At 44.5% G+C, this 65,580-nt stretch overlaps 1 protein-coding gene across 5 annotated transcripts; it reads right to left on the bottom strand.

The window, feature by feature from the left end:
• Window positions 1–19,665: 19,665 nt before the first annotated feature.
• Window positions 19,666–61,239, bottom strand: LOC119958578 (immunoglobulin superfamily member 1-like). Of its 5 annotated transcripts, none has more exons than XM_038787055.1 (9): window positions 60,651–61,239; window positions 60,128–60,237; window positions 50,753–50,776; window positions 49,309–49,398; window positions 41,270–41,569; window positions 40,108–40,407; window positions 38,302–38,598; window positions 28,139–28,438; window positions 19,666–19,893 (listed from the first exon to the last, which is right to left on the bottom strand). In XM_038787055.1, the coding sequence occupies exons 2-9, from the start codon at window positions 60,189–60,191 to the stop codon at window positions 19,802–19,804; spliced, it is 1,467 nt and encodes a 488-aa protein (XP_038642983.1). In that variant the 5' UTR covers window positions 60,192–60,237; window positions 60,651–61,239; the 3' UTR covers window positions 19,666–19,801. The 5 variants fall into 5 exon arrangements, with proteins under 5 accessions (XP_038642983.1, XP_038642984.1, XP_038642985.1 ...); XM_038787056.1 differs by having other exon boundaries at window positions 61,092–61,239; XM_038787057.1 differs by having other exon boundaries at window positions 61,108–61,239.
• Between the last annotated feature and the right edge of the window lie 4,341 nt (window positions 61,240–65,580).

Genomic DNA, 65,580 nt, shown 5'->3' with positions numbered 1-65,580 from the left:
CATTTTTCAGTAATGCAGTCCCAAGGCACGAATGGATTTTTTCACATCGGCAGTTCCAAATGTGTTTTCTCGTTCAAGGTGAAACAGTTTGCTCCTTTGCGATAACTGCCAAGCTGATCGGGTTCGACACGTCATTGTCATTCTGCAGTCATTAAACAGCCTCTCAGGCCAGGACTGTTGTTTAGCAGGCAGGTTTTTAAGAAACATTTGTTTAACATAAGTTGATTTTAAATACTCATTTGCTTTACTTGAGAAATTTGAATGAATTGCTCCCACAACGAAAAGTGGGTAACTGACCCATTCTCACTGTATTTAGATCTGTGTCGTAACTAGTTCATCCAACACAACACGACCATATATTTATGCTTCGGTGCGTTTCATTTTCACTTCAAAAAGAATTCTGAGACCGACCAATCATCTTCATTTCAAAACGCTTTTTGACCGAAAGTTCAAGATCATAAGAATTTGGAGCAAGAGTAGGCGATCTGGCTCATGAGCCGACACCCTATGTTTTAAAACCAAGCCATATAAGATTGTCTCTTTATGGTTACTGCCCTTCCAGCCACCCTAGTCCCCCGCTCCCCCCACCCCACACCTTACAGTTGATTCCAGTGTGGATAACTTATATGATTAAATTAATCTGTGCATCCAATTTGCCAGATTTCTCGGATCGCATGGGCTCTTACTTTCTCTATCATTCTCGCATGTTGAAACTTATCAAACGCCCTGCTAAAGTTCAAGTATACTACATTAAGTGCATTTCCCTCATCAATGCACTTGGTCATTTCTCCGAAAAGAAATCAGGTCAGTCAAACAAAACCATGTTTACATAAGAACATAAGAACATAAGAACTAGGAGCAGGTGTAGGCCATCTGGCCCCTCGAGCCATCTCTGCCATTCAATTAGATCATGGCTGATGTTTTGTGGACTCAGCTCCACTTTCCGGCCCAAACACCATAACCCTTAATCCCTTTATTCTTCAAAAAACTATCTATCTTTACCTTAAAAACATGTAATGAAGGAGCCTCAACTGCTTCACTGGGCAAGGAATTCCATAGATTCACAACCCTTTGGGTGAAGAAGTTCCTCCTAAACTCAGTCCTAAATCTACTTCCCCTTATTTTGAGGCTATGTCCCCTAGTTCTGCTGTCACCCGCCAGTGGAAACAACCTGCCCGCATCTATCCTATCTATTCCCTTCATAATTTTAAATGTTTCTATAAGATCCCACCTCATCCTTCTAAATTCCAACGAGTACAGTCCCAGTCTACTCAACCTCTCCTCATAATCCAATCCCTTCAACTCTGGGATTAACCTAGTGAATCTACTCTGCACACCCTCCAGCGCCAGTACGTCCTTTCTCAAGTAAGGAGACCAAAACTGAACACAATACTCCAGGTGTGGCCGCACTAACACCTTAAACAATTGCAACATAACCTCCCTAGTCTTAATTCTGTTCTTTATTACTTCCTGCCTCACCAAATTCAGATTAATTCTTTCTCTTAGAACTGTTTCCAATAGCTTCCCCACCACTGAGGTTCGAGTGATTGGCCTGTAATTTTCGGTTTTCACCCTTCCTCCCCTCATGTTAATGGTAGCATATTGGCGATGCGCCAGTTATCCAGCACATCTCCCGGTTGCAGTGAGGGCGTTAGTTATTGACAGTGGACCCTGCAATCACCCACTTGCTTCACTCAATATTCAACAGTCGCAAGCCAATTTGTTAACCCACTGTCCGAGGTCAAATAATGAACCATCAACATTCACAACAGAGGTTACTAACAACGAAGAATATAGTGCTGAAGTGTTGACCATTTGGCACCTCTGGCTGAAAACCGTTGCACATGCTTCAGCCGCATATTTTGCAGAAATGTACTGGGCCTTTCCATCATTGCGGATCGTTATATATTTTGAGTTAATTGACCTTTTGCTGTTTCATTTTCCAACACTATTTCCGACAGGATATGACAGGAGTTGATAGGTTACATGTACTCAATTGACCGTGGCATCACTTATCCCTGTCTGTCTCATGTTGTTTTCTGTTGTTTGGATGGACATTGTTATATGTTCACCACGTTACACCATATTTTAGGCTGTTTCTCCTCCCAGAATGCCGTCAAGGCTCATTCCCAGCCCTGACCGCCGACATCATTCAGTTAGGCTTGATGCCAAAGGTTTATTTGGGGATGTGCTGGGTCTCAAACGACGATACAGGATATGAAGGCCGTGTACCGTCACCACAACACTGAATGGATGTAACCAGCCCATACTGTCACAGATAGATTTACCTTCCGCAGTCACAGTGCTGAGCACGAGTTCCGTTCGTTATTTTCCCCTTTTGGTTGTACCCACACCACGTGCCTTATTTCCAATCTAGTGGAATTTATGTAATTTTGAACACTGCCAGCTCGCCCAGAAGTAGTGCTATTCAGCCATTCCCAGTGACCGTGATCCGCCATCAGAGTAAATTCCGTGCCAATAATATAGAACATAGAACAGTACAGCACAGAACAGGCCCTTCGGCCCTCAATGTTGTGCCGAGCAATGATCACCCGACTCAAACCCACATATCCACACTATACCCGTAACCCAACAACACCCCCCTTAACCTTAATTTTTAGGACACTACGGGCAATTTAGCATGGCCAATCCACCTAACCCGCACATCTTTGGACTGTGGGAGGAAACCGGAGCACCCGGAGGAAACCCACGCACACACGGGGAGGACGTGCAGACTCCACACAGATAGTGACCCAGCCGGGAATCGAACCTGGGACCCTGGAGCTGTGAAGCATTTATGCTAACCACTATGCTACCGTGCTGCCCTTAATATCTTAAGTGTTTTCTCCAAGTACTGTTCAAAATCGGTAAGTGTAGATTCATGAGCTGAGGCGTAGATGGTAAACAGAGGTACTTTTTCTTGCCATATTTCACCCACTGGCAAGCGACTTCTTGAGGTCAAGAAAACATGTTACCTCGCTGGATAACTTCTTTCTGATTGTCCAACATTTTAAAGCCGCCTCAACGGTGCTGATAGTGCCTGGAACCTTGTCTGCCTGATACAATTCAGTGAGTTTGACAGTTTGGCTTTTGATGTCTTTGTCCAGGGGGAAATCTGTCCTAATTTTGTCAAAAGCCCCCACATTTTAGTAAAGATTACATTGCAGGACTGGGTTTGCCGCTATTTTCTTTATTAATTTGTGATTTCTGGTGCCTGGGTCAGCTTGCTCCTTCCTGATTGCTTCCTATTGGACTGATTGTATAAAATGGGCGACATGCTAGCTGTCTCAGAGGCACATAAAGAGTAAGTTACATTTCTGTCGGGCTGGGATTATATGTAGACCAGGCCATATTAGGAACGAACGGCTTCCCTGAATTACATTAGTGCATTGCATAGAACATTACAGCACAGAACAGGCCCTTCGGCCCTCGATATTGTGCCGATTATTGTCCGAAACCAAGATCAAGCTATCCCACTCCCTCTCATTCTGATGTGCTCCATGTGCCTATCCAATAACCGCTTGGAAGCTCCAAAACTGTCCGACTCCACTATCACATCAGGCAGTCCATTCCACACCCTAACCACTCTCTGAGTACGGAACCTACTTCGGAAATCCCTCCTATATCTCCCACCATGAATCTTATAGTTATGCCCCCTTGTAACAGATTCATCCACCCGAGGAAATATTAACTGAACATTCACTCTATCTACCCCCCTCATCATCTTATAAACCTCTATTAAGTCGCTTTTCATTCTCCTCCACTCCAAAGAGAAAAGCCCTAGCTCCCTCAACCTTTCCTCATAAGACCTATCCTGCAAACCAGGCAGCATCCTGGTAAATCTCCTTTGCACCCTTTACAATGTTTCCACATCTTTTCTATAATGAGATGACCCAGAACTGCACACAAAACCCCAAATGTGGTCTCACCAGGGTCATGTATAGTTGCAGCATAACCCCGCGCCTCTTAAAATAAACGCTAACACACTATAAGCCTCCTTCACGGCTCTATCCACTTGTGTAGCAACCTTCAGGGATCTGTGGACATGAACCCCAAGATCACTATGTTCCTCCACAGTCCTCAGAACCCTGCCGTTAACCCTGTAATCCGCATTCAATTTTTTTCTACCAGAATTAACCATCTCGCACTTATCAGGGTTAAACTCCATCTGCCATTTTTCGGTCCAGCTCTGCATCCTATCAATGTCTCTTTGTAGCCTACAACAGCCCTCCACCTCATCCACTACTCCACCAATCTTGGTGTCATCAACAAATTTACTGACCCACCCTTTAGCCCCCTCCTTGAAGTTATTGATAAAAATCACAGATAGCAGAGGACCCAGCAGTGATCGCTGTGCTACACCGCTGGAAACTGGTCTCCTGCCTGAAAATTGTCAATCCACCACCACGTTTGTCTTGTATGTGGTAGGCAGTTACTTATCCAATTGCTAAATTTCACTCTATCAGACACCTCCTAACTTTCGTCATGAACCGACCATGGGGCACCTAATCAAACGCCTTACTAAAATCCATGTGTACAACATCAACTGCTCTACCTTCATCTACACACTTAGTTACCTTCTCAATGAATTCAATGAAATTCGTGAGGCAAGATTTACCATTCACGAAACCTTATTGACTATCGTGAATTAAGCTGCATCTTTCCAAATGGTCATAAAATCTATCCTTCAGACCTTTTCCATTAACTTACCGACCACCGAAGTAAGACTAACTGTCCTATAATTACCAGGGTCAATCCTATTCCCTTTCTTGAACAGAGGAGCAGCATTCGCCACTCTATAACCCTCTGGCACTATCCCCGTGGACAGTGAGGACCCAAAGATCAAAGCCAATGTCTCTGCAATCAAATCCCTTGCCTCCCAAAGAATCTTTGGCTATATCCCATCGGGCCCAGGGGACTTGTCGACACTCAGATTTTTCAAAATACCTCATCCATCCTTCCTCAGAACATCTACTTCCTCCAGCCCACCCGCCTGTATCACACTCTCATCATCAAAAACATGGCCGCTCTCCTTGGTGAGCACTGAAGAACAGTATTCTTTCAACGCCTCTCCTATTTCTTCTGACTCCATGCACAAGTTCTTACTACTTTCCTTGACCGGCTCTACCCTCACCCTGGTCATTCTTTCATTTCTCACATAAGAGTAAAACGCCAAGGGTTTTCCTTGATTCGACCCGCCAAGGACATCTCATCCCCCTCGTAGCTGTCCTGAGCCCTTTTTTTTTTTAGCTCATTCCTTGCTACCTTGTAACCCTCAAGCGACCCAACTGAACCTTGTTTTCTCATCCTTACATAGTTTTCCTTTTTCCTCTTGACAAGACGTCCAACCTCTTTTGTTAACCATGGTTCCCTCAGACGGCCATTTCCTCCCTGCCTTACAGGAACATACCTATCAAGGACACGCAGTATTTGTTCCTTGAACAAACTCCACTATTGATTTGTGCCTTTCCCTGACAGTTTCTGTTCCCATCTTATGCTCCCGAATTCTTGCCTAATCACATCATAATTACCCCTCGCCCAATTATATACCTTGCCCTCCCGTATGGCCCTATCCCTCTCCATTGCAATAGTGAAAGACACCGAATTTTATTCACTATCTCCAAAGTGCTCTCCAACAAACAAATCTAACACTTGGCCCGATTCATTACCCAGTAGCAAATCCAATGTGCCCCACCCCTTGTCGGCCCATCCACAAATTATGTCAGGAAACCCTCCTGCACACACTGTAAAAATACTGCCCCGTCCGAACCGTTCGACCTACAGAGGTTCCAATCAATATTTGAAAAGTTAAATTCACCCATGACAACTACCCTGAGACCTCCACACCTATCCATAATCAGTTTTGCAATTTCTGCCTCCACATTTCTAATACTATTTGGGGGCCTGGAGAAAACTCCTAACAATGTGACCGCTCCTTTCCTATTTCTAATTTCGGCCCATATTACCTCAGTAGGGATATACCCTTCGAACTGCCTTTCTGCAGCCGTTAAACTATCCTTGATGAACAATGCTACTCTTCCACCTTTTACCAGCTTCCCTCGTCTTACTGAAACACCTATCCATCGGAACGTCCAACAACCATTCCTGTCCCTGTTCTAACCATGTCTCCGTAATGGCAACAACATCGTAGTCCAAGTACCAATCCACGCTCCAAGTTCACCTACCTTATTCCCGATGCTCCTTGCATTGAAGTAGACACACGTCAACCCACATTTCTGTCTGCTTGAACACTCCTGCGACCTTGATACCCTCCTCAGTACCTCACTACTCAAAACACTGGCGTCTGGACAACAGCTCATTTTCCCAGCTCCCTGATAAATTAGTTTATCCCCCCTCCACCCCGAAGAGCAGTAGCAAATTTCCCTCCCAGAATATCGGTGCCCCTCTGGTTCATGTGCAAACCGTCCTGTCTGCACAGGTCTCACATTCGCCAGAAAGTGCTCCAATTATCCACGTTGCTGAAACCCTCCCTCCTGCACCATCCCTGCAGCCACGTGTTTATATGCACTCTCTCCCTATTCCTCACCTCTCTAGCACGTGGCACCGGCAACAAACCAGAGATGACAACATTGTTTGCCCAGCCTCTCTGCTTCCATCCTAGCTCCCTACATTCCTCTTTTAAATCGCCGTCCCTTCTCTTACCTATGTCGTTTGAACCGATGTGTGCCACGACTTGTGAATGTTCCCCCTCACCTTAAGGATTCTGAAAACACGGTCCGAGATGTCATGGACGCTGGCACCCGGGAGGCAACATACCATCGTGAGTCTCTTTCGCCGACACAGAACCCACTATCTGTCCCTCTAATTATCGAGTCCCCAATAACTATTGCTCTCCTGCTCTACCTCCATCGCCTTTGAACCACGGGGACGGAATCAATGCTGGGGATCCGTTCACCGTGGTTTACCCCTGGTAGGTCGGCCACCTCAACAGTATCCAAAGCGGTATACTTGTTACTCAGGGGAGCGACCACAGAGTATCCCTGCACTGACTGCTTCCTCCCAGCCCCTCTCACCGTTACCCATCTATCTTGATTCTTCGGAGTAACTACACCCCTGAAGCTACTATCTATGACCACCTCTGCCTCCCGAATGATCCGAAGTTCATCCAGATTAGCTGTTGCGGGAAAACTTTACATCAGTGCATTGCGGTCACTGCATCCAGAACGTGTACCTGAGCAAGACATTCTCCGTGTTCAAGTGAAGGCAAGCATCGGTAGGGGCTGTTTAGCACACTGGGCTAAATCGCTCGCTCTGAAAGTAGACCAAGGCAGGTTAGCAGCACGGTACTATTCCCGTAACACCCTCCACGAACAGGGGCCGGAATGTGGCGACTAGGGGCTTTTCACAGTAACTTCATTGAAGGCTACTTGGGACAATAAGCGATTTTCATTCATTTCATTTCAGAGTGCAGTAGAGTGGAACTCCTGATTGGCTGTTGCGGGGAAAATTGGCATCAGTGCATTGCGGTCACCGTATCTTGAAGGTGGTATCGTAAGATTTGTATTTACACAATCGAAAATGATGTAAGTGTCACTGACCTGTTTTTATTTCGAATTATTTCAGATCTATGATTGATTGAAAATGTGATTCTGATTTTTTATTTAACCTGAATTAGAATTCCACCATCTTCCGGCTGACGATCCATTTCCTGACGCATTTGCCTGGCACTGTGCAGTACCCGTCCATGACAGTACTAGACACCGGGACGCCGACCTACCCACCACGTAGTCTATCTCTCTGCACTAATATGTTGACTAATAATAATCGTACGGTTCTTAAGTTTAGTATTTTATGATCAATATTCGAACAGGTTGCCAATGATGAGAAAGGCAGATTCCTGTTTCCCTCATAATAAATGAACTGATAAGAGACGGTCTCAGACATTCCAGGCCGTATGCACGACGACACGCTTCTTGAATGTTGTCGCATTGGAAAAAATGAACAATAAGCAGACATTGAAAGACGAGAAGTCAACTGTTTTCTATCAGATATCCAAAGGTACACATTGCAGTCAGGCTCAGAAATTGTGCATTCAGTTGAAAGCATCAAAAACACTCAAAAGACAACTGAACTGTGCTAAAACAATTGTTCGCCATAATGCTAACAATATTTTTTGAAATACATGTCTTGTTTTGACGCATTTGGAATTTTCCACAGAAGATTGGGAGTGAGAATCGCTGGGTCATGACTTCCCTACACCATGATAATATTACAGGAATTATTACATACATTAAATATCTGCAGGGTCTCCCATCTGAAGACATGCTTATTTTTGAGCGAAACCAAGCAATAATAATTTTGGCAAATAATCTTGAGGACTATTGTGTAAATGTAACTTTTATGTGTTATTTTAACTCACGGTATTCCATTATATTTACGGTCTCAAAAACTGCTCCTGAAAATGTTTGCACCTGATAAGGGGGAAAGCAGGATGAGGCTATTGTTGGAATATCATAATAATGAATGTCGGAGCAGGCTTGATTGGCCGAATGGCACTCCACTACTCCTATATTCAATGCTTCTACGTTTCTATCATGAAGAGACACGCAAATAGGGACCAGCTGTGACAGCTTGTCAGGTTTATGTTTGGGATTTGACTTGGGTGGGTGGCAGTCTCCTCCCAGATCATAAAAGGGTGCCGTTCAGAACAAGGGGCAAAACCAGAAAAGTATAGCCAGACCATAGGGCAGCATGGTAGCATGGTGGTTAGCATCAATGCTTCACAGCTCCAGGGTCCCAGGTTCGATTCCTGGCTGGGGCACTGTCTGTGCGGAGTCTGCGCGTCCTCCCCCTGTGTGCGTGGGTTTCCTCCGGGTGCTCCGGTTTCCTCCCACAGTCCAAAGATGTGCGGGTTAGGTGGATTGACCAGGCTAAATTGCCCTTAATGTCCTAAAAAATAATGTTAATGGGGGTTGTTGGGTTACTGGTATAGGATGGACACGTGGGCTTGAGTAGGGTGATCATTGCTCGGCACAACATTGAGGGCCGAAGGGCCTGTTCTGTTCTAATTTTAATTCTAATTCAAGCGTGATTTTCGCATACTTCTTCAGAAAATGCTGACTGACAATCTGTAACATTGTCCCCCGAGTCTGCTGGTCAATAGAAACTGTTGACAACTGCGATTGTAGGTTATTATTGGCTGCGTGCATTGAGTGTTAGACAGATAGATGGATCGAAGCAACAGGTCAGACATTATCTGATTCAATTGGAGAGCAACCGCGAATAACAGGTTGAATGCCCTTTTCCTGTGTCAATGTTCCTGTCGTATTTGGGTGCAATACTAATAAAAGGCAAACTGAGCAGTGTTAACCAACATAATCAGATAAAGGATTTCCAGTTCAGCATTTTTTAATGCAACAAAATTCAAAAAGCGTGTTGTCTAAGAAAGTCTCGTATCAGTTCATTTATTATGAGGGAACACGAATGGTGGGTTTAAGTGGGGTGATCATTGTTCGGCACAACATCGAGGGCCGAAGGGCCTGTTCTGTGCTGTACTGTTCTATGTTCTATGAATCTATCTTTCTGATCATTCAGCATTAAATGTGTCATGGAGCGATGGAGACTCATAACTTGCGTTGACTGGAGGAAAACCAATGTCGCCTAAACTAAGAGAAAAAAAGTAATAATTACCTCCGTTAAAACAAACAGCCTAACTTCTGATGTGAGCAGCAGCCGTGGACCTTCATCGGGACAGTCTGTCCGGCGCTGGATGAGTTTTGCCACACCAGCTGTTGACAGCGCCAGTCTGACACGCAGTTAAGGTCAATACTTTAAAGTTCAGTTTTCACTACAAGTCAGAAAGCGCAACAGTTATCCTCTCGATTATTAAGGTAAGTTGAGGTATTTTCTTTAAAACAGTTAGTCCTATTGTTACTGTTCATTTAAAGTTCATGTTTTAATTTTATTTTTGATTATTTAAAATTATTATTGATTAATATTTATAAGTGAACATAGATTTTGTTATTTGTTTTGAAGGTATAGCACTACTGTATTATTATATAACCTTACACGTGGCACACTTACAAAGTGCCTGTATGTATTAATTTAAAAGAGGGAAACTGAATACTTCGTCATCAAGTAGATAAGTCACAACTTTACGGATATCGAGGTGGATTCCTTATTGCATGGGGCAGAAAGGTTAGTTCATATTCTATGGTGTGGAAAAGCTAATCCTCCCAGAAATCTCCAATCGGGTATGAAACATTCTCACAGCACGCGGAAGCTTTGCACTCAACATACTTCTCATTTGGAAGACTCAGGGAGATCCAATGGTGGAGGAAGTAAGGCCTATGATGGAATGGCTACTGTGCTGGAGGACGAAAATTCGGATTTAGGAGGCGAGGAGTCTACGGCATTGTCCCTGGAAGAGCCCAGTCGTCCTGAATGTGAACTTCCACATCGTACAGGTGATGATGTCACTGATGACTTGGCTTTTGATCACCTCCGGGTTGTGATGGAGACGACTTAAGGTAAGTGCAAGGGCTCAAGATGACGCTTGAATGACGTCTCCCAACAGTTTCAAGCCTTAGTTGAGGTCAGTGCTCAACACATTCACATTTCTCAGCATTTGCGTGAACTTCTGAGACATCGGAACAATAGTCCATTCCAGCGAAATTATGTAAGACAGTAATGCGAGTGATTCTCAATTAATCGTGACAAATGGTGCTGCGCCCTCTCGCCAGGAGCCACCTAATTCAGAGATGGATACTGCTGGGCAATTACCTTATGTTTACGGGGAACAGCAGCAATTAAGGATTATCTACTCACTATCCAACACTGCTAATTCTATCTCATTAGGTTATGCATTTTTTTATGAAGTTGGGTGGAGCAGTCCACAGATTTGATGTGTTTGATGGCAACCCTTTTCTTTGTGATTTGTGTTCATCATTAGAATACTTATGTCTTGTTTACTTCAATTATATTAGTCTTTTACAATTATCTTATATTCAAATTGGGTGTTTTGATATTGGTAAAAGATAGTTGGAACCGTCCGGAAAGCTTAATGGAAAAGGTTTATTAACAAAAATAATGCAATAAATGCAAACCTTCGGTATAACGTTAACATTTAACTCATCATTTAGCGTTAGCAGCTGTGTAACACATTTAGTTTAATAACCAACTCATCTTTTGCAAATTTTGTGCAATAATCTTTGTTTTACTTTAACACAACGGTCATTAAAAAAATATTAACACAGCGGTTCTGTTTTCATATTATTTCGTAAATACTGAGGTGGAAGGGTGGACGGGAGGGAAGGAAGGGAAGGGGAGGAAGGAAGTGGAGAATTTGAAAATATCGTTAATTTTCAATCTCAGTGTCCAAAAGCAGCAGCTGCCAGGGGATCCCCACCTGCTCTTGCGTCAGTTGGAGCCTGGGCTTACGCAACTGCACCAGGGGGTATGCTTGCGTCAGGTTCCAGTCCACCAACCAGCACACCCCCTCCACCGCAACTCCACCCCCAGCCCCAGCTCCTTCGTTGTGGTCGCAGGTCATCTTCCGGTTAAATGTTGAGTCATTTCTGTCGGGCAAATGTGTGCAATGTGCAAAAAATACATCAGCAGTGTTTTAGGCTTTATCAGATGCATACTGGAACGTGCCTACTGACATGTCCAGTCATCGAACATAAGACTTTTAAACAAGTTTTCTTCTCCACTACCTGATATATTGGTACGTGTGCACAGTTGTATCGTTCTTCTGCTTTATTGTCCATCCTCGGGAATGTTAGAAGCCCGATTCCCAGTAGATATCCCCATAATGATCCAGTGACCATTGTTACTACCCTCTGGGATGGTGTTCAGTCAATTACACTTACATCCCCATTTGAACCGGAGGCTAAACACAATTGTAATTAATAAATAATTCTGAGAAAAAAGGCCGATGACTTTGGCCTTTGATTGCCAAATAATTAACGTCATCGGTGTGTAAAATTCAAAAAGAGTTAACTTTCTTAATAACAAGCTCCATGACTAACTATACAGTGAATAATGCAGGTTAACCATTATCTAATACTTGACCCCCCCCCCCACCCCCGCACCCCCAATCGTTAAACCACCTCCAGCCTCTAAAGCACACACACGGCAAGCAAACAAACAGAGAGGAGAAACGTTGGGTGTGCAAAAAGGTAAGACTCTTCATGTAGTTTCGGCTGTCAGTTCGAGGTTTTCGCTTTGGATTCGTTCAGGTCTTTGTAGTTTCAGAAATGCATCAACTTCACTGCAGAAAACACGAGAGAGAGAGGGCAGCTCTATTTTCTATAAGTCCAGGTCTCTAACTTCCTTACCCTTTTCCGGCTGTCTAAAAATTCTCGCACTCAGGCAGGGCCCAATCGCAGCCCGTTATCGGGCAGAACGCGGCGTTATGTCGAATTCGTTGGCCACCAGCCAGACCATCGAACCAAGTCGCACCGATCCCTCGGGCGCCGGAAAGTGTTGGTTCTGCAATTCAAAGCCAGCAGTGTTCTCTTCGGTAACTTCCCTAATTTCCCCTGCACGACTTAAAGTGATTTGTGCATGGATGAAAATGACAACAACAAAAATAAAGAAAGAGGGAAAAGCGAATCAAGAGGAAGGTAACTTACACCATCCTGCTGTTACTCGTCGTGTTGTCGTGTCCAGGTATGTAACGACCAGTTTGCTAGGATGAAGGCGTCATGATCACACCACCGCCTCATTGTATTTATACTGAGGATCATTTTGGGAATCACACCCAATCATAGCATTTGAAGAATTATAACTGGCGGGAAACTGGCAGGGGGGTTGGAGGCAAGACTGGCAAGTAATGCATTTGGATTAAAACTGAATTGGTCTCTCAGTCACCATAACCCACATGATTTCAGAATAACAATTCCAATGTTATAGTGCTCACTGCGCTCCAGAACTGACACAATGTGAATAAAAGCGTACCGACTTGAATGTAAATATTGTGTGTCTCGAGTCTCTGTCGTCAGCATTTATTCCCAGCACAACGAATAAGGCGGGAAATTGATAACATTCACTTGGAAATATGTAAACATAATCTCACAGGATATGCTGTACAGGATTGAACATTGGCAATATTTGACAGGGGGTTTACAGTATGTGGCAAATTTTATGAAATGTGCACATTGCAATCTGAAATAATCTTCAGACCATATCTTCAGTGGTCGACGAATGTGAGAGCTCATGTTTAGTAACTGTAGATAACAGGTTGAATGCACCACTAGAGAACCGGTTACAAACTCCAAAGCCGTTAAATGTAGTTCAATATCCAAACGTCATCAGTCGGACCGGAATGTAGCCACCTCGTTAGTTACTGAACTTCGAGACTGACAAAGTCCAGCGCCTGCACTACTTGCGTGCTGCCAGCAGTGGTGGTATTATATCATTTATGCCACAAATTATATTTGAAGAGAAGAGGCTTTGACTCTTTTTATTCATTAATTCGCTGTCAACACTTCGACAAAGCACACACACCCCGACATAATTGATAACACATTTGAAGATAGCTGTGTGCAGACAATTGATATACAAACTCGATAATTCTGATTTGTGACATCGTAAATGTCGTTAGAATCGGAGAATGATAGACTACCTTCAGTGCAGCCGCAGATTATTCTGCCCACCGAGTCTACACTGATTCTGGTTAAAATGACATGTGATTACACGATGTTGACATTGCAATCTCTTGCGAACCGATAGAGCATCAGTAACATCACCCAGAAAATGGAAAGTGAATGATAAATTGTTCATGCCAGTAATGGGCTGTCATTGTCCTCTTTATTATATTGATATGTAGTAGATTTTCCCGAGGGCATTCAATTTTCGGTCTGTAATCACCTGACCAGTTTTCACATGCCTCGACGTGGAATTGTGCTTCAGGCAATTTGTTAAGTGGACACATAGATTTCATGTTTTTGACCCCAAAGCAATGCCATATTCTCGACAATGTGTGGTCGTCGATAATGAGTCAATTGCGCCTCTATAGATTTTCTGACTATCTTTCAATCACATAATAACTAAAATCATCTCTTTGAAAGCAAATTCTTGAAAGTTTCCAATCACTATTACTGGTGTTGTTTTAAGTTAGTGTGATTTTTCTGAGCTCATCCTGACATTGATGTTTTAAAACAAACTACTGTGGGAACACTTAACGCATACACAATGTATGCCAATGATTACATACCATCAAACTATGTCAGGTTCTGTCTTTGACGTCATGTATCAAACTCTGGACATTTCTGTTGGTATCCTGTGCGTCAAAATGATTTAAAGCAAAACTTTCAACATGCCCTCTTGCGAACCAGAAACGTGTTCTTCCTTCATCGAGAAGACCATAAGATCCAATGCTCAAGTTTCGCTTTGTTATTTACGTGTTGATATGCAGCTCTCGTCCACACTCTCTTAGCTTAGCTATCCGAGACAGTTAATCACTTATTCGACGTCAATAGTTATAATTCACAGAAATGAATTTCCCTTTGACGATTAATGACCTTGCCAGATTGGGAGAAAATAACGATGAACGCCGATTAGATCAGTGTGTCTGTGCTGGCCTTTGTGTTGCTCAGGGTACAAACTATTATCTAGATGCAAGCAGTAGTTTTGATCGAATGAGCTCCAGATGTTGTGCAGCGTTGACGCCCCTTGTACTTTGTAGTGCAGTTCCATGTAATGATCACGTTTACAAAATCTCGGTGGGGGCAATGGGGAATGTCACCATTGCACGTAGTTTTGAAAATATAAATATTGAAAATATTTGGGGCAGCAGGGTAGCATGGTGGTTAGCATAAATGCTTCACAGCTCCAGGGTCCCAGGTTCGATTCCGGCTTGGGTCACTGTCTGTGCGGAGTCTGCACATCCTCCCCCTGTGTGCGTGGGTTTCCTCCGGGTGCTCCGGTTTCCTCCCACAGTCCAAAGATGTGCGGGTTAGGTGGATTGGCCATGCTAAATTGCCCGTAGTGTCCTAATAAAAGTAAGGTTAAGGGGGGGTTGTTGGGTTACGGGTATAGGGTGGATACGTGGGTTTGAGTAGGGTGATCATGGCTCGGCACAACATTGAGGGCCGAAGGGCCTGTTCTGTGCTGTACTGTTCTATGTTCTATGTTCTATGTTCTCTAAGTTAACTGAATCATTGATTCATGGCAACTGATTGCACTGCACCATTTAGTTGACCTGCATTTGTCATAACTTCTATTCTCATTCTTTCATGGGATGAGGGTATCGCTGTAAAGGCCAGCATTTGCTATTCTATTGTAGCGGAACATAATGTTCTCTTAGAACGTTGTGGAAGTCAGTTAAGAGTCAGCCAAATCGCTGGATGATTTGTCAGAATAACAAGGGTGGTGTGAGGTGCTATATGTTTGCATTGTTGAAGTGGGTTATTTTTAGAACATAGAACAGTACAGCACAGAACAGGCTCTCCGGCCCTCGATGTTTGCCGAGCAATGATAGCCCGACTCAAACCCACGTATCCACCCTATAACCGTAACCCAACAACTTCCCCCCTTAACCTTACTATTAGGACACTACGGACAATTTAGCATGGCCAATCCACCTAACCCGCACATCTTTGGACTGTGGGAGGAAACCGGAGAACCCGGAGGAAACCCACGCACACACGGGGAGGACGTGCAGACTCCACACAGACAGTCACCCAGCCGGGAATCGAACCTGGGACCATGGAGCTGTGAAGCATTTGTGCGAACCACCATGCTACCGTGCTGCCCCTACAGTAAAGTGGTCCTATTTTTAGTGGTCCTGCATAAAAAAGGTGTAGTATGTGTGGGGCATTCAATTCAAACTGTGCTTTTATTGGGCTTAGAGAGCTTCAGGAGGGATAGAGAGGGTTAAAGGGGGTGGAGGAGTTGCATTACTGGTCAGAGATGATATCACAGCTGTGATAAAGGAGGGCACGATGGAGGATTCGAGCACTGAGGCAATATGGACAGAGCTAAGAAATAGAAAGGGTGCAGTAACATTGTTAGGACTTTACTGTAGGCCTCCCAAAAGCGAGCTTGAAGTAGAGGTACAAATATGTAGACAGATTATAGAACAATGTAGGAGCAATAGGTTGGTTGTGATGGGAGATGTTATCTTCCCCAACATTGAATGAGACTCATGTAGGCGTAGATGGGTCAGAATTTGTAAGGAGCATCCAGAAGAGTTTTTTAGAGCAGTATGTAAATAGTCCAACTCGGGAAGGGGCCATACTGGACCTGGTATTGGGGAATGATCCCGGCAAGGTGGTTGACGTTTCAGTCGGCGATTACATTGGGAATAGCGATCACAATTCTGAAAGTTTTAGAATACTCATGGACAAAGACGAGAGTGGTCCTAAAGGAAGAGTGCTAAATTGGGGAAAGGCCAACTATAACAAAATTCAGCAGGAGCTCGGGAATGTGGACTGGGAACAGGTGTTTAAAGGTAAATCCACATTTGAAATGTGGGGGTCTTTTAAGGAAAGGTTGATCAGAGTGCAGGACAGGAATGTTCCTGTGAAAATGAGAGATAGGAATGGCAAGATTATGGAACCATGGATGACGGGTGGAATTGTGAGACTAGCTCAGATGAAGAAGGAAGCATATGTAAGATCGAGGCGGCTCAAAACTGATGAAGCTTTGGAGGAATATCGGGAAAGTAGGAATATCAATAAAGAAGGCTAAAAGAGGTCATGAAATATTTTTGGCTAACAGGGTTAAGGAAAATCCCAAAGCCTTTTATTCGGATATAAGGAGCAATTGGTAACTAGAGAAATGATTGGCCAACTCAGACGAAAGACGGAATTTATGCGTGGAGTCAGAGGAAATGAGTGAGCTTCTTAATGAGTACTTTGCATCGGCATTCACCAAGGAGAGGGACATAATGGATATTGAGGCTAGGGATGGATGTTTAAATACTCTAGGTAATGTCGCATAAGGAAGGGGGAGGTTTTGGGTTTTCTAAAAGGCATTAAGGTGGACAAGTCCCCAGGACCGGATGTGATCTATCCCAGGTTACTGAGGGAAGCGAGGGACAGAATAGCTGGGGCCTTAACAGATATCTTTGCAGCATCCTAGAGCACGGGTGAGGTCCCGGAGGACTGGAGAATTGCTAATGTTGTCCCTTTGCTTAAGAAGGGTAGCAGGGATAATCCAGAGAATTATAGACCTGTGAGCTAGTAGGCAAACTGCTGGAGAAGATACTGAGGGATAGGATCTATTCAGCGCGGCAGCATGGTGGTTAGCATCGATGCTTCACAGCTCCAGGGTCCCAGGTTCTATTCCCGTCTGGGTCACTGTTTGTGCGGAGTCTGCACGTCCTCCCCGTGTGTGCGTGGGTTTCCTCCGGGTGCTCCGGTTTCCTCCCACAGTCCAAAGATGTGCGGCTTAGGTGGATTGGCCATACTAAATTTCCCGTAGTGTCCTAAAAAGTAAGGTTAAGGGAGGGGGGGGGGGGGGGGTTGTTGGGTTACGGGTATAGGGTGGATACGTGGGTTTGAGTAGGGTGATCATTGCTCGGCACAACATCGAGGGCCGAAGGGCCTGTTCTGTGCTGTACTGTTCTATGTTCTACTGTTCTATGTTCTATTCACATTTGTAATAAAATAGAAGTATCAGTGATAGGCAGCATGGCTTTGTGCAGGGAAGGTCATGTCTTACAAACCTAATAGAATTATTTGAGGAAGTCACAAAGTTATTTGATGAGGGTAGGGCAGTAGATGTGATCTACATGGACTTCAGTAAAGCATTTGATAAAGTTTCCCATGGCAGGTTGATGGAAAAAGTGAAGTCGTATGGTGTTCCGGGTGGACTATCTTGATGGATAAAGAACTAGCTGGGCAACAGTAAACAGAGAGTAGTGGTGGAAGGGAGTGTCTCAAAATGGAGAACGGTGACTAGTGGTGTTCCACATGGATCCGTGCTCGGACCACTGTTGTTTGTGATATACATAAATGATCTGGATGTAGGTATAAGTGGTCTGATGAGCATGTTCGCAGATGAAACGAAGATTGGTGGAGTTGCAGATAGCGAGGCGGACTGTCAGAGAATACAGCAAAATATAGATAGATTGGAGAGTTGGGCAGAGAAATGGCAGATGGAGTTCAATCCAGGCAAATGCGAGGTGATGCATTTTTGAAGATCTAACTCAAGAGCAGACTATATGGTCAATGGAAGAGTGCTGGGGAAAATTGATGTACAGAGAGATCTGGGAGTTCATGTACATTGTACCTTGAAGGTGGCAACGCAGGTTGATAGAGTGGTCAAGAAGGCATACAGAATGCTTGCCTTCATCGGACGGGGTATTGAGTATAAGAGTCAGCAGGTCATGTTACAGTTGTATAGGACTTTGGTTCGGCCACATTTGGAATACTGCATGCAGTTCTGGTCGCCACATTACCAGAAGGATGTGGATGCTTTAGAGAGGGTTCAGAGGAGGTTGACCAGTATATTCCCTGGTATGGAGGGCGCTAACTATGAAGAAAAGATTGTTTTAGTTGGAAAGACGGAGGTTGAGGGGAGACCTGATTGAGGTCTACGAAATTATAAGGTATGGACAGGATGGATAGCAACAATCGTTTTCCAAGAGTGGTGGTGTCAATTATAAGGGGTCACGATTTGAAGGTGAGAGGGGGAAAGTTTAAGGGAGATGTGCGTGGAAAGATTTTTACACAGAGGGTGGTGCGTGCCTGGAATGCTTTGCCAGCGGAGGTGGTAGAGGTGGGTACGATAGCCTAATTTAAGATGCATCTAGACAGATATATGAACGGGTGGGGAACAGAGAGATGGAGACCTTCGTAAATAGGCAACATCTTTAGATAAAGGATCTGGATCGGCGCAGGCTTGGAGGGCCGAACGACCTGTTCATGTGCTGTAATTGTCTTTGTTCTTTGTCCTTTGTAGAGAGGTTTACGACGTAAAAGAAAACAAAGATTGGAGAAGGAAAACGTCGTCGGTCGTCACATGTAGGCGTCACAGGTACAGAACATAGAACGGTACAGCACTGTACAGGCCTTAACCTACACCCCTTCAATTTTACTGCTGTCCATGTGTCTGTCCAAGAGTCACTTTAATAACCCTAATGACTCAAACTCCTCCACCCCAGATGGCAGTGCATTCCACGCACCCACCACTTTCTGTGAAAAAACCGCCTTCTGGCAGCCCTTATTCCTTTCTCGAATTACTTTAAAATGATGTCCCCTCGTGACAGCCATTTACACCCTGGGGATATGTCTCTTGATATTCACCCTGTCCATGCATCTCATCAGCTTGTCCATTTCCAGCAAGTCATCTCCCTTCCCTCATCATTTATGTCTTGTATGAATGGCAGATTTTCGTCTCCAGCGCTCATGAGCGAAGCAGGTGGATTTTCAATGGTGGTTGTGTCTGAAATTGATTAGTTATAATTTAAATTTAAATTCCACCAGCTGGCATCGTGGAAGTCACATCCATGTCCCAGAACATTACTCTGGATCACTTAACAATTAACTAGAGAAATTATGAATTTGGAAACATCTCTTGCCCCCACCACCCACGCCATTGTATACTCATATACCAACAGCCAACACTTCTTGATGTTTCTATATCGCGCTCGCTCTGTCAAGGAGAACAAAATTAATTGCATGTTTTATGCCTCATGTATGAAAGACCGGTCTTATACTGTTCCTTGGGAAATAGCATCAGGACAGTCCTAGTCACATTGTTAATATTTAATCATAAATTAATACATGGTGATAGCATTACATTACATTGACAGTGAAATTGATATGTAATTGATTTAATTCCAATCTGAATCATTGGAGCCACCTCAGCCACACAGTTGCAACTTTTCTCACTCCATCCCAAGAACAAGAACAATTCCAAGCAGGAGAATTGCGGAGAGACACAAACGAGTTGGGAATGTATTTGATGTTCCATTAAATTCTACAAAATTAAAAAGAGGTTAGAATATTAATAGACAATTCTAGTGTGGCGTAAATACCAATAATTTTGGTAATAAATACCAATAGAGTTTCACTCACCTCAGCCCCCCCTGTAGCTCAGAAAGAGGCAAAGGTAGAAAAAGTTAAAAGACTGATTTCCAGATCTTAAATGCCTCCGTAGTGATGTCATGGCCGCCAATGGCGGATGGAAATCGGGAGATGTTTAAGAGACAGGGATTGAAGCAGCGCAGAGACCGCGGGGGAGGGTACGAGTTTAAGGCTGCGTGAACGACTCGATGCAGTGATTTAATCAGGAGAATGAGCATCGACGTGTCGATAGGGAGACATCGAGAGTCCATTTGGCGAATTGGGAAGGGATTTGGAAATTTCAGTGGTTGTGCGTGGTTTCGCATTTACGGCGCAATGAGGAAATGGTCCCATTTGAGCTGAATGAGGAACGTTTTAGGACTGAGGTGTTGCTGCCGTTAGTGGCAATGTCGAGCAGCAATCTCCAAGGGTGGCACAGGGTTTATCCATGAGGGTTAGTGGATGGGCCAGCTGGTATAACTGATGAGGTGAAGTTTACATGGTCTGGTAGGTGGTGGTGAATTTATGAAGCGTTAGATTTCTCAAGCCTAGGGAAAGCAGAAATACAGACACGATGGTTTCGATATCCGATGAACTGAGACAAGGGGGAAATACAAAGAGCAATACAGCACAGGAACAGGCTCATCGGCCCTCCGAGCCTGTACTGTTCAAGGTACCAACCTTTGCCAAAACCCTCAGGAATTCTTTGTGCCGTATCCCTCTGTACCCACCCTATCCATTTGTTTGCAAGGTGCTTTTGAACGCCGTTGATGTATCTGCTTCCATATCCTGCCCTGGCAACCCTTTACAGGCACACACCACCTTCTGCCTAAAGAAAACCTGCCTCGCAAATCCCCACTGAACTGTGGCCCGTGGTGATTGACACCCTCCACCCTGGGAAGGAGTGCCAACCCATCCACGCTATCCAAGCACCTCATAATCGTGTAGACCTGTATCAGATCATCCCCAACCTCCGTCTGTCGAATTCAAGCAGTCAGAGTCTATTCAGCCTCTAAAATAGCTAACACACTCCAGACCAGGCAACATTCTGGTAAACCTCCTCTGCACCCTCTCCAAAGCCTCCATATACTTCTGGTAGTGTGGTGTCCAGAATTTTGCGCAATATTCCAAGTGCGATTCTATACACTTGTGGCATGACTTGCCAGTTTTAATATTCGATGCCCCGTCCAATGAATGCAACCATTCATTTTGCTTCCTTGACTGCCCCGTCCACTTGAGTTGCCACCTCAAAATCTGTCGACCTGCACTCCCAGATCTCCCTGACTATCTATATTTCTATATACTTCCCCCTCTATGTTAGACCTACTAAAATGCATTAACTTATATTTGACACGATTAAATCCGATTTGCCATTTCACTGCCTATGTCTCCAAACTATGTATGTCCTGCAGTAGCTTTTGACAATCCTTGATACTATCTGCCACCCCATCAACCTCGCTGTCGTCCGCGAAATTACTAATCAGACTTGCTACAGTTCCCTCCAATCGTTTATGTACGTTACAAATAATAGAAGCCCAAGCACCAGTATTCACATCATTCAATTCAGTAAAACACCATTCTACTGCTACCCTTCGCCTAATGTGACCGAGCCAGTTCTGTATCCATTTTACCAACTCACCTCTTATCCGATGTTACGTCACCTTTTGTAACAGTCTGCCACGTGGCGCCTTTTAAAATACTTTACTGAAGTCCATGTAAACAACATCCACCGCCCACCCCTCATCAATCATTTTTATCACTTCCTCAAAAAAATTCGATCAAGTTCGTAAGGCACGACGTCCCCTTCACAAAACCATGTTGTCTATCGCTTATGAGTCCATTTGTTTCCAAATGGATATACATCCTGACTCTGAGAACTCTCTCTAATAATTTACCTACTCGCTCGGTTTCCAGCTATAGTGAAGCTATAGTTTCCAGGATTATCTCTGCTACTTTTCTTAAACAGCGGCACCACATTACCTATTCTCCAGTCTTCTGCGATCTCACCTATAGCCAATTGGATACAACGATGTCACTTCTGGCCCCAGCAATTTCCTTCCATGCTTCCCTCAGTACCCTGGTGTAAATCCCACCCATCCAGGTCACGAACCTGCCTTAATATCATTTAAAATACCTCCTCCTTTTCGATGTTAACATGATCCAGACTGTCCACACATACCCTGCCCAAGAATCATCTTCCATAAAGTCCCTTTCTTTGGTCAACACTGATGCAAAATATTCATTTAGAACATCGCCCATTTTCTATGGCTCAACAAATAAATTTTGTCTACTGTCCTTAAATGGTATAATCATTGCCCTGGCCGCCCTCTTGCATTTACAACTGAATAAAAATCTTTGGAATTCACCTTAACCGTACTTGCCATGGGCATTTCATGACCCCTCCTAGCCCTCCTAATTTCCCGCTTCAGTAACCTCCTACTTCCTCTAGACTTGTAAATGGACCCCTTCCTTCGAGAGCGTCCAATAGCCTCCTGTTCCTTTTTGACGAGTTTCACAATATCCCTCGTTATTCAAGACATCTTAAACCTCCCATACTTATCATTCGTTCTCTCAGGAAAGTGACTTTACTGAATCTTAATCAACTGTCGCTTGAACGACTCCGACATGTCCGATGTTGATTTACTATCCAACAGCCGCACCCAATCGAAATTTTGCAATTCCTGTCTAATGTTATCGTAATTTGCCTTTCCCCAGTTTCGCACCTCAACTACCATTCCAGACACCTTCGCCAACATCAGATCCAGTTAGAGCATAGAACAGTCCAGCACAGAACAGGCCCTTCGGCCCTCAATGTTGTGCCGAGCAATGATCACCCTACTCAAACCCACGTATCCACCCTATACCCGTAACCCAACAACCCCCCCCCCCCTTAACCTTACTTTTTAGAACACTACGGGCAATTTAGCATTGCCAATCCACCTAACCCGCACATCTTTGGACTGTGGGAGGAAACCGGAGCACCCGGAGGAAACCCACGCACACACGGGGAGGACGTGCAGACTCCGCACAGACAGTGATCCAGCCGGGAACCGAACCTGGGACCCTGGAGCTATGAAGCATTTATGCTAACCACCATGCTACCGTGCTGCCCCTTCTCTAGTTGGACTATCTACATATTGCATCAACAAAGCTTCCATGATACACCTTACAAACTCTGCCCCATCCAAACCCCTAGCACTATGTGAGTCCTAGTCAATATAGGGGAAATTAAAATCCCCTACCACATAAGAACAAAAGAACATAAGAACTAGGAGCAGGAGTAGGCCATCTGGCCCCTCGAGCCTGCTCCGCCATTCAATTAGATCATGGCTGATCTTTTGTGGACTCAGCTCCACTTTCCGGCCCGAACACCATAACCCTTAATCCCTTTATTCTTCAAAAAACTATCTATCTTTACCTTAAAAACATGTAATGAAGGAGCCTCAACTGCTTCACTGGGCAAGGAATTCCATAGATTCACGACCCTTTGGGTGAAGAAGTTCCTCCTAAACTCAGTCCTAAATCTACTTCCCCTTATTTTGAGGCAATGTCCCCGAGTTCTGCTGTCACCCGCCAGTGGAAACAACCTGCCCGCATCTATCCTATCTATTCCCTTCATAATTTTAAATGTTTCTATAAGATCCCCCCTCATCCTTCTATATTCCAACGAGTACAGTCCCAGTCTACTCAACCTCTCCTCATAATCCAACCCCTTCAGCTCTGGGATTAACCTAGTGAATCTCCTCTGCACACCCTCCAGCGCCAGTACGTCCTTTCTCAAGTAAGGAGACCAAAACTGAACACAATACTCCACGTGTGGCCGCACCAACACCTTATACAATTGCAACATAACCTCCCTAGTCTTAAACTCCATCCCTCTAGCAATGAAGGACAAAATTCCATTTGCCTTCTTAATCACCTGTTGCACTTGTAAACCAACCTTCTGTGACTCATGCACTAGCACACCCAAGTCTCTCTGAACAGTGGCATGCTTTAATATTTTATCGTTTAAATAATAATCCCGTTTGCTGTTATTCCTACCAAAATGGATAACCTCACATTTGTCAACATTGTATTCCATCTGCCAGACCCGAGCCCATTCACTTAACCTATCCAAATCCCTCTGCAGACTTCCAGTATCCTCTGCACTTTTCGCTTTACCATTCATCTTAGTGTCATCTGCAAACTTGGACACATTGCCCTTGGTCATCAACTCCAAATCATCAATGTAAATTGTGAACAATTGTGGGCCCAACACGGATCCCTGAGGGACACCACTAGCTACTGATTGCCAACCAGAGAAACACCCATTTATCCCAACTCTTTGCTTTCTATTAATTAACCAATCCTCTATCCATGCTACTACTTTACCCTTAATGCCATGCATCTTTATCTTATGCAGCAACCTTTTGTGTGGCACCTTGTCAAATGCTTTCTGGAAATCCAGATATACCACATCCATCGGCTCCCCGTTATCTACTGCACTGGTAATATCCTCAAAAAATTCCACTAAATTAGTTAGGCATGACCTGCCTTTTACGAACCCATGCTGCGTCTGCCCAATGGGACAATTTCTATCCAGATGCCTCGCAATTTCTTCCTTGATGATAGATTCCAGCATCTTCCCTATTACCGAAGTTAAACTCACTGGCCTATAATTTCCTGCTTTCTGCCTACCTCCTTTTTTAAACAGTGGCGTCACGTTTGCTAATTTCCAATCCACCGGGACCACCCCAGAGTCTAGTGAATTTAGGTAAACTATCACTAGTGCATCTGCAATTTCCCTAGCCATCTCTTTTAGTACTCTGGGATGCATTCCATCAGGGCCAGGAGACTTGTCTACCTTTAGCCCCATTAGCTTGCCCATCACTCCCTCCTTAGTGATAACAATCCTCTCAAGGTCCTCACCTGTCATAGCCTCATTTCTATCAGTCGCTGGCATGTTATTTGTGTCTTCCACTGTGAAGACCGACCCAAAAAACCTCTTCAGTTCCTCAGCCATTTCCTCATTTCCCATTATTAAAACTCCCTTCTCATCCTCTAAAGGACCAATATTTACCTTAGCCACTCTTTTTTGTCTTATATATTTGTAAAAACTTTTACTGTCTGTTTTTATATTCTGAGCAAGTTTACTCTCATACTCTATCTTACTCTTCTTTATAGATTTTTTAGTAGCTTTCTGTTGCCCCCTAAAGATTTCCCAGTCCTCTAATCTCCCAGCAATCTTTGCCGCTTTATATGCTTTTTCCTTCAATTTGATACTCTCCCTTATTTCCTTAGATATCCACGGTCGATTTTCCCTCTTTCTTCCGAACTTCCTTTTTGTTGGTATAATCCTTTGCTGAGCACTGTGAAAAATCGCTTGGAAGGTTCTCCACTGTTCCTCAACTGTTCCACCATAAAGTCTTAGCTCCCAGTCTACCTTATCTAGTTCTTCTCTCATCCCCTTGTAATCTCCTTTGTTTAAACACAAAACACTAGTATTTGATTTTACTTTCTCACCCTCCATCTGTATTTTAAATTCCACCATATTGTGATCGCTCCTTCCGAGAGGATCCCTAACTATGAGATCATGAATCAATCCTGTCTCATTACACAGGACAAGATCTAAGACCGCTTGTTCCCTCGTAGGTTCCATTACATACTGTTCTAGGAAACTATCGCGGATACATTCTATAAACTCCTCCTCACGGTTGCCTTGACCGACCTGGTTGAACCAATCGACATGTAGATTAAAATCCCCCATGATAACTGCTGTACCATTTCTACATGCATCAGTTATTTCTTTGTTTATTGCCTGCCCCACCATATCGTTACTATTTGGTGGCCGATAGACTACTCCTATCAGTGACTTTTTCGCCTTACTATTCCTGATTTCCACCCAAATGGATTCAACCTTATCCTCCATAGCACCGATGTCATCCCTTACTATTGCCCGGATGTCATCCTTAAATAACAGAGCAACACCACCTCCCTTACCATCCACTCTGTCCTTCCGAATAGTTTGATACCCTCGGATATTTAACTCCCAGTCGTGACCATCCTTTAACCATGTTTCAGTAATGGCCACTAAATCATAGTCATTTACGATGATTTGTGCCACCAACTCATTTACTTTATTCCGAATACTACGAGCATTCAGGTAAAGTACACTTATGTTGGTTTTTTTACCTCTGTTTTGAATCTTAACATCTCCAGTTTTATTCCTTTTGTTATTACTGGGCCTATTCATTGTGCTCCCCTCAGTCACTGTACCTTGTACTGTCGCCCTTATGGATTTCTGACTATGTATTCTCTGCCTTGCACTTTTCCCCTTACTTCCTTTTGTTTCTGTCCCTGTTTTACTACCTTCCAACTTCCAGCATTGGTTCCCATCCCCCTGCCACCTTAGTTTAAACCCTCCCCAACAGCTCTAGAATACACCCCCCCTAGGACATCGGTTCCAGTCCTGCCCAAGTGCAGACCGTCCGGTTTGTACTGGTCCCACCTCCCCCAGAACCGGTCCCAATGCCCCAGGAATTTGAATCCCTCCCTCTTGCACCATCTCTCAAGCCACGCATTCATCCTATCTATCCTGACATTCCTACTCTGACTAGCTCGTGGCACTGGTAGCAATCCCGAGATTACTACCTTTGAGGTCCTACTTTTTAGTTTAACTCCTAACTCCCTGAATTCCGCTTGTAGGACCTCATCCCGTTTTTTTACCTATATCGTAAAAACGATGAACCCTGTTACTTTTTGCACCGATGCAAAATGTCTCCACCTATCTGCGCATCTGTCTCTCGCTGACAGTTTGGGGCCTGTAATAAACGCCGAACATTATGATTATCCCCTTCCTGTTCCTGAGCTCTACCCAGATTGGTTCTTTGTTTCAAACCTACAAGGTGTCTGCCCAGAGTATGGCAATAATATTCTCCTTAACCAGTAATGCTACTCCCCTAGCCCTTTAGCATAGAACATAGAACATAGAACAGTACAGCACAGAACAGGCCCTTCGGCCCTCAATGTTGTGCCGAGCAATGATCACCCTACTTAAACCCACGTAACCCGTATACCCGTAACCCAACAATCCCCCCATTAACCTTACACTACGGGCAATTTAGCATGGGCAATCCACCTAACCAGCACATCTTTGGACTGTGGGAGGAAACCGGAGCACCCGGAGGAAACCCACGCACACACGGGGAGGACGTGCAGACTCCACACAGACAGTGAACCAGCCGGGAATCGAACCTGGGACCCTGGAGCTGTGAAGCATTGATGCTAACCACCATGCTACCGTGAGGCCCTCCTCTATATATTCTGAATCATCTAAATCCTCCAACATTCAGCTGCCAATCATCCCCTTCCTCTAACCATGTTTCTCTGAATCTCACAGCGTCATAACTCCAAGCTATAATCAGTGTTCTGTGTTCAACTGCCTTACCCGCTATATACTTCTTACATTGAAACAAATACACTTCAAGCTACTAAGTTTGAGCAGGCATGGTGATGTTCTGGAAGTGGACATAGCGGTAAAGATGTATCTATGTGCCTGGCTAAATTAACTGAAGATGCATGGTAACACGAGCGTTGGAACTTGCATCTCCAGGTCAGATTCCATTTTGGCTGGAACTCTATCGCCTTCCATATACTGCCGCGGGGTCAATATTATAGGGCACCCTCCATAATTTTACAGTGGGGTTTGCCCAAACCACATGGAGTGCAGCATTCAAGAAAACAACTCTGCACCAACTTCTGAATCAAGCCGTTAGGGATGAGACAGAAATGCTGGTCGCCCCAACGACACATATATTGGAGCACAAAAGACAATAAAATATCTTCGAACTGACAACTCTGAGTAAAATATGCACAGAGCATGTGAGCATTCGAGCTCAGTCTCCTCGCTCAGAGATGGCTGGTGAACCTCTGGATTATCTACCACCGAAGGCGATGGAGGCTATGCCATCGTATTTATTTAAGAAGGAAATTTATAGACTTCTAGGCAGTAAAGTCGTGATCGGTATTGCTGGTATTGCTGGTATGGAGGAACAGCCCTGATCGCATTGAATGATGATTTTGGATAGAGGGTCTTAAGATTTCTGTATATTATGTTTTCCTGTGAAAACCGACATTGTGTTTTCAGATCATTCCCCAGATCATTATTGCAAGTCACTCACCTGCCACAGTCACCTCCACTGCGATGCTGCGTGGTGCGTGATAAGCTATCTGCTGTACAATTCTCGCATAGCCACAGGTGTAGTTCCATTTCCCAGTGTTAACCATGTCATTGACGATGAAGGAGGCCGCGTGAAAATTGCCGGATACATCCAATGTTCCCTTCTTGTCATCATCACGGTAGAAGTAAAATCGCCCACCAGAGGGCAGAATTGCGCCTATGCAAGTCAATCGAATGGGCTTTCCTCTGCTCACCACACCAGAGGCTGGGTCGACAGAAATCGTGGCTCTGGGGAGCTTCTCTGGAATTAAACAAATACAGGCATCAACATTGGAAGAGCCATCGAATCATATAATGATGGGCACGAAGAAATATTGAGACGATGGCACAGGTGGTATATTTTGTTTTCAGTTACTTATGATAGTTCGATATCGTCTGCCCTTTTTGCTCCTCCAGTCTAGCTATTCAAAGTATTCAAGTCCGCCATTCCCAAAAACTCAAGCATAATACCATTACGAAAAACACCATCTCCTCACAAACAATGCCATCGACGACTGTGTCCTTGATGCCCTGGGCCATTCCTCCATCATCGCCACTGTCATCCACTTCCCAGTACATTCCCATGTCATCGCAGGAGGTGCTATGTTTTCCTAATCCTCCCCACATCTTTTCCTTCTCCTCTCTCTCGCCGTTGAAAGTCCCAAAGATGTTTTCCAGTTGATACAACATTTCACTTACCTCTCCTGTGCTACAATTATACAGGGCCTTGGCGAGGCAACACCTGGAATCTTTATGCAGTTTTCGTCACCTTAACTGAGGAACGACGTTCGTGATCGAGAGGGAGTGCAGGGAAGGTTATCCAGACTGATTCGTGGGGTGGTTATCATAGATAGAATTTACAGTGCAGAAGGAGGCCATTCGGCCTATCGAGTCTGCACCCGCTCTTGGAAAGAGCACCCTACCGAAGGCCAACACCTCCACCCTATCCCCATCACCTAGTAACCCCACCCAACACGAAGGGCAATTTATCATGGCCAATCCACCTAACCAGCTCATCTTTAGACTGTGGGAGGAAACCGGGACACTCGGAGGAAACCCACGCACACACATAGAACATAGAACAGTACAGCACAGAACAGGCCCTTCGGCCCACAATGTTGTGCCGAGCCATGATCACCCTACTCAAACCCACGTATGCACCCTACACCTGTAACCCAACAACCCCCCCTTAACCTTACTTTTATTAGGACACTACGAGCAATTTAGCATGGCCAATCCACCTAACCCGCCCGCACATCTTTGGACTGTGGGAGGAAACCGGAGCACCCGGAGGAAACCCACGCACACAGGGGGAGGACGTGCAGACTCCACACAGACAGTGACGCAGCCGGGAATCGAACCTGGGACCCTGGAGCTGTGAAGCATTTATGCTAACCACCATGCTACCCTCTGCCCCTGTTTTTTTTTTTCATGGTGACGTCTCCAGACACCCAGATGATTTGACAGTAACTCAGCTTGACTCGGCCTCCTCTTTTTAAATGCGTGGGTTGAAGGGATCAGCCGAGAGGGTGGGGTGCGGTGGGGGAAAGAGGTGCGGTCGGTCGACGGCAACCTGGCGCCGAATCGGTGTAGTGTCGTCGGATCGATTCAGATGGCAGAGAGTCGGCCGGTACCTGCAGCGAGCATAATCTTCCCCCACCCTACCCCTCTCCCGCCCGCCCAGTGCTCAGTACAGCCGCCCTGCGGAAGGACGGCGCTCAGCCAGCGGCACGGTCCGCCTCCCCTTGGCCTGAGAGCACAGCGGGGGGAAAAAAGGGGCCCAAAACTCCTCCAGCTGATTGCGATGCTAGCTCACCTGGGCGCGGCTCGAGCTGTATCAATCACTCGTCCGGCTCCAGGTCACATTCCATTGGAACGCTGCTACATTCTAACCCGCGTCACCGCCTCCTCGCGACACGGGGAGGATGTGCAGAGTCCGTCCAGACAGTGCCCCAAGCCAGAATCGAACCTGGGACCCTGGAGCTGTGAAGCGATTGTGCTATCCACAATGCTACTGTGCTGCCCCTCAGTGGTGGAACTGACGTATGAGGAACGATTGAATCAGCTAGGATTGTGTTCCCTGGAGTTCAGATGAATGGGGGTAATCACATATAAACCTATAAAAATCGAACAGGATTAGCCAGGGTAGATGCGGAATGTCCCCGATGGTTGATGTGTCCATAACCAGGGGTCACAGTCTGAGGATGCGGGATACGGGGTAGGCCATTTACGACAGAGATTAAGGGAAATGTCTTCACTCAGAGGTTGGTGAGCCTGTGGAATTCTTTACCACAGGATGTAGTTGATGCCAAAACTCTGTATGTTTTCAAAAAGCAGTTAGATATAACACCTGGGGCAATGGGGATGAACGGATCTGGGTGGTAAACGGGTTTAAGTATTGATTTGAATGGTATCCATGATCATAATGAACGACGGAGCAAACTCGAACGCCCGAATTACCTCCTCATGCACCTATTTTCTATGCTTCTACGTTAATACTAGAAGCTATAACTAATATGTGCGTCGCCTGTGCCTATGTTTGTCAGGTCATCCTCATCCCCACCTATTCGCTAAATTCTAAATTGCCCCATCTGCTCCAAGTCATTTTCTACAATATAACATCCGTAATATTTCTCCCTCTCTCAGACCTGAAGAAGGTTCATACTTGCGTTAAACATTGAAGCTGCGTGGTTCTGTGCAGACGCTGCCAGACCCGTTGCGTTTTACCGCCATTTTCAGCTGTAAATATAAAGTTTCAGCATCTGCAGTCGTTTACTTTTGCGTCAGCCTGGACCAAAACCCTATAATTCAGGTCGATACTCCCATGTGCCAGTCTTGTGGAATGGCCGAATAATCCAGTCCCCCTGGTGCCAGCACTGACGTACTGCTGTACTGTGGGACACATATGCATGTACTCTACGAATTAATACTTCACAGCGAAAACTGACAATGCCCCGGGTGACACCACCGGAGAACCCTAAAGTTTCTGGGCGACAGACATTCACTCTATAATGTGAGACCTGTAATCCAGGCCGACACTCCCACGAGTGGGATTATTCAGTTGGGACTTCACATGCGGCGGAAGACTATAAACTCCGTCTCATGAGCCCCATAATCGATGGGGACGGCAACATCCATCCTACCCGCCCCACAGTGGGTAGCACTTTGTGTTGGGATGACAATTTGAACATGACGACCTGCGTGCCCACCGAGGTCAAGATAGAATTTCATATAGCCACCATTGGAAGAAAAACACTGAGGGTTATCTACCTTAGAGGAACCGAATATTCGGTCGAGATAATGAGTACTACATTTTAACAAGCATCGGGGATACGCTGAATGGGGCAGCGGGCTTGACGGGCTGAATGGTCCACTCCGACTTTTATTTCGTCTGTTGTCGTGTCTTCTCGAGCTAGTAAGTTTATTTAAGTCACGAGGGACGTGATCTCCTGTCTTCCGATTGTGTCACCTTTCTGCGCACACATTGACCATCACGTGTGCTGCTCTGACTGATCACAGTTTTTTTTAGTTGGCATCCCGTTGTGAAACGCGCTATAGATATTGTAATTGATAATATGGAAAGATGTGTCATTTGAAACATGGAAGTCTGACAATACCTGATCTAAGAGAAACATGAGAGGATACAGGGAAAGGTCCCACGAAGGGTCAACAGCAGCTCCAAAGAGTAGGATTACAAAATGCAGAATCCTTCTTCCAAACAGGCTTAGCAAACACACAGGGTTTTTGTATGAAGCAAAAAACAATGGTTCACACCTTCATTGCAAGCAACTATCTTAGTAAGCATCTGGAAAAACATGAGTGAGGGTTTCAGTTGAGCTAATAAATGAGTGATAAATATAAACCTTTCAAGTTATAACCAAGTGGATTTTTAGCATTACGGTAAAAACAATGATTCACATCTTCATTGAAGTAAAATCAGCAGACAGACAAAAATGACTAGGGAGACAAATATATAGGTGAGAGGTTCTGCCGATATCAGGTACATTAAAGAAAACGGGAGACTATCAGCCTCCGAAAAACATAATTTAAAGCTAAAATCAAAGTCAAAATCATGAGCTGGGGACACGTTTGGAAAAGAAAACTATAGAAATGGCAGGAACAAAACCAAAATTCACAGCCCTATTGACACCAAAGCATTTTTGAATATCACAAAGGAACTTTGAACATCACAAAGGTAACAATGTAACCAGATACCTGAGGGCTGAGGCCATTCTCAAAATGAATACTTAGTCATGTGAGAAACATTCAGATTAAAGGTACCTTTTTCAATCCAAGTGAAATAAAAGTTACTTTACAATAAAATCATAAAAACTTAATAACCGTTAGAAAGAGAATATAAACCAGAGACAAGAGCAGGAACTACCGGAACTAGAGGGAGAGAGAGTGAGAGAGAGGGAGAGGCAGAGAAGGAAGACGAGAAGCAAGCAGAGTCAGCTCACAGTCAGCTTGGTCATGCGAAAGGGACAGAGCCAAGTAGCCGAGCTAAAACAGCTAATAGATCGAAGGAAGACAATAATTTAAAGAGGAGTCAGAGTCAGCTGATAGTCAGCTCAGAGACAGCCAGCGGAGCCAGCTCTCAAAGCTCGGTACATGGGAAAGATAGGACACAGCAACCGAGCTCACCAGCGAATACTACGAAAGACCAGATTTTAAAAAGAAGATTGCTTGTCAAGTTGGGCCTGAAGATCCCTTCAACCAAGCAGATGTTTTACCTTTCTGTAAAGACAGTGATTGCATCTTTTAAAAGAAAAAAATATTAAAATATCTTAAACATTTTAATCTGAAACATTGGTTATTCCAAAGTCTACTTTACTTACTCAGCAATGTAGGACCCAGTATCGATGCTACTAAGTGGTAAGTAGATGAAAACCTCCCTGAAGGTGTGCGTTAGACCGGGGGATAACTTGAAAATATAGTTTGACCTGAATAGCACCCAGCGAAGGAGTTGGGGAGTGAGAATCCCTGTTTACCATTTAGAATGTCGGCCCTTTTTTGTATTGGGGGAATTCTAGGAATAGTGGTGAGTTTTCAACAAAAATATGCAAATATCCGTGAATTTAAATGAGGTGAATAGCACAGCACTCATTAAGGCAAACATGTCCCTGTTTTACTCCGGCAGAGAAGCAATACATTTGATATCAGAAATTATGAGAACACGATGGTGATAAAATAACAGTTGAACCGGGAGGACCTGGCCTCTGTTTTACATCCCAATTGATTCTCATCTCCAATGTCCTTTCTTCATTCTTTGTTATGCAGATTAACATCAGGAGTTGAAAATACTTACAGACTTTAGGCTATCCCATTGGATTAAGCGTGCTATAATGATGTTAAACTGCATCAGGTGAAATGTTGGAACAGAAGGAGTCCGTTCTAATCTAAACGTTCCATCATTCAAGAATATCATGGTGAATTGTCCAATTGGTCTAAGCTTCCACGCTATCTCCAACCTCCCGTGTATACTTCAGAACTCAATAATCGATGGACCTTTGAATCTCTGACCGACTGAATGAATCAACATCGACAACTCTCTGTGATAGAGAATAGTCACAACCCTTAAAGTGCAAAGCTTCATCCTAGCCTCAGTACAAAATCGCATAACACTTAGACTGTGTGAATATAGGACCAGGAATAGACCATTCAACCCTTCGAGACTGTCGCGCAATTCAATGACATCTTGGCTGACCTATTATCTAACGCCACATACTTGCTTTTGACCATATCCTTCGATATGTTTCCTGAACACAAAATATATCTGTCTCAGATTTAAAGTGAACGGCAGATCTAACTTCAACAACTGATTGTGAGAGAGAATTCGAAACCTCGATCAAACGTTGAGTGCAGAGTTTCTTCCGAACATCTCTGCTAGATGGCCAAGCCTTATTTCTCGACTATCCCCTAGTATTAGAATCACCAACCAGTGGAGATAATTTGTATTTCTCTACCCTGACTTTCCCCGTTGATATATTGAGTACATCGATCAGATGATCCCTTAAACTCATACGTTCTCGCAGAATCAGGTCTATTTTGAGTAATCGCTTGTCTTAAACCCTGTATTCCAGGTATAATTTTTTAGAAACACTACGTTGCGCTCCCTCCAAGGCCAAACTATCCATCCTAAAACGTGGTGCCAAGAGCTGCTCACAGTACTCCAAGTGGATATAACTGGCTTTTTGTTACATCATCATCACTCCCCCCCGCGTCTCCCCATCTAGTGGCAGACTCTGCAGGTGGTGTGGTGAAACGGCGGGGAGTTCCGATGAGTGAGTAGAGGTCAAAGGGGTTTTGTTGCCAAACCCACTCTCATAATTTCTTCCGTTTAACTTATAACCCCTATTGAATATAACAGCGATATACACAAATCCTCGTCACTGAAGAACCCTCCCGTTGGAGGAGTCAGCCTTGTGATGTTTCTGGTTGCATTCTTTCTCAAGCAAGTATATGTTATTCTCACTAGTGTGTCTGGGATCATGAAAGAATGATCAGCCTGTGGACAGGGACAGCAAATGCGGAAGAGACCTCAAGAGAGTCAGGAAAGCATATAATTTCGAGACTACTTAACTTACAATGGAGTTTGGCAAGATTAGATGGTATTTATTTCGATTAATGGGAAACATGTGGGAATGACTGAATTGCTGTCACTTAGACATGGTTGTGAGAGGAGCAGAATTCTGAGATTAATATTTCAGGATACGGAAACTTCATGCAAGATTGGGTAGAAGGCAAAAGAGAAGGGGGCGCTGCAATTTTGTTCAGAACAAAGAACACAGAACACCGAATTCAGAAGGAGGCTATTCGGCCCATCGAGTCTGCACCGACTCACTTATGCCATCACTTCCACCCCATCCCGTAACCGTCCTAACCTTTTTGAACACTAATGGCAATTTAACATGGCCAATCCACCTAACCTGCTCGTCTTTCGACTGTGGGAAGAAACCGGAGCACCCGGGGGAAACCCAGCAGACACGGAGAGACCGTGCAGACTCCGCAAAGACAGTGACCCAGCAGGAAATCGAACCTGGGACCCTGGAGCTGTGAAGCCAGAATGCTATACACCTGTGCTACCGTGCAGCCCTTTGTGCTACCGTGCTGCCCTTAAGATTATGAAAAAAAACCTGAAGTAAAATCCTAAAAATAATTTACAAGCACACTAAGGCTAATAGAATAACCAAGTAAATAATAGGGCCCATTAATGGAAATGTGTGTGTAAGACCAGAGGATGTAGATAGGGTGCTAAATGAATAGGTTGTGTTGATGTTTTATGAAAGCGTTGATGTGGGTCTACAAAAAAGAGAGACGGATTGTGATAAATGTAATGAAGTGACATAGACAAAGATGAGGTTGTGTGTGTTCTGTCATGTTTCAAAGAAGACAATTAACCAGGGCAAACTGAACTGTATAGCTGGCTGTTGAGTGCGGCAAGGATGAAATATCAGGGGCACTGGCAAGAACCATCAATTCGTCTCTGGCAAGAGGAGAGGTGCTGGAGGATTGGAGGAAGCTATGTTGTCTCATTATTCAAGAAGATAGAACATCGAACATAGAACAGTACAGCACAGAACAGGCCCTTCGGCCCTCGATGTTGTGCCGAGCAATGATCACCCTACTTAAACCCACGTAACCCGTATACCCGTAACCCAACAATCCCCCCATTAACCTTACACTACGGGCAATTTAGCATGGCCAATCCACCTAACCCGCACATCTTTGGACTGTGGGAGGAAACCGGAGCACCCGGAGGAAACCCACGCACACACAGGGAGGACGTGCAGACTCCATACAGACAGTGACCCAGCCGGGAATCGAACCTGGGACCCTGGTGCTGTGAAGCATTGATGCTAACCACCATGCTACCGTGAGGCCCGTTTATCCATAGGAATGGATAAACCAGGCAACGACCGATTCGTTAATCTAACCTCAGTGGTGGGGAACTATTTGAAGAAATTCTGAGAGCATAATTAATATGCGTTTGGTGAAGCAGGGATTAATCAAGAACAGTCAGCATAGTTTCGTTGAAGAGCGGTCATGTCGCACCAACGTGATTGCGTTTTTCGAAGAGGTGAAAAGGTGTGTAGATCATCATTTGGCGCAGTCTACCTCCACTTCTGCAAGCCTTTTGATAAGATCCCACTTGGGAATTTGATAGCGAAGGAAAGAGCCAATGAGATCTAAGGAAATTTGGCGAATTGGATTTGGTTGAGTGGCAAGAAGCAGAATGTGATGTTTGAGGGGAGATTTTCTGACTGGAAGCCTGTGTGCAGTGGGGTCCCACAGGATCAGTATTGGGACTTTGCTGTTTATGATTTATATTAATGATTTCGACATTAATGTTGGAGGGTTATCAGTAGGTTCGGGAATTACACGAAAATCGTTGGTGTGATAAATAGTGAGCAGCACAACCTTAGATTATAGGATCATATAGACGGACGGGTCAGATGGGTTGATCAGGTGCAAATCGAATTCAGTCTGGAGAAGCGTAAGTAGATGCACTTGGACAGGGCAGACAAGGCAAGGAATACATAATGAAATGAGGAATCTAGGAAGCAGCGAGTATCAGAAGGACCTCAGTGTGCTTATGCACTGGTACCTTCAAGTAGTATGGAAGGTAGATGCAGCGGTTAAGAAGGCGTACAGTATACTTGCCGAGGCATATGACTTAAAAGTAGTGAGGTTATGCTGCAATTGTCTCGAACGTTTTTTTTAGGTTCCAGCTAGAGTACGGTGTGCAATTCTGGAATTTACATTATAAAAGGCACTGAAGAGGATGCAAAGTAAAATTACCAGGGTATCCCCTGGACCGGAGAATTGTAAGTATGCAGAGAGATTGGCAAGATTGCGGTCGTTTTCCGTGGAGCAGAGGGGGCTGAGCAGCATGGTTGAGATGTATAAAATTGTGAGGGTCATGGACAGAATAGACAGGTAGAAACATTTCCCCTTCGTCGCAGGATCAATCATCAGGAGCCATCGATATGAGGTAAGCAGGAACTTTAGAGGGGCTGTGAAAAATAATTTTTCAGCAATCGCTGTGGGAGTATGAACCTCACAGCGTACAAGTGTGGTCGATACAGGGACCTTCATAACGTTTAAGAAGTATGTACATGTACACTTACGTTGCCAGGGCGACATATCTAAGGGCCAAGTGCTGGGAAATGTTATTCGAATCGTTAGCTGGTGGTTTTGACTGCCACAGACAGCCTTTTCGGTGCTGTGGAACGCGATGTATCTATGACTCTATAATATTTTATACATATTACAGATGATGGGAGGGGTGGACTGAGGCAGTGACAGAGAGAGGGAGCTTTATTGTTTAAAAATAAGATAATACGAATGGGACTAAATTGGAATTAATCCAACTTGCAATAGGCTGATCGCCTTGCACCAGGGTCTGTTAGATTGTGACTGACGGGAGGGCTCTTGTTCCTGTGTCAGCGAACTGAGATGGTTTGAAACATTAGAACATAGAGTGCAGAAGGAGGCCATTCGGCCCATCGAGTCCGAACCGACCCACTTAAGCCCTCATTTCCACCCTCGGCCCGTAACCAATAACCCCTCCCAAACGTTTTTGGTCACAAAGGGAAATTTATAATGACCAATCCGCCTAAACCACACGTCTTTGGACTGTGGAAGGAAACCGGAGCACCCGTAGGAAACCCACGCAGACACGGGCAGAACGTGCAGACTCCGCACAGGCAGTTACCTAGCGCGGAATTGAACCTTGGACCCTAGCGCTGTAAAGCCACAGTGCTAATGACTTGTGCTACCGTGCTGCTCTAAAAATACTGTAAATGGTGAGGTAACACTGCACTAAAGGAGTTGACTCAAGGTGTGGAAACTGAGGCGATTATGCCAGATTCCACCCTTCGTTTAATCCGCTTACGTTCTGAAGAGAAGTAATGCAGAGGTTGTAGAATAAAAACAGAACATGATGGAAACACTCAGTGAGCCTAACATCACAGAGAAGATAGTCAGCAAACTCTTGTGCGAGACAGATATTAAAGTGCAGTGAACAGTTGTTAAATATTATTAAAATGCAGCGTGCACTCGCTAAATGTTCGATTTCTCCGAATTCTGGGTGAGGGTTTTATTCAACAATGAAGCACTTACCGGTCACATTGAAAGTCACGATGTCACTACGGGGCGACTCATATTCTGCTCCTTTTACCGCTTTCACAAAACTGCAACTGTAGGCCCCGGCATCCTGTGGGGTGAGCTCCTTGATCGTGAAGATAATACTCCGTTCGAATTCTGACATATTATAGCTGTAGGTAGGCTGTCCCTGTTCCCGATACAAGTTTGAGATGTGGCTTCTGTGGCTGCTGGTGCAGTTAATGTTAACTCGCTCCCCTACCGTTAACACACGAGTGGCCGGCTCTACAGAAATCGTGGGTTTTGGTAGTTCATCTATATCAAATACAACAGAAGAAGATGATGAGAACTATTGTTAAAATATGGAAATACATACAGGAAGCAAAGGACAATGTCTCTGGAGTGATTACAGAGAAGATTGCCAAAACTACGTCCAAGAGTGTGCATGTCAACGTCACTTGCCTCAGTCCTAAGTGATCGGTTCGCCTGTTACCCGACGCGCACCCACGCAATGCATCGCCCTTGATCTGTGCTCTTCGGCCAGATAAAGGGAGGGTGGAGGCAGGGCTCATTTTATAATCGACCCCCATAAACATACCACGTAATATTATCTGTGTTCAATCATCAATTCACTCTTTGTTATTGAACTCCAAAGAATAGAGGCCCTTTCTACCAAGTCTATATTCACTGGACAGCCATCGAATCCCTGGAATAAGGTTTGCATTGTTTATTTGCTCCAGTTCTCAAGCTTGTCAATCTATCTTTACACAAATTGGTCAAAAGTGTGCAGCAGCACTCTGGGCGTTTGGTGTGTTAGTCGGGTTCGTGTACATGAAAACGTTGTTAAATAAATGTTTAAATATGATACGAATATGACGTATATCTAATTGGAGTAATAAAGCACCGCAGCTCATGTTGCCCCAGGAGTCCATTAGGTGGAGGAGAAGGCGGCTTGTCCCTACGTTGATGAATCCAGAAATCTTGGACGTTAAAAGGCTGACGATAGTGATGCTTAAGAATGAAAAAAAAAGCCTTGATTTGGCAGTACGAGAATTTTGATTGAGTGTAAGACAGATTTTTTTTCACATTCAAAACATTGACAGCTCAATACGTACTACATTGCTAGGGCAATTCAAGGCCTTAAGCAAACTGACGCTCAGATAACGTGCATTGAAGCAGTCTACAAAGGCATCTAAACAGTTAGTGTGACCGAGATAAGCTATAGAACGATAACGTTCTATAACGTTATAGTTTCATAAACGTAACGTTTCATGTTTCGTGTCAACACACTGCCTATATACGCAAAATCATCAGACCATCTTGTGTCATGAAATTACGGATGTGCAAACAATACTTCCACTTGTGGGGAGATTCAAGAGTATGGGGAATTATTTACAAATAAGGTGTCGAGCGCTTAAGAAGTTATTTTTCCCCATTCAACGGTTAATGCATCTTTGGAGTCCTCCTCCTCCTCAATAGGCGGTGGAAAGAATGTCTTTGAATATTTTTAAGGCGATACACATATTTCTGAAAGACAAGGGGCTAAAGGGTAACGGGGCAGGCTGGATATGGATCTGTGGTTAAAATCCCATCAGCCTTTACCTAATTAAGTGGCAGAGCAGGTTTGAGGGGCCGAGAGGCTTATTCCTGCACCTAATTCGCATTTTCATATGTTGATTTGTCCGCATAATGGTTAATAACACCAGAGATGTTAACGTGACGTCCAAAGTAGTCGAATAGTATAAAGATGAATCATGCTCTCTCCAAATTTGGACATGGTCGAGGATTATGGGACAGAGATTCATGAAATGAAATATTATTCACCAGTCACATTGAACTCCACGAAATTACTACGGGGCGATTCATACGTTTTCCCTAACACGGCTTTTGAAACACTGCAGCTGTACGCTCCGCCATCCATTGGGTCGACCTCTTTGATCGTGAAGATTATGGTCCTCATTGAGTCTGAGACATTGTGCGTATCGATAGAACGTCCGCCATGCTCTCTGTACAAGTGGGAGATTTGGCTTGGGTAGCTTGTGGTGCAGTTAATGTGAACTCGGTCCCCCACTGTTACCAAACCAGTGGCCGGCTCTATTGAGACTGAGGGCTTTGGAAGCTCATCTGTAACAAATAGAACACAAGGAGCAGATGAGAACTTCTGTGAATATTAGGGGGGGGGGAGCACTGTAAAGAAGCACAAGCAGGCCATCGGACGTCATGATTGGACTCAGATTGACCTGTCCTGACCTCAGCTCAATGTCCAGCTGACTGTGCAATGCCAAGTCATCTGGGAATTCCAACTTTTCATCTTTGTACCATTCGGCTACCATGTTTTAACATCTCGGCTATTGCTTTCCAATCGCTGGTTATTCCATCTTAAGTTGACAGTGTGTTCACAGTACAGAAAATGTTACACCTGTAGTGACACATATAAACCTCTTTCATAAATAGGTTTCCCCATTCTCTCCCTTCCTCGGCAGAATGTGATGACGAGTTTCGAGGGACTATGGTTTTCCCTGTCTAGAACGGTTTTAATGAGAAATGGTGTGTGTGTGTGTTTGCTAGTGGGATGTGTTGACTCCAGCCATGCAAAATGTAGTCAATAACGTGAAACATTTCCCAGCGACAGGATAGTCAAGAAGCAGAGGACACATAGATTGAAAGCAATTGGCAAAATAATAAGATGGGGATTTGTTCAGGAGACACCTTCCTATTTTCCAATGCAGCGAGTGATCTGCAGAACATTGTCTGACATTATACACCAAGCTAATCGAATGGGAACCTTCAAATAATGTATGTACATATGTGTGGAAAGTGCAGGGCAATTGAAAAAGAATAGGGGCAGAATGCCTGAGCTGCATTGGTTGGCTCTCTAAAAACGTGAGCACTGGAATAATGGGATTAATGGCATTCTTCTGCGATTTGACATCCCATAACTCTTAGTGTTTCATTGACAATCATAGAAGGTGTAACTTTGCATTACCTGTTATACTGAACTGCACAGGGTCACTGATTGGCGAATATGCCCAGGTCATGTTTGTCTCGAAGAACTTTTGATATTTGCAGTTGTAAGTGCCGGGACCTTTCGAGGTTTGGGTGGCACTGAACCTGAAGACGGCTGTGTAGTTCACATCAGTTTTCGTCATGACTCTGACTTTGAAATGCGTGTACAATTCCACACTGCAGCGCGTGAGAGGGAAATGGCAGCTGAGTGAATAGTTCTCTCCTGGTAGAATGATACTGGATTGTGGCTCCAGAGTCAGGGTAGGTTTGGGTAAGCCAACTGGGGAATAATCAATATATCAAACATGACTTGTGTGAGACAACAATTTTTATCCACGTTTTAGAATGAATTAGCACTCCTGCCTTCACACCCTCCTTGATGCCTGTCTGATAACCGCACTGTTCTCACCGAGCGGGAAACACCGCATGGAATCTGAGAGAACATAGAACAGTGCAGCACAGCACAGGCCCTTCGGCCCGTGATGTTGTGCTGATCATTTACCCTAGTCTAAGATCAATCTAACCTACACCTCTTCAATTTACTGCTATTCGCGCGTCTGTCCAAGAGGCGCTTAAATGTCGCTAATGACACTGACTCCACCACCTCCGCTGCTAGTGCATTCCACCACTCTGTCTTAAGAGCCGACTTCTGACATCTCCCCGATACCTTCCTCCAAACATATTAAAATTATGTCCCATCGTGTCAGCAATTTCCACCTCGTGGAAAATTCTCTGTTTATCCAAGGGATTCATATCTCTCATCACCTTGTTCACTTCTATCATGTCACTACTCTACCTTCTTCGCTCCAGTAAAAAAAGCTCCCTCAAGCTTTCTTCATAAGTCATGCCCTCCAGTCCAGGCAGCATCCTGGTAAATCTCCTCTGCTGGATGATTTGAAGGTAAAAACCAAGGAATAATTTTCCTACCTCTTAAAATATAATAATATAATAATCTTTATTGTCACAAGTAGGCTTAAATTAACACTGCAATGAAGTTACTGTGAAAAGCCACATTCCGGCGCCTGTTCGGGAACACAAAGAGAGAGAGTTCAGAATGTCCAATTCACATAACAGGACATCTTTCGGGACTTGTGGGAGGAAACCGTAGCACCCCGAGGAAACCCACGAAGACACGGGAAGAAGGGCCTCACGGTAGCATGGTGGTTAGCATCAATGCTTCACAGCTCCAATGGTCCCAGGTTCGATTCCCGGCTGGGTCACTGTCTGTGTGGAGTCTGCACGTCCTCCCCGTGTGTGCGTGGGTTTCCTCCGGGTGCTCCGGTTTCCTCCCACAGTCCAAAGATGTGCGGGTTAGGTGGATTGGCCATGCTAAATTGCCCGTTGTGTAAGGTTAATGGGGGGATTGTTGGGATACGGGTTCCGTGGGTTTAAGTAGGGTGATCATTGCTCGGCACAACATCGAGGGCCGAAGGGCCTGTTCTGTGCTGTACTGTTCTATGTTCTATGTAACGTGCAGACTCCAGACAGACAGTAACCCAGACGGGAGTCGAATCTGGGACCCTGGAGCTGTGAAGCCACAGTGCTAACCACTGTGCTACCATGCCGGCAGTATATTATACTACATCGTATACAACGGCGTGGGCATTAGAGGCGGGTGTTAAACCAGAGTTACTGGCAATATCTAATAGGCATATGCGGTTAAAAGAAGCCAAAGAGGACACTGAGTTGCCTCGTCCTGTGGATTTCGTCGTTATGCAGACTTAACCTGGCAATTGCGTCTAGCATGTTTAGAGGGACATCGGGAATTTAGGACTGAGGACTTTAGCCTTTGAGCCCGTCTAAATTAAATTCGTTAATCTCGTCTTGGTTTCACGTTAACTTTCCTGCCGGCCGATAATACGTAAAGAGCTCACAACATAATCTTCATGGAAGAGAATTCACAACAGTCTGGTTACCTTCTTAGAGAAAAATAATATCACTCTTCCTACTCTTAAAGGATGGAACTATTATTCTTCGATAGTGTCCCCGACGACTAAAAACTCCCCTCAGCACCCTACATATTCCAATACGAACACGTCATATTATTTTTTATTGCAATGGGCATCGGCCCAAACGCTTTAATATTTTGTCATAAGATAAACCGTACAGCCCAGGAATAAGTCGAACGAACGCTCTAGGATGCTTCCAAATCAGTTATATTATTTTGTCAAATAAGGGGCTCAGAGGCGTATAACGCAACCCACCCCAAATTGTGGTCTCACCAGTGCCCTCTAGAGCTGCATAAAAACGTTTCACGTTTATTGACTGTACCTTTTGCATCCATAGCAACATTCCATTGCCTTTCCAATTACGTGTCCAATCTGCATAATATAATCACGTGAGTGATGTATCAGGACACTCAGTTCCCACTCAGTACCATTTAGTAGTATAATCTTTCACCGCTTAAATCGTATAATGTGATTCAATTCTTCCCACCAAAATACACATCGTCACTTCCTCTATCCTTTTGTATTCATTTACGTCATTGGTTCTGCCAAAAGTTATTGCCCATCTCTAGTTGTCGATCAGAAGGTGGTGATGATTTGCTTTCTTGAACCGCTGCTATCTTTCAGGTACAGGTACACCTACTGTGATGTTAGGGAGGGAGATCCTTCATGTTGCCCCAGCAACAATGAATGAGCGGCGTCATAGTTCTAAGTCAGCGTGGCGAGTGACTTGGAGGGGCACCTCCAGGAGGTGTGGTTCCCAGGCATCTGCTGCTTTTTCCTTCTAGATGGTCGTGGTGCTGTCTCAGGAACCTCGGTGACATAGACATAGAACAGTACAGCACAGAACAGGCCCTTCAGCCCTCGATGTTGTGCCGAGTAATGATTACCCTACTCAAACCCACATATCCACCCTATACCCGTAACCCAACAACCCCCCCTTAACCTTACTTTTTAGGACACGACGGGCAATTTAGCATGGCCAATCCACCTAACCCGCACATCTTTGGACTGTGGGAGGAAACCGGAGCACCCGGAGGAAACCCACGCACACATGGGGAGGACGTGCAGACTCCACACAGACAGTGACCCAGCCGGGAATCGAACCTGGGACCTTGGAGCTGTGAAGCATTTATGCTAACCACCATGCTACCGTGCTGCCTACTATGAGTTACGGCTGTGCATCTTGTAGATGATACACACGGCTGCCACTGTTCGTTGGTGTGGAGAGTTTGAATGTTTGTGGAAGGGGTAGGAAAGAATCGGGCTGCTTTATTATGGATGGTGTCGAGATTCTTGAGTGTTGTACTAGCGGCACTCATCCAGGAAAGTGGAGAACATTTCATCACACTCCTGAACTGTGCCTTTCAGATGGTCGACGCGCTTTTCTTTTGGGGGTGTGGGGATGAGGAGTTGTATTACTCGCCAAAGGATTCCTAGCCTTTGACCCGCCATGGCGGCCACAGTTAATGTGGGTAGTCCAGTTCAGTTTCTGATCAATGGTAATCCCCATGATGTTAATTTTGGGGGATTCCGCGATCGTAATGCCATTGAATGTCAAGAGGCGGTGGCTCGGTCCTCTCTTGTCAGAGATGGTCATTGCCTGGCACTTGTGTGGCGCTAATGCAACTTGCCACTTGTCAGCCCAAGCCTGGATGTTGTCGATGTATTGCTGCATTTCAAAATGGGCTATTTCATTTCCTGAGGAGTCGCGAATATGCAGTCATCCGAAAACATCCCCCATATATCTGCTATATTTTTGTGCCCGCTCACTTCGCCATTTGCCGAATCTCTAACTCCACTTAACAGCTTTCGCCTCTTCACAAAGGGAATTGATGTAGACTGAAAATAGTTCAAGACTCACCATTAATGCTTACGGAGCTCACGTGTTGCAGCATAATAATCAAAAACAAAGTGACTAACCCTTATTTCTACATTCTGTTTGCTGACCAATTGTTCACCAATGCAACGAAGTTACCCACTACGACATATGTTCTTAATGTGTGCAGTAACCTTCGACGTGGCACTTTACCAAATGTCTTTTGGAAGCCTAAGTACGTCACATCTGCCTGTTTCACTTTGTACACATTCGTACAACACTAGCCAATATCTCTTCAGGTATTAATGTGCGCTCTGCTTGATTATATTGTCATTTTGCAAATTTGTTAAACTTCCCAAAAACTTCCAGAGAGGCAGACGCATAATGAAACCTGGAGTTTGACGGCATCAGAGCAGCCTGCAAAGTTATGCCCTCAATCTACAATAGTAGATGGCGATTGATGGCATTAAACCATTTCAACCTATCCCTGAAAGGTTCGTGTACAGTCCAGTGGTCGGAACGTAAAACAGCTTGCTACCACCTCGAATATGAAATATGTTGGTCGTTAATGTAGAAACGACGTATCTATGCAAGTAGGTACAATATAAGGACAAGGGATCGTCGTTGTGAATGTTGCGACATTGACAAACATGGTACATAGGGAGTTAATCGCATAACATTGCCTCAGAACCCACATCAGTAATAAGGTGGAGGAGCAGGATCAAACGACAGGACTCATTAATCCTGCCTCGATATTTAGTAGGACCATGGCTGAGCCTGGATTGAACTCTCCTTTACATAAGAACATAAGAACTAGGAGCAGGAGGAGGCCATCTGGCCCCTCGAGCCTGCTCCGCCTTCAATGAGATGATGGCTGATCTTTTGTGGACTCAGCTCCACTTTCCGGCCTGAACACCAAAACCCTTAATCCCTTTATTCTTCAAAAAACGATCTATCTTTACATTAAAAACATTTAATGAAGGAGCCTCAACTGCTTCACTGGCAAGGAATTCCATAGATTCACAACCCTTTGGGTGATGAAATTCCTTCTAAACTCAGTCCAAAATCTACTTCCCCTTATTTTGAGGCTATGTCCCCTAGGTATGCTTTCATACACCAGTGGAAACAACCTGCCCGCATCTATCCTATCTGTTCCCTTCATGATTTTTAATGTTTCTATAAGATCCCTCCTCATACTTCTAAATTCCAACGAGTACAGTCCCATTCTACTCAACCTCTCCTCATAATCGAACACCTTCAGTTCTTGGATTAACCTAGTAAATCTCCTCTGCACACCCTCCAGTGCCGGTATGTCCTTTCTCAAGTAAGGAGACCAAAACTGAACACAATACTCCAGGTGTGGCCTCACTAACACCTTATACAATTGCAACATAGCCTCCCTAGTCTTAAACTCCATCCCTCTAGCAATGAAGGACAAAATTCAATTTGCCTTCATAATCACCTGTTGCACATGTAGACCAACTTTCTGTGACTCATGCACTAGCACATCCAGATCTCTCTGCACAGCGGCATGCTTTAATATTTTATCGTTTAAATAATAATCCCGTTTACTGTTATTCCTACCAAAATGGATAACCTCACATTTGTCAGCATTGCATTACATCTGCCAGACCCTAGCCCATTCTCTTAACCTATCCAAATCCCTCTGCAGACTTCCAGTATCCTCTGCACTTTTTGCTTTACCACTCACCTTAGTGTCATCTGCAAACTTGAACACATTGCCCTTGGTCCCCAACTCCAAATCATCTATGTAAATTGTGAACAATTGTGGGCCCAACACGGATCCCTGAAGGACACCATTAGCTACTGATTGCCAAGCAGAGAAACACCCATTAATCCCCACTCTTTGCTTTCTATTAATTAACCAATCCTCTATCCATGGTACTACTTTACCCTTAATGCCATGCATCTTTATATAATGCAGCAAACTTTAATGGGGCACCTTGTCAAAGGCTTTCTGGAAATCCAAATGTACCACATCCATTGGCTCCCTGTTACCTACTGCACTGGTAATGTCCTCAAAACATTCCACGAAATTAGTTAGTGCCCTTTGTGAACCATGCTGCGTCTGCGCAATGGGACAATTTCAATCCAGATGCCTCGCTACTTCTTCCCTGATGACAGATTCCAGATTCTTCCCTACCACCGAAGTTAAGCTCACTGGCCTATAACTTCCTGCTCTCTGCCTACCTCCTTTTTTAAACAGTGCTATTACGTTTGCTAATTTCCAATCCACCGGGAACACCCCATAGCCTAGTGAATTTTGGTAAATCATCATTAGTGTATCTGCAATTTCCCTAGCCGTCTCTTTTAGCACTCTGGGATGCATTCCATCAGCGCCAGGTGACTTGTCTATCTTTAGCCCCATTAGCTTGCCCATCACTACCTCCTTAGTGATAACAATCCTCTCAAGATCCTCACCTGCCATAGCCTCATTTCTATCAGTCACTGGCATGTTATTTGTGTCTTCCACTGTGAAGACCGTCCCAAAAAACCTGTTCAGTTCCTCAGCCATATCCTCATCTCCCATTATTAAAACTCCCTTCTCATCCGCTAGAGGACCAATATATACCTTAGCCACTCTTTTTTGTTTTACATATTTGTAAAAACTTTTACTGTCTGTTTTTATATTCTGAGCAAGTTTACTCTCATACTCTATCTTACTCTTCTTTATAACTTTTTTAGAGGCTTTCTGTTGCCCCCCTAAAGATTTCCCAGTCCTCAAGTCTCCCACCAATCTTTGCCACTGTATATGCTTTTTCCTTCAATTTGATACTCTCCCTTATTTCCTTAGATATCCACGGTAGATTTCCCCTCTTTCTACCGTCCTTGCTGAGCACTGTGTAAAATCGCTTGAAAGGTTCTCCACTGTTCCTCAACGGTTCCACCATCAAGTCTCAGCTCCCAGTCTACCTTAGCTAGTTCTTCTCTCATCCCATTGTAATCTTCTTTGTTTAAACACAAAACACTAGTATTTGATTTTACTTTCTCACCCTCCATCTGTATTTTAAATTCCACCTTATTGTGATCGCTCCTTCCGAGAGGATCCATAACTATTAGATCATGAATCAATCCTGTCTCATTACACAGGACAAGATCTAGGAATGCTTGTTCCCTCGTAGGTTCCATTACATACTGTTCCAGGAAACTATCGCGCATACATTCGATAAACCCCTCCTGAAGGTTGCCTTGACCGACCTGGTTAAACCAATCGACAGGTAGATTAAAATCCCCCATGATAACTGCTGTACCATTTCTACATGCATCAGTTATTTCATTGTTTATTGTCTGCCCCACCATAACGTTACTATTTGGTGGCCGATAGACTACTCCTATCAGTGACTTTTTCGCCTTACAATTCCATATTTCCACCAAATGGATTCAACCTTATCCTCCATAGTACCAATGTCATCCCTTACTATTGCCCGGATGTCATCCTTAAATACCAGAGCAACACCACCTCCCTTACCATACAGTCTGTCCTTCCGAATAGTTTGATACCCTCGGATAATTAACTCCGAGTCGTGACCATCCTTTAACCATGTTTCAGTAATGGCAACTAAATCATAGTCATTCACGATGATTTGTGCCATAAACGCATTTACTTTATTCCGAATACTACAAGCATTCAGGTAAAGTACACTTATGTTGTTTTTTTTACCTCTGTTTTGAATCTTAACATCTCCAGTTTTATTCCTTTTCGTATGACTGGTCCTATTCACTGAGCTCCCATCAGTCACTGTACCGTGTACTGTCGCCCTTTTCGATTTTTGACTATGTCTTCTCTGTCTTGCACTTTCCCCCTTACTTCCTTTTGCGTCTGTCCCTGTTTTACTACCTTCCAAATTCCTGCATCGGTTCCCATCCCCCTGCTACGTTAGTTTAAACCCTCCCCAACATCTCTGGTAAACTCCCCCCCTTTCTCGCCGATGTTCGGATTACTTTATTTCCCGGAAGACCAATCAACTGTCTGTTCCACGATATATAATGATCCATTGGTCTTTCAAATAACAAACAGTTCCAAACCTTTGACTGAAGCATGTTTCCTCATCAGTCCCACATGAGCAGCCGCACAATTTTAGACTGCAATTCCAGACGAGTGGAAACAACATCTCAGTTTCTATACTGTCAACGCCTTCTATATCTAACACGTATTACGTACAGGGTCCCTCGTCATTCTTCAAAACACGAGAAATATATGTTCGAACATAACCGCAATCGAGCGGCCACTACCTGATTGAGGAGCTGCTGGACGCCGACGACCTCGGAAGGGGGAACTGCGGGGACCTCCATAGTCGACTGGTGGCGGCGACAAGCTTCCCGCTGGAAAAGGCAAGGGAAAAATTAGAGCCAAATTCGGGATATAAATAGGGCGGGGACTCTGGAGCGAAGCATTCAATAGGTCAACCTCTACCTCAACATGTGCAAACCTAATGCAGGTGAAACTGCACCTAACCACAACCAGAATGGTTATGATCTTCTTCCTCGGAGATGAAGGACAAATGAGAATGGTACCAAGGAATGCCAACCAACCAGACCCACTTGTTATAGGCCTGATCCAGACTTATTTAGTTCTCGACAACCTTCTTTGAGGCACTGTCCAAGGTTGTGGGGGTGTGGGTGGAGCCAGGCCAGAAGTTGGCAATCCACGGAGTGCCATACCAGCCAGAACTTTTCCCCCTCATCGCCCGCTAACGAATCTTGTTCGGCTGGCCAGCAGCACCACCCTAAGATGCAGACTGTCTGATCAACCAGTCGGTATTTCTCCGATTGGAGAAAATCAAATTCGCCATCAGGCGGTTGGAAAATGACTTCCACAAGACGTCGACACAGGCCGTGCACGTATGGAATTTTCTGCCGCAAAAAGCTGTGGAGGCCAAATTATTGATTACAATTTACGAAGGAAATAAATGGACCTAAAAAATTAAAGCTGTAATTAAGTATGGAAACGGCGCTAGAGCATTGGTCTGAGGATAAGAATCTGCAATGGCCATGATGATTGGTGAAACAGGCTCATAAGTTCAACTGGCATACCCCTGCTCCTATGTATATGATTACATCCATCATCCTTCTTTTTTCTCGCTTCTCTGTGTTTCCAGACTCACAACATCACTCTGAAATAGCTCGACCACATTTCAGTTATCACAGCAACTTCACCGAACGAGCTTCGAGCTGTATCCGTTCAAGAAGACGGCTCAATATCAACGTCTCAAGGGGCATTTAGGAATGATCCAGACATAATATCCAGGTCAATCAAATTCAAATCTCAGCAATGAATAAAAATACATTTGAAGCCACGGGTATCATGGGACGATACAGCACTGGGAAAGCAATTTAGTCCTATTCTGGGTTCTAGAAAGTGCGAAGAATTAACCGACCACCCATTAATTACTTTATGGATTGATTTATTTAATTTGTAACTCTTGGAAAATCATAAGAAACGTTAATAAATGTATTTGTTATGAACATTTCATATATCTGCAATGCTAGCTGATAAATATGAAGTAAAAAATCTGTTGGGCGACGCCGACTGTCCAACGTTTCCCAATGCAATTCGAGGAAAAATGTATTTCCAATGTTAGCCCTTGATTATATTTAACCAATGCCAAACACTGACTTTATTTAGCTTTGAGCACAAATCTTAATTGGAAAGACTTAGAGATGTTGCGTTACTCACCACTATCAACGCCAAATGAGGCCACTGCCATGCACCACGAGGAGATGGAAAGAAATCAGTGAAGATTTCAGTTAGAACATTGCACTGACATTTTACTACACAAGCATTCAATTGAACCATAGAACACATTAGAATTAGAATTAGAACAGTACAGCACAGAACAGGCCCTTCGGCCCTCGATGTTGTGCCGAGCAATGATCACCCTACTCAAGCCCACGTATCCACCCTATACCAGTAACCCAACAACCCCCATTAACCTTAATTTTTAGGACACTAAGGGCAATTTAGCCTGGCCAATCCACCTAACCCGCATATCTTTGGACTGTGGGAGGAAACCGGAGCACCCGGAGGAAACCCACGCACACACGGGGAGGACGTGCAGACTCCGCATAGACAGTGACCCAGCCGGGAATCGAACCTGAGACCCTGGAGCTGTGAAGCTTTGATGCTAACCAAGAGAAGCAGACGGAGAGAGAGAGAGGAGACCGTGGTGAACCATGCACAAACAATTCCTGACAAGCTAAATACTGAGACGACATTATACTCGTGGTAGGATCTAGAGAGACACGATTTGAGAATAAGGGTCTTCCATTTAATACACAGAAGTGGTGAATGTTATTTTCACAGACGTAGTTTAAGTTTGGAATTATCGAACCCAGGAGTCATTGGAATTGGTCATAATGCATATTCAAGGCGTAATCAGGCATTGGTTTGATCTGTAATAGGCCATGTTTATGATGGTCAGAGAGGAAAGTGGTTCGGATGTCAGGGCCAGATGATCCATGACCTTGTTGAATGATTCTCCTATTCGTATATCTTGGTTTATTTTGCGAAGGACAGGCACCAACATTTACTAACGATAACCAACCTCAGAGTCTATTACATACGTTATCGATGATTGTTCTTTCAGAAAATACAACGTTCCAGAGACATGGCAACCCGAAGCCTCAACACAACTCTTCTTTCGCAATAACTGGCTGGTGGGTTTCATTATCTTGTTCCTGAAAGTTGTTCTGAGCCTACTGTTACCAATTACAGAGCAACTAATTCAGCAAACGACCCGACTTTAATAAACAAATCATTTAGTAACCATTACTGAAACATGGGTAAAGGATGGTCACGACTGGGAGTTAAATATCCAAGCGTATCAAACTATTCGGACAGACAGAGTGGATATAACGGAGGTGGTCTAGCTCTGTTATTTAAGGATGACATCCGGGCAGTAGTTAGGGATGACATCAGTGCTATGGAGGAGAAGGTTGAGTACATTTGGGTGGAAATCAGGACAGGAATATGAAAAAGTCACTGCTGGGAGTAGTCTATAGGCCACAAAATAGTAACATTACGGTGGGGCGGGCAATAAACGAAGAAATAGCTGAAATGAAATGAAAATGAAAATCGCTTATTGTCACAAGTAGGTTTCAAATGAACTTACTGCCCCTAGTCGCCACATTCCGGCGCCTGTTCGGGGAGGCTGATGGCCTACTTGGTCTGCTTTCAACGCCAGCTATTTAGCCCTGTGCTAAACAGCCCATATTGCGGATGAATGTCGATATGGTGCAGCAGTTATCAGGGGGAACTTTAAACTACAAGTCGATGGTTTAACCAGGTAGGTCAAGGCAGCCTGGAGGAGGAGTTTATGAAATGTGTCAGCGACAGTTTCCTCGAACAGTATGTCTTGGAACCCACGAGGGAACAATCAGAGGGCAGCACAGCAGAACTTCTGATTGGCTGTTCCGGGGCGATTTGCATACGTGCAGTGCGGTCCGCGTAAGTTGAAAGTGTTCCTGCGCAAGTGACCCGAGAAGTTCGAGTGAAGGCAAGCATCCAGCAGAGGGCAGCAGAGCAGAGCTTCTGATTGGCTGTTCCGGGGAGATTTGCAGACGTGCAGTACGGTCAGCGTAAGTTGAGGGTGTACCTGCGCAAGTTACCCGAGGAGTTCGAGTGACGGCAGTCATTCAGCAGAGGGCAGCAGGTCAGAGCTTCTGATTGGCTGTTCCGGGGAGATTTGCATACGTGCAGTGCGGTCAGCGTAAGTTGAAGGTGGTTTATGAAGGGGTTGTTCCGGAGTGACAGCTTTACCCGAAATAGTACTTACGTATTATTTCCCACCCATCCTTCTCCTCTAACCAAAAAATAAAAAAGTTCTGCACGTCGGATTGCTAAACTAACAAGTTTTTGTTATTTTTTTCGTTTTCAGTAGTTGGGAAGTTAGTTCAGTGGGAATGGAGGTTAAGGCAGTTGAATGTTCCTCCTGCCGAATGTGGAAGGAAAGGGTCATCTCGAGTGTCCCTGCTGGCAACATCTGTGGGAAGTGCACCCAACTCCAGTTCCTCGAGAACCGCGTTAGGGAGCTGGAGCTGGTTGAACTTCGGATCATTCGGGAGGCGGAGGGGTTATTGAGAGGAGTTATAGGGAGGTAGTCACACCTCAGGTAAAATAAGAAGGTAGATGGGTTACCGTCATGGGAGGGAGAGGGAACCGGCCTGACGGCAGAAGGAACCCCCTGTGGCCGTTCCGCTCAATAACAAGTATACCGTTTTGGATACTGTTGCGGGGAACGACTTACCAGGGGTAAGGAATGGGGCACAGGTCTCTGGCACACAGTCTGTCCCTGTTGCTCAGAAGGGAAGGGAGAAGAGGAACAGAGCACTTGTCGTTGGGGACTCCATAGTTAGAGGAACAGGCAGGAGATTCTGTGGGAACGAAAGAGACTCACGGTTGGTGTGTTGCCTCCCAGGTGTCAGGGTTCGTGATGTCTCTGATCATGTTTTTGGGATCCTTAAGGGGGGATCAGCCCCAAGTCGTGGTCCACATAGGTACCAACGACATAGGTAGGAAGAGAGATGGGGATTTGAGACAGAAATTCAGGGTGCTAGGGTGGAAGCAGAGTTGTTATCTCTGGGTTGTTACCCGTGCCACGTGCTAGCGAAGTGAGAAATAAGGAGAGAGAGGAGTTGAACACGTGGCTACAAGTATGGTGCAGGATGGAGGGTTTTGGTTTACTGGATAATTGGGGCTCATTCTGGGGTAGGTGGGATCACTACAAACAGGATGGTCTTCACCTGAACCAGAGTAGTACCAATATCCTGGGGGGGGGGGGGGGGGGAGTGATTTGCTAGTGCTCTTCGGAGGGGTTTAAACGAATTCAGCAGTGGAAGGGAAACTACATTGTAGTCCCAGTGCACATGATGTTGAGAGTAGTGAGGTCAGGGATAGGGTTAAAAGTTCGAAAGAGGGCAACGGCAAGCAAGACTCTGGTTTGAAGTGTGTCTGTCTACTACAACGCCAGGAGCATCCGGGAAAGGTGGGTGAGCTTGAAGCATGGGTTGGTACCTGGGATCTCGATGTTGTGGCGATTTCGGATACATAGGTAGAGCAGGGACGGGAATGGTTGTTGTAGGTCCCAGGATTTAGATATTTCTGTATGAACAGAGAAGATGGTAAAAGAGGGGTGGGGAGGGGGGGGGGGGGGGGGGGGGGGGGTTGGGGGGGTGGGGGGGGGGGGGGTGGTATTGTTAATCAAGGAAAGTATTACGGCGGTAGAAAGGACGTTTGAGGACTCGTCTACTGAGGTGGTATGGGCCGAGGTTAGGAACAGGAGAGGAGATGTCATCCTGTTAGTTTAGTACTATAGATGTGTCAGTTTTTGTGCAGTGTGTGCAGGAGGGTATTCTGACACAGTATGTAGACAGGCAAACAGATGCCACATTGGATTTGGTACTGGGTAATGAACCCGGCCAGGTGTTAGATTTAGATGGAGGTGAGCACTTTAGTGATAGTGATCACAATTCGTTTATGTTTACTTTAGCGATGGGCAGGGATAGGGATATACGGCAAGGCAAGAATTGTAGCTAGGGGAAAGGCAATTATGATGTTATTTGGCAAGATTTAGGATATTTAGGATGGAGAAGGAAACTGCAAGGGATGGGTACAATCGAAAAATGGGGCTTTTTCAACGAACAGCTACTGCGTGTCCTTGATCAGTATGCACCTGTCAGGCAGGGAGGAAGCTGTTGAGCAAGGGAACCGCGGTTTACGAACGAAGTTGAAGCCCTTGTCAAGAGGAAGAAGAAGGCTTATGTTAGGATGACACATGGAGACTCGGTTAGGGCACTTGAGAGCTACAAGTTAGCTAGGAAGTACCTAAAGGGAGAGTTAAGATGAGCGAGCAGAGGACACGAAAAGTCGTTGGCGGATAGGATTAAGGAAAACCCAAAATACTTTCTATAGGTATATCCGGAACAAAGGAATGAGTGGAGTAAGATTAGGGCCAATCAATGAGAGTAGTGGAAAGTTGTGTGTCGAATCAAAGGAGATAGGGGAAGCATTAAATGGATATTTTTCGTCACTCTTTACACTGGAGAAAGACAATGTTGTCGAGGAGAATACTCAGGTACAGTCGACCAAGCTAGATGGGATTGAGGTTCACAAGGAGGATGTATCCCTCGGCCAGATGGGATTCACCCTAGGATTCTCTGGGAAGCCAGGGGGGAGATTGCAGAGCATTTGTCCTTGATCTTTATGTCGTCTTTGTCGACAGGAATAATGCCATAAGACTGGAGGATAGCAAACGTTGTCCCCCTTGTTCAAGAAGGGAATTAGAGACAGCCCTGGTAATTATAGACCTGTGAGCCGTACTTCGGTTGTGGGTCAAATGTTGGAAAAGGTTATAAGAGATAGGGTTTATAATCATCTTGGAAATAACAAGTTGATTAGTGATAGTCAGCACGGTTTTGTGAAGTGTAGGTCATGCCTCACAAGCCTTATTGAGTTTTTTGAGATCGTGACCAAACAGATGGATGAGGGTAAAGCGGTGGATTTCTGTAAGGCGTTTGATAAGGTTCCTCACGGTAGGCAGAAAATAAGGAAGTATGGGATTGAAGGTGATTTAGCGGTTTGGATCGGTAATTGGCTAGCTGAAAGAAGACAGAGGGTGGTGGTTGATGGCAAATGTTCAACCTGGAGTTCAGTTACTAGTGGTGTTCCGCAAGGATCTGTTTTGGGGACACTGCTGTTTTTCATTTTAATAAATGACCTGGAAGAGGGTGTAGAAGGATGGGTTAGTAAATTTTCAGATGACACGAAGGTCGGTGGAGTTGTGTATAGTGCTGAAGGATGTTATTGGATACAGAGGGACATAGATAAGCTGCAGAGCTGCGCTGAGAATTGGCACATGGAGTTTAATGCGGAAAAGTGTGAGGTAGTTCACTTTGGAAGGAGCAACAGAAATGCAGAGTACTGGGCTAATGGCAGGATTCTTGGTATTGTAGATGAACAAAGCGATCTCGGCATCCAGGTACATAAATCCCTGAAAGTTGCCAGCCAGGTTAATAGGGCTGTTAAGAAGGAATATGGTGTGCTGGCCTTTATTAGTAGGGGGATTGAGTTTCGGAGCCACGAAGTCATGCTGCAGCTGTACAAAACTCGGGTGCAGCCGCACCTGGAGCACTGCGTGCAGTTCTGGTCACCACATTTTAGGAAGGATGTGGACGCTTTGGAAATGGTTCAGAGGAGGTTTACTAGGATGCTGCCTGGTATGGAGGGAAGGTCTTACGAGGAAAGGCTCAGGGACTTGAGGTTGTTTTCGTTAGACAGGAGAAGGCTGAGAGGTGACTTAATAGAGACATATAAGATAGTCAGAGTGTTAGATAGGGTGGACGGTGAGAGTCTTTTTCCTCGGATGGTGATGACCAACACGAGGGGACATAGCTTTAAGTTGAGGGGTAGTAGATATAGGACAGATGTCAGAGGCAGTTTCTTTACTCAGAGAGTAGTAGGGGTGTGGAACTCCCTGCCTGCAACAGTAGTAGACTCGCCAACTTTAAGGGCATTTAAGTGGTCACTGGAAAGACATATGGATGAAAACGGAATAGTGTAGGTCAGATGGGCTTCAGATGGTTTCACAGGTCGGCGCAACATCGAGGGCCGAAGGGCCCGTACTGCGCTGTAATGTTCTCTGTTCTAAGCGTGCCTAGATCTGGTCCTGTGTACTGAGACAGGGTTGATACATGATCTCATTGTAAATGTTGGTCCTTTAGTGGATGAGAAGCGAAATTTAATAATAGGAAAAGGTTGACGAACTGAACAGGTTGCTGGCGTCGGTCTTCACAGTGGATGACATAAATAACACGTCAGTGACGGATGGAAATTTGGCAATGACAGGTGAGCATCCTGAGACGCTTATTTTCACGAAGGAGGTAGTGATGGGCAAGCTAATAGGGCTAAAGGTAGACAGTCTCCTGGTGGAATGCATCCCAGGGTATTAGAAGTGATGTCTAGGGTAATTGCGAAAGCACTCGTGATAATTTACCAAACTTCAATAGACTCTGGGGTGGTCCCTGCGGATTAGAAATTAGCAAACGTGACACCACTGTTTAAAAAGGAGGTAGGCAGAAAGCGAGTAATTATAGGCCAGTGAGCTTAATTTCTGTGGTAGGAAAGATGCTGGAATCTATCATCAAGAAAGAAATAGCGCGACATCTGGATGGAAATTGTCCCATTGGACAGACTCAGCATGTATTCATAAAGGACGGGTCGTGACTAACTAATTCAGCGGAATATTTTGAGAACATTACTAGTTCGGTAGACAACGGGGAGCCAAGGGATGTGGTATATCTGGCTTTCCAGACAGCTTTTTACAAAGCCACACAAAAGGTTGCTGCATCAGATAAAGATGCGTGGCGTTAAGGGTAAAGTAGTAGCATGGATAGTGGATTGGTTAATTAATAGAAAGAAACGTTGGGAATAATGGCTGTTACCCTGTTTGGCAATCAGTACCCTGTGGTGTCCCAGAGGGATCAGCGTTCGGCCCACAATTGTTCACAATTTACATCGATGATTTGGAATTCGGGACCGAGAGCAATGTGTCCAAGTTTGCAGACGACATGAAGATGAGTGGTAAAGAAGAAAGTGCAGAAGATACTGGAAGTCTGCAGAGGGATTTGGATACTTTCAGTGAATGATCTCGGTTCTGGCAGATGGAATATAATAAGGGCAAACGTGAGGTTATCCATTTTGGTAGTAATAACAGCTAAAGGATTATTATTTAAATGACAAAATGTTGAAACATGCTGCTGTGCAGAGGAACCCGGGCGTCCTAGTGGGCAGCACGGTACCGTAGTGTTTCGCACAGTTGCTTCGCAGCTCCAGGGTTCCAGGTTCGATACGGGACTTGGGTCACTGTCTGTGCGGAGTCTATACGTTCTCCTCGTGTCTGAGTGGATTTTCTCTGGGTGCTTCGGTTTCCTACCACAGTCCAAAGATGTGCTGGTTAGGTGGATTGGCCATGTTAAATTGACCTTAGTGTCCAAAAAATGTTAAGTGGGAGTTACTGGGTTACGTGGATAGGGTAGAGACGTGGGCTTGAGTCGGGTGCTCTTTGTAAAGGCCGGTACAGATTCGATCGGCCGAATGACCTACTTCTGCATTGTAAGTCCCATGATTCTATGAGTCGCAAAAAGTTGGTTTCCAGGTGCAACAGGTGATTAAGAAGGCGAATGGAGTTTTGTCCTTCATTGCTAGAGGAATGGCTTTTACGACTGGGGAGGTTATGCTGCAACTGTATAAGGTCTTAGTGAGACCACATCTGGAGTATTGTGTTTAGTATCAGTCTCCTTACCTGACAAAAGGACGTATTGGCGCTGGAGGGTGTGTGCAGAGAAGATTCACTTGGCTAATCCCAGAGTTCAGCAGGTTGGATTACGAGGAGAGGTTGAGAAAACGTGGACCGTACTCGTTTAACTTAGAAGGATACGGGCGAGATTTTAAGAAACATATAATATTATGTCGGGATTAGATCGGATAGATGCGGGACGGTTGCTTCCACTGACGTGTGAAAGCAGAACTTGGGGGCAAAGCCTCAAAATAACGGGAAGTAAGGGTAGCAAGGTGGCGCAGTGATTATCACCAATGCCTCATGGCGCCGAGGCCCCAGCTTTGATCCCGGCTCTGGGTCACTGTCCCTGTGGAGTTTGTACATTCTCCCCCTATCTGCGTGGGGTTCTCTCCCACAGCCCAAAATATGTGCAGATTCTATGGATTGGCTTCGCTAAATCGCCCCTTAATTGTAAAATATGAATTGGGTGCTCTAAAATTAAAAAAGGAAAATAAGGGGATGTACACTTCGGAGTCAGCTTAGGAGGAGCTTCTTCACCCAAAAGGTTGTGAATCTAAATAATTCCCTGCCCAGTGAAGCAGTTGCGGCGGCTTCTTTATTAAATGTTTTTCAGTGCAAAGATAGATAGATTTTTGAAGAATAAATGAAAAAGGGTGATTCTGTTCGGTCCGGAACGTCGAGCTGAGTGCACAAAAGATCAGCCATTAACTTATTGAATGGCGAAGCAGACTCGAAGGGCCAAATGGCCGACTCCTGCTCCCAGTTAATATGTTCTTATGCATGTTGAATTAGAATTAGAATTAGAAGAGTACAGCACAGAATGTTCTACGAGAAAGCGTGCTGAACATTAAAAAGCACATTTTACAAACAATAACTGCATCAGTTAAACTAGATTCGGAAGAGCATTTGACAAGTCCCCTTTCAGCGAAAAAACAAAGGACAGACGGTCTGAGAAAGGAAATAAGATGGTAACGTGTTTAAAGGAAAAAAAAATTAAAGGGGCAGTCATGAAGGCCATGAAGTTATTTTATTTGTCAGTTGCGCATTGTAGCTTGTGGAGGATGTTTTGGAGATATGAAGGCAGAGGTGATGCAAAGTTTTTCGATTTAAACAGAATGATGAAAATTGCAGGAGTTAGGACTGATTCAAGAGCAAGTGAATGTTTTAACGGCCATGGAGGGCTTTGAACAGGAGTACGACAATTATTGGCGGAGTAATTAGTTACAGGGGCGGGAGGAGACTGGACAATGAAGGAGTTAAACAGACATCAAAATTGTAGCGGCTGGACGATCAGGTGCATGAAGAAGTGGTGAGGAGTCAAGGCGGCATTTCGATAAAATGATGAGAACTACGGGAGCTAGTGTAGATTCCTTACATTTGTAAGGGGTGGGGGTTTGAGAAACCATGCATAGATTTAATAACATGGGCCGAACTTCACTGCCTGCTTGGAGAGTGAGCAGATGGGTGTTTGAACAAAACAAAGTATGGAAAACGGATTCAGAGTTTGTGCGGAACTTTAAGAATTAAAGAATTAAGAATGGAAAGGATGCTCAGAAAACAAGCAACATCAGGAACATGTATCATATGGATCCTTAAATGTCAGAAAATAATGAGTTTTTTAGTTTGCAGAATTGAATAAAAATTCTTAGCTGAAACTTATTCATTTCATAGTTTCAGAGAAAGGCTAAAATGAAAATCAAAACATCTCGGTCACATCTATTGTTGTTAATCAAATGCTCTAATGAAGACTGACTTACCAATCACCAGCAAGCTGGACGTGGCTGCCATATGGATGATGAGTTTCAGGCAATAGACCAACATTGGAAAGCAATGACCCACTGGCTGATTTTCTGACTGGGAGCCGGAGCTAAATATTAATCAGCCAAGACATTGTGAAATCGGGTATTAGTATCCTGGATATGACGTTTTGGGTGGTGTCATACATTTTGTAACTTATTTTACTAAAAAAAACAAACCAAATGGCCTTGCTAGGCAACTAAATCTGCGATGTCCCTTCAGAAATAGTTTTGTGATAGTGCAAAAGTCTGGCATGGTGTTATTTGCAAACATGCCGCCACCAGCCATTCAATGAGTGCGCTATGTCCTCACAAACTACGGTCCATCTTCAACCACAACGTTCCTCTTCACATTATTTACATTTTGTGGCCTCCCAAGCTGACCCAGAAATAGCATTTTTGAACCTATCTGCCATTTTCAGCATGTGCAGAATGTCCAGAATTTCCCCCCAGTAGACAACTTGAGGTATAACAGTCCAGTTACCTTTGAATTCTGATACTCGGTAGACATTCGTCTGCCTGGAGAAGACCTTCCTCTTAGGAACCATAAGAAGTTTGGTTTCTGTGCTCTTGTTCAAATTTGACACAATGACAGGCAGAGAACTACAGAACGGTACTATCAGAGAAGCAGTCCATTCGGCTCAATGAGCCCCTTCTTGATGTCTGCAAGACGACGTTAGCTAGAAACACAGCCTTATCTTTCCATAGTAGGCCGGTAAATGCAGCTGACCCTCCCCTATGCTGTGCTCTTGCGCAATTCTCTTTTCGATGCCATAATTTAACCACCATGTACCTCAATCTCGGGCAGTGCATTCAAGGTCCTAATCAGTCTGCATTAAATAGATTGCCTGAAGTTCTCCCCCTTCCATCAGTGGTGGTAGTTTCTTTCTGTCACTCTGCCCATATCCCTCGAGATATTGCGCACCTCAATTAATTCTTGCCTTCACTTTGACTCCACCGAGAAGAACAGTCTTACATTCCCATTTCCGAAAATACTTTCACATCATCTCAGCTGCCTCCCGTTCTTTCCACCAGTGCCGTGCTCAGAACTGGGCACAATACCCCAGGTCAAGCCGAATGCAGCTCCATTATAACATCCCGGATTCCGCACCCTCGGTTTCTTTGTCAAAACCCCAAGGTCACTGGAATTGCATGAATTTAGCTGCCGCATTTCTTCTGGTGCCTGCCTTGGAACATTTGTTTTTGCCATGGATATTTTGTTTCTTCATGTCCGTACATGTTAGGTTTGCAAGCTTCAGACAACAAGGAAGCGCAACTCTGTGAAGTAAAAGTTGGTGATGGAACACTTGGTTCCCTACAATGCCAAACAACATGTTCTGTTTTATGCACCAATTTAGGAAGATACTATTTTGGTCCTTCCAGGCTTCACTCGGGAAGACGGAAAGGATTAATGACATCTCAAGATAAAACTGACTCAAATGTATAGGCTTTTGCGCAAACAAGCCTTTCCTGATATCCGCCTATGACCGGAATCGATTCAGGCCTTGAGTGTCTATCTGTGTGAATTTTCTACCTTCTCCCCGTGTCTACGTGGTTTGATCCGGCTGGTCCTGTTTGAACCACCGTCGAAATATTTTCATGTGAGGCGGATTGGCAGTGCTAAATTGCCCATTACTATCTAAAGATATGTAGGTTATTTCAACGGGTTATTGGGCTAAGGGAATGCGAGTGGGTTGGCTGGTGTGTTCTTTAAGAGGGAAGGTAAAGGCTGGATGGGTCGAATAGCCTCCATCTGCATTGTACGGATTCTATGATTTCGTGGTTCTATTAGGCACGTTGCTGATTTCCACTTTATAGAAAAAAGGAAACGAATATCAATCGCTCAATTTAAAATTAGATTTCATTGCATTCCTTTTTACTATCCAAGCATGGATTCTAGAATGTTTGACTGGTACAGATAACGCTGTTTCTGCCAGTGTCACTTTGCCCACAGTGAAAGGAGACTGTTCCAAATGATTAATCAAGTTCTGTAGCATCAGAGAATTGGAACGTGTTCAGTGGTTAGCCTACCGGAAAGTCCAAAGACTTCATAGGCAGAAGAAATAACTGTTGGCGGTTTCCAAGGGCCACTGTTTAGTGGCGTCTACTTCCAGCACAGACACACTCGGACACAGACGAAAACAAACACTTACAAAACACGCACACGCAGACCAAATCTAACATCAGGGGGGAGAGGTGAGCACAAACATATGAACACAATTCTATGCGCAGAAACACCATCACCTCTAAGCCACAAATAAGCCTGACTTGGAATTGTAGTCATCTTTAATTCATTGCAGCTGTTTTGAAACCGTATGGATATCTTGGACATGTCCACATTAACTCTTGCAAACTTTGACAGATGCATCATAGAAAACATCCTATCTGGCTGCATCACGGCCTGGCATGGCAACTGCTCGGCCCAAGACCGCAAGAAACCAGAGTCGTGAACACAGCCCAGTCCATCACACGACCCTGCCTACCATCCATTGGCTCCATCTGCACCTCTCGATGCCTGCGACAGGCGGGCAGCATCATCAAGGACCACTCCCACGCAGCTTACTCACTCTTCGAACTTATTCCATCGGGCAGCAGATGCAAAAGTCTGAGAACACGCACCAATAGACTGAAAAACAACTTATTTCCGCTGATACCACACTCTTATGGTCCGAACTCATTAATACCACACCCCCGTATGCTTCACCCGATCCGGTGTTATGTAGTTACACTGTGTATCTTGTGTTGCTCTATTACGTATTTTCTTTTATTTCCTTTTCTTTTCATGTTCTAAATGATCTGTTAAGCTGCTCTCAGAAAAACATTTTCACTGTACCTTGGTACACGTGACACAACACGAAATCCAATTCAATTCACTCCGACGGCCAGCTAACAATAATGTGGATATACCTGCACTACATTGACTGCAGTATTCCAGGAAGGAGGTTCAAAGGTACCTTGACAAGGGAAATTGGAGTTGGCCGATAACTTCTGGACTTGTCAAATATACAGGAACTATCCGTGAAGCACGCATCCAGTCAATAATTGAAACTTGCATGGATGCACAGGCACATACATACATGAACACATATTTATGCAGAAATATGAGCACTGACAACATACAGAGGCCCAACTGCACACTTCAGTCTTGTGTGACATTCAACCATATGAGTAGCTCGAATTCAAAAAACAAGTGGCTGGAAGTTAGTTTTGATCGGTGATCTCCAAATACACTTTCTATATTTACTTTATTTTTGTATTAACAGTCACCCTGGTGATACAGAACGTAATTCGTCCATTATTTTCGCCTTTCACTCATACGGACAAAATCAAGAATACAATGTCGGGGAAGGGGCTGGTCACCTTTGCAGAGTATGAGAACTTGTCCATGTCGGCCGTATATCTTAATGACCTATCAAAAAACATCTCGTTCAGGCTGGTTGCGATGACCCAGGTGCAGAAAATGTCGGAAGAACCACTACCTGGACAGCTCAAACACACTGTTAAACACCATATGTGTTTGTACGATTAACATGATTTGCTAAACTATCACCAGTACATTGTGGCAGCGGAGGGTCCAGGTTGATTCCCGGATGGGTCATTTCTGTGCGGAATATGCACGTTCTCCTCGTGCCTCCGTACGCTCAGGTTTCCACCCACTAGTTCCGAAAGACGTGCTGTTCGGTGAATTGGACATTCTGAATTCTCCCTCTGTGTACCCGAACAGGCGCCGGAATATGAAGACTGGGGGCTTTTCACCGTAACTTCATTACAGTGTTTAAGCCTCTTTGTGACAATAACGTTTATAAAACAACACAAATAGTCTGGAAACTAAATAAGGATTGCTAGTCGGGCTTGAACTGGGTACGAGAAACAACACATATCGCCACAGGGTGCCCTGTTGTTTTCAGAGAGAAAGATCATGATTCGGCTGTAAAATGTATAGGAGTTTTATATGACTGCAAGTCCAAAATGTTCGATAAAGTGTATTGTTTCAGCATATCATTCCATTATTGGATGTCAAATGGGATTTCCAAACAGAGCCATAAAAGGGATTGTAATGCTTATTTTTTTTCCATTCATGGTCTCTGGGTATTACCCATCTGTAATTACTCATTTCAGAGCAAATCACATGCCTCTAGACATGGAGTTGGATACCAGATAGATCAGGTAAGCGATGACAGATTTATTTCTGCAAAGAACAACAACATGGATTAGAACGAAATCAACAATTGCTTCATGCTCATCATTAGACTTTTAATAGAAGCTTGTGTGTTGTGTTCAAATTTCAATAGAAGTCGACCGTGTAATTCGAACACATGCCTTGCCATCTCAAACGGAAGGGTCGTTAACTTATCCCAAAAGCACTACTTATTGTAAATTCAACAATGAGACCTGATCGTGTTGAAGCATTGCAAAACTGAAGGAGTTTTGCAACGCAGACGTTGAGTGGATGTATCCTCTCCTGTAGGAATCTGGTCCTGGAAGTCACAGTTTCCGAATAAGGCATCACCCATTTATGACGGAGATGAGGAGCAATGCTCACATGGCCCTTCGTGCTTCGCATTACCTTCGTAATAGCGAACTGGGCGCTGGGTTATTGTATGCATTCGATGCTAAGCTGGTCAGGTTTAAATTGTTATAGAATAAGCGGGCAAGAAGAAACATTAATCGGATATGGGTTTCGTGACAGGAAGACCAGGAGCACAGTACATTGTTGCTTTTGAGATTGGGATAAAGGCCTGTCGTGTAGCTTCCTGTTCACTGTAAAGATTCATGACCTAGAATGTAGTGTTCAGGACATGTTTTAAATATAACTTGCAGATACGAAAATCAGGAACGTTGTCAATTATAGTGACAGTAGTCCAGAAATTCAAAATGTTGGGATATTGGGTAGAAAAAAATGAAAACGTTCAATGCATCGGAGACTTATGAGGTGATTTATTATGGCACTAAGAATATGGAGAGATAGTACCAATTTATTTTTGAAACTCTCAAGGAAGAGTCGGAACAAAGGTATATAATAATAATAATAACAATCTTCATTGTCACAAAGTAGCCTTACATTGCAATGAACTTACTGTGAAAAGTCCCTAGTCGCCACATTCTTGCGTCTGTTCGGATACACAGAGTGAGAACTCAGAATGTCCTATTACCTAACAGCATGTCTTTCAGACCATGTGGGAGAAAACTGGAGACCCGGTGGAAACCCACGCAGACGTGAAGAGCACGGGAAGACTCTACACAGACAGTGCCACAGCCGGGAATTAAACCTGGGACCCTGGCGCTGTAAAGCCACAGTACTAACCACTGTGCTAGCGTGCCCGTGAAAAAGTTATTGGAATTAGTACGGCAAGTTCAGCGTGTATTTCACAAAGCATATCGTATCGTTGGCTGGATTAATAGGAGCTTTGAAT

This window comes from Scyliorhinus canicula, chromosome 30 (assembly GCF_902713615.1).
Source record: "Scyliorhinus canicula chromosome 30, sScyCan1.1, whole genome shotgun sequence".
NCBI lineage: Eukaryota > Metazoa > Chordata > Chondrichthyes > Carcharhiniformes > Scyliorhinidae > Scyliorhinus > Scyliorhinus canicula.
Note: the sequence above shows the minus strand (reverse complement) of the source record. Positions and strands in the feature narration are given on the sequence as shown.

Excerpts from the sequence above, each read along its gene's own strand:
- LOC119958578 (XM_038787053.1), bottom strand. Across the intron at positions 50,777-60,127 it reads GTCCAGCTTGCTGGTGATTG|TGGCCTCATTTGGCGTTGAT; the intron begins GTAAGTCAGTCT and ends GGTGCATGGCAG. Across the intron at positions 41,570-49,308 it reads TCCAGCAGCTCCTCAATCAG|TTGGCTTACCCAAACCTACC; the intron begins GTAGTGGCCGCT and ends ATTATTCCCCAG.